Consider the following 72,089-nt stretch of genomic DNA (forward strand, 5'->3'; position numbering starts at 1 on the left):
TTTCGGGACGAGACTCCGCCGCCACAAGGCGGAACCAATCTAGGGCTCCGGTGGAGCTGTTCTGCCGGGGACACTTCCCTCCGGGAGGGGAAATCATGGCCATCGTCATCACCAACGATCCTCTAATCGGGAGGGGGTCCATCTTCATCAACATCTTCACCAGCACCATCTCCTCTCAAACCCTAGTTCATCTCTTGTATCCAATCCTTGCCTCTAAGTCTAAGATTGGTACCTGTAGGTTGCTAGTAGTGTTGATTACTCCTTATAGTTGATGCTGGTTGGTTTATTTGGTGGAAGATCATATGCTTAGATCCATTATGCATATTAATACCCCTCTGATTATGAACATGAATATGCTTTGTGAGTAGTTACGTTTGTTCCTGAGGACATGGGAGAAGTCTTGCTATTAGTAGTCCTGTGAATTTGGTATTCGTTCAATATTTTGATGAGATGTATGTTGTCTCTCCTCTAGTGGTGTTATGTGAACGTTGACTACATGACACTTCACCATTGTTTGGGCCTAGAGGAAGGCATTGGGAAGTAATAAGTAGATGATCGGTTGCTAGAGTGACAGAAGCTTAAACCCTAGTTTATGCGTTGCTTCGTAAGGGGCTGATTTGGATCCATATGTTTCATGCTATGGTTAGGTTTACCTTAATACTTCTTTTGTAGTTGCGGATGCTTGCAATAGGAGTTAATCATAAGTGGGATGCTTGTCCAAGTAAGGACAGCACCCAAGCACCGGTCCACCCACATATCAAATTATCAAAGTACCGAACGCGAATCATATGAGCGTGATGAAAACTAGCTTGACGATAATTCCCATGTGTCCTCGGGAGCGCTTTTCTCTATATAAGAGTTTGTCCAGGCTTGTCCTTTGCTACAAAAAGGATTGGGCCATCTTGCCGCACTTTATTTACACTTGTCACTTGTTACTCGTTACCAATTACCTTATCACAAAACTATCTGTTACCGATAATTTCAGTGCTTGCAGAGAATACCTTGCTGAAAACCGCTTATCATTTTCTTCTGCTCCTCGTTGGGTTCGAGACTCTTACTTTTCGAAAGGACTACGATAGATCCCCTATACTTGTGGGTCAGCAGAAATCATCACCATCGTCATCACCATCGATCCTCTCATCGGGAGGGGGTCAATCTCCATCAATATCTTCACCAGCACCATCTCATCTCAAACTCCAGTTCATCTCTTGTATCCAATCTTTGTCTCAAAACCTCAGATTGGTACCTGTGGGTTGCTACTAGTGTTGATTACTCCTTGTAGATGATGCTAGTTGGTTTATTTGGTGGAAGATCATATGTTCAGATCCTTTATGCACATTAATACCCCTCTGATTATGAACATGAATATGATTTCTGAGTAGTTACATTTGTTCCTGAGGACATGGGAGAAGTCTTGCTATAAGTAGTCATGTGAATTTGGTATTCATTCGATATTTTGACGAGATGTATGTTGGCTTTCCTCTAGTGGTGTTATGTGAACGTCGACTACATGACACTTCACCATTATTTGGGCCTAGGGGAAGGCATTGGGAAGTAATAAGTAGATGATGGGTTGCTAGAGTGACAGAAGCTTAAACCCTAGTTTATGCGTTGCTTCGTAAGGGGCTGATTTGGATCCACATGTTTCATGCTATGTTTAGGTTTACCTTAATAATTCTTTTGTACTTGTGGATGCCTGCAAGAGGGGTTAATCATAAGTGGGATGCTTGTCCAACGAAGGGCAGTACCCAAGCACCGGTCCACCCACATATCAAATTATCAAAGTAACGAACGCGAATCATATGAGCATGATGAAAACTAGCTTGACGATAATTCCCATGTGTCCTCGGGAGCGCTTTCCTTTATATAAGAGTTTGTCCAGGCTTGTCCTTTGCTACAAAAAGGATTGGGCCACCTTGCTGCACCTTGTTATTTTTGTTACTTGTTACCCGTTACAAATTATCTTATCACAAAACTATCTGTTACCGATAATTTCAGTGCTTGCAGAGAATACCTTACTGAAAACCGCTTGTCAGTTCCTTCTGCTCCTTGTTGGGTTCGACACTCTTACTTATAGAAAGGACTACGATAGATCCCCTTTACTTGTGGGTCATCAAGACTCTTTTCTGGCGCCGTTGCCGGGGAGTGAAGCGCCTTTGGTAAGTGGAATTTCGTAAGGAAAAATTTATATAGTGTGCTGAAATTTACTGTCACTTGTTACTATGGAAAATAATCCTTTGAGGGGCTTGTTCGGGGTATCTTCACCCTGACCAGTAGAGCAAAGAGTTGCTCCTCAACCTACTGAACCTACTGAAAATGTTTACTTTGAAATTCCTTCGGGTATGATAGAGAAACTGATAGCTAATCCTTTTACAGGAGATGGAACATTACATCCCGATTTGCACCTTATCTATGTGGATGAAGTTTGTGGATTATTTAAACTTGCAGGTATGCCCGAGGATGTTATCGAGAAGAAGGTCTTCCCTTTATCTTTGAAGGGAAAGGCATTGGCATGGTTTAGGCTATGCGATGATATTGGATCATGGAACTACAACCGATTGAAATTGGAATTTCATCAGAAGTTTTATCCTATGCATCTGGTTCATCGTGATCATAATTATATATATAATTTTTGGCCTCGCGAAGGAGAAAGCATTGCTCAAGCTTGGGGGAGGCTTAAGTCAATATTATATTCATGCCCAATCGATCATGAGCTCTCAAGAGAAATTATTATTCAAAAATTTAAACGCTCGGCTTTCTCTCAATAATCGCTCCATGCTCGATACTTCTTGTACTGGTTCTTTTATGATGAAGACTATTGAATTCATATGGGATTTATTGGAAAGAATTAAACGCAACTCTGAAGATTGGGAACTCGATGTAGGTAAGGAGTCAGGTATAACACCTAAGTTTGATTGTGTTAAATCTTTTATGGATACCGATGTCCGTGAATTTAGCACTAAATTTGGATTTGACTCTGAGATAGTAGCTTTTTTCTGTGAATCATTTGCTACTCATGTTGATCTTCCTAAGGAGAAGTGGTTTAAATATCATCCTCCCATTGAAGTAAAAGTAGTTGAACCTATTAAAGTTGAGGAAAAGACTATCACTTATAATGTTGATCCTATTGTTCCTACTGCTTATATTGAGAAACCACCTTTCCCTGTTAGAATAAAGGATCATGCTAAAGCTTCAACTATGGTCAACAAAAGTAATATTACAACACCCAATCCCTCTGAGCAAATTAAAGTTGAACATAGTATTATTATGGTTAAAGATCTCTTGGTTGATAATATTGATGGGCATGTTATTTACTTCTGTGATGAAGCTGCTAGAATTGCTAAACCTGATACTAAAGATAAACATAGACCTGTTGTTGGCATGCCTGTTGTTTCGGTTAAAATAGAAGATCACTGTTATCATGGCTTATGTGATATGGGTGCTAGTGTCAGTGCAATACCTTATACCTTATATAAAGAAATTATGCATGATATTGCACCTGCTGAGATAGATGATATTAATGTTACTATTAAGCTTGCCAATAGAGATACTATATCACCGGTTGGGATCGTTAGAGATGTTGAAGTCTTGTGTGGGAAAATTAAATATCCTACCGATTCTCTTGTTCTTGCTCCCCCACAAGATAACTTTTGTGCCATTATATTTGGCAGACCCTTCTTGAATACTATTAATGCTAAGATAGATTGCAAAAAGGATGTTGTTACTATTGGTCTAGTGGATATGTCTCATGACTTTAATTTTGCTAAATTTCGTAGACAACCCCATGATAAAGAATTGCCTAGTAAAGATGAAATTATTGGTCTTGCTTCTATTGTCGTGCCTCCTAATGTTCCTTTAGAACAATATTTGCTAGACCATGAAAATGATATGTTTATGAATGAAAGAAGGGAAATAGATGAAGTATTCTTTAAACGGGGACCTATTTTGAAACACAACTTGCCTGTTTAAATTCTAGGGGATCCTCCTCCACCCAAGGGTGATCCCGTGTTTGAGCTTAAACCATTACCTGATACTCTTAAATATGCTTATCTTGATGAAAAGAAGATATATCCTATTATTATTAGTGCTAACCTTTTAGAGCAGGAAGAAGAGAAATTATTGAAAACTCTGAAGAAGCATCGTGCTGCTATTGGATATACTCTGGATGATCTTAAGGGCATTAGTCCCACTCTATGCCAGCACAAAATAAAATTGGACAAATATGCTAAACCGGTTCTTGATCACCAACGAAGATTAAATCCTAAGATGAAAGAAGTGGTAAGAAAAGAAATACTAAAGCTTCTGGAGGCAGGTATAATTTATCATGTTGCTGATAGTCAGTGGGTAAGTCCTTTACATTGTGTCCCTAAGAAGGGAGGTATTACTGTTGTTCCTAATGATAAAGATGAATTGATCCCACAAAGAATTGTTACAGGTTATAGGATGGTAATTGATTTCCGCAAACTAAATAAAGCTACTAAAAAGGATCATTACCCTTTACCTTTTATTGATCAAATGCTAGAAAGATCATCCAAACATGCACATTTTTGCTTTCTAGACGGTTATTCTGGTTTCTCTCAAATACCTGTGTCAAAAGAGGATCAAGAAAAGACCACTTTTACCTGCACTTTTACTTGCCCTTTCGGTACCTTTGCTTATAGACGTATGCCTTTTGGTTTATGCAATGCACCTGCTACCTTCCAAAGATGTATGACTGCTATATTCTGACTTTTGTGAAAAGATTGTTGAGGTTTTCATGGATGATTTCTCTGTTTATGGAACTTCTTTTGATGATTGCTTAAGCAACCTTGATCGAGTTTTGCAGAGATGTGAAGAAACTAATCTTGTCTGGAATTGGGAGAAGTGCCACTTTATGGTTAATGAAGGTATTGTCTTGGGGCATAAAATTTCTGAAAGAGGTATTGAAGTTGATAAGGCTAAAGTTGATGCTATTGAAAAGATGTCGTGTCCTAAGGACATCAAAGGTATAAGAAGTTTCCTTGGTCTTGCCGATTTTTTTAGGAGGTTCATTAAAGACTTCTCAAAAATTTCTAGGCCTTTGACTAATCTCTTACAAAAAGATGTTCCTTTTGTCTTTAAAGATGATTGTGTAGAAGCATTTGAAATACTTAAGAAAGCCTTGATTTCTGCACCTATTGTTCAGCCACCTGATTGGAATTTACCCTTTGAAATTATGTGTGATGCTAGTGATTATGCTGTAGGTGCTGTTCTAGGACAAATAGTTGAGAAGAAATTAAATGTTATCCAATATGCTAGTAAAAATCTAGACAATGCCCGGAGAAATTATGCTACTACTGAAAAAGAATTTTTAGCAGTTGTATTTGCTTGTGATAAGTTCAGACCTTATATTGTTGATTCTAAAGTAACTATTCACACTGATCATGCTGCTATTAAATATCTTATGGAAAAGAAAGATGCTAAACCTAGACTTATTAGATGGGTTCTCCTACTACAAGAATTTGATTTGCATATTATTGATAGAAAGGGAGCTGAGAACCCCGTTGCAGACAACTTGTCTAGGTTAGAGAATGTTCTTGATGACCCACTACCTATTGATGATAGCTTCCCTAATGAACAAATTAGCTGTCATAAATGCTTCTTGTACTGCTCGATGGTATGCTGATTATGCTAATTACATTGTTGCTAAATTTATACCACCTAGTTTCACATACCAGCAAAAGAAAAAGTTTTTCTATGATTTAAGACTTTACTTCTGGGATGACCCACACCTTTATAAAGAAGGAGTAGATGGTGTTATTAGATGTTGTGTACCTGAGCGTGAACATGAACAGATCCTACGCAAGTGTCACTCCGAGGCTTATGGAGGACACCATGCTGGAGATAGAACTGCACATAAGGTATTGCAATCTGGTTTTTATTAGCCTACTCTCTTCCAAGATGCCCGTATATTTGTCTTGTCTTGTGATGAATGTCAAAGAATTGGTAATATTAGTAGACGTCAAGAAATGCCTATGAACTATTCACTTGTTATTGAACCATTTGATGTTTGGGGCTTTGATTATATGGGACCGTTTCCTTCCTCTAATGGGTATACACATATTTTAGTTGATGTTGATTACGTTAGTAAGTGGGTAGAAGCTATTCCAACTAGTAGTGCTGATCATAACACCTGTATTAAGATGCTTAAAGAAGTTATTTTCCCGAGGTTTGGAGTCCCTAGATACTTAATGACTGATGGTGGTTCTGATTTTATTCATGGTGCTTTTCGTAAAATGCTTGCTAAGTATGACGTTAATCATAGAATTGCATCTCCATACCACCCACAATCTAGTGGCCAAGTAGAGCTGAGTAATAGAGAGAATAATTTTGCAAAAGACTGTTAATAGATCTAGAAAGAATTGGTCCAAGAAACTTGATGATGCATTATGGGCCTATAGAACTGCATATAAAAATCCTACGGGTATGTCTCCATATAAAATGGTTTATGGAAAAGCATGTCACTTACCTCTCGAACTAGAACATAAGGCATATTGGGCCATTAAAGAGCTCAATTATGATTTCAAACTTGCCGGTGAGAAGAGGCTATTTAACATTAGCTCACTTGATGAGTGGAGAACCCAAGCCTATGAGAATGCCAAACTGCTTAAAGAAAAAGTTAAAAGATGGCATGACAAAAGGATACAAAAGCATGAGTTTAATGTAGGTGATTATGTTCTGCTATACAACTCTCGTTTAAGATTTTTTGCAGCAAAACTTCTCCCTAAATGGGAAGGCCCTTACGTTATCGAGGAGGTCGATCGTTCCGGTGCCATAAAAATTAACAACTTCGAAGGCACAAATCCAAAGGTGGTGAACGGTCAAAGAATCAAGCATTATATCTCAAGTAATCCCATAAATGTTGAAACTAATGTTCTTGAGACCGTAACCCCGGAGGAATATATAAGGGACACTTTCCAGAATGTTTCAAACTTCGAAAAGGAATAGGTATGTGGTACGGTAAGTAAACCGACTCCAAAACAATTCTAATAGCAATTTTTCTCCGTTTTCGAATATTTAAGAAAATAGGAAAATAAGAAGTAGTCCAAAAGGGATACGAGGCATCCACGAGGGTGGAGGGCGCGCCCTACCCCCCTGGGCGCGCCCCCTGCCTCGTGGGCACCTCGTGTGCTCTCCGGACTCCGTTTTCTCCCACGATACTTCTTTTGGTCGGTAAAAATTCATTATAAATATCCCGAAGGTTTTGACCACCGTACCACACAAATATCCTCTGTTTTTCGTTTTGAGTTGTTTCTACCGCGGATTAGAGCAAGATGTCTTCTCAAGAGTAAGTCGGGGAGAGTCGGGTGTCTCATCCGACACCGGGACCAGGAGAAAACAGTGATGCTGACCACTTTGGGCCATCAACGGAGGAAGAGATGGAGGCTGACTTGAAAATGATAGATGCCATGGAAGAGGATCAAGAAGTTACATCTTGTTTCCGAGCCGGGTTCACGATGGGGGAACTAAAGAGCTCAGCTATTCCAAACTCGGTCATCCCTTCCAATGTTAGATGTCTTTCTTATGAAAATATGAAAAAGAGTGTTACTTGTCTCCCGCAGCTATGCAACATCCATGGGTGAAAGGAGCTTTAGCCGTCACGGGCAAGCTCCATAAGGAAATAATGGACCTCAAGCAGCAAGTCAATAAGCTCGAGGAAGAGAATCGTATTCTGAGGGGCATCATCGCCAAGAATATCACATCACCACCTCCGAAGAAAGAGACATAAACATGGAATCAAGAGCGGCCGTAGGGGACGCTCGATGATGATCCGGTCGGGAGAGGCGGCGAACAGAAGGAAACCATAGCCTGCGGGCGTGACGGTGGGCCTTTTAGGGATAAGTTTTTCTTCTATGAAATTAAGGCGAGGAGTCCCGCGCAGGAGAAATGCACATGCCTCAAACAGCCATGGGTATGGGCACTCCCCTTGGCAACAGCTAAGCTTGGGGGAGGTGCCCGGTATCGTATCACCGTCACACTTCTACCTTTACCATTTTTCTTAGTTCGATCCTTTTGGTAATATCTTGGTCTAGTAGAATAAAGTTTTAGTATGATCTAGTTTTGAGTTTTGCTTTATGATCCTTCAATGTAATCGAGTCCATGAGCTATATATAATAAAGATTAGTTTTGAGTCAAGGGCTTGGTTATCTCGCTATGATCTTGAGGGAATACAAGAAAGAATAAAAAGAATTAAAGAGATCATATTGATCTTATGGAGAGTAATGACTTCACATATAAAGAGTATGATGAATAAAAGTGGTTGAGAGTTGACAAACATAGTTTTGGTCATCGTTGCAATTAATAGGAAGTAATAAAGAAAGAGAGGTTTTCACATATAAATATACTATCTTGGACATCTTTTATGATTGTGAGCACTCATTAAAATATGACATATTAAAAAGTTGATGTTGGACAAGGAAGACAATGTAATGGGTTATGTTTTCATATATCCGAAATAAAGTATATTGTCATGGATCAGCCAACATGTTGAGCTTGATTTTCCCTCTCATGCTAGCCAAATTCTTTGCACCAAGTAGAGATACTACTTGTGCTTCCAAATATCCTTAAACCCAGTTTTGCCATGAAAGTCCACCATACCTACCTATGGATTGAGTAAGATCCTTCAAGTAAGTTGTCATTGTTGCATGCAATAAAAATTTCTCTCTAAATATGCATGATCTATTAGTGTGGAGAAAATTATCTTTATACGATCTTGTTATATGGAAGAAATAAAAGCGACGGACTGCATAATAAAGGTCCCTATCACAAGTGGCAATATAAAGTGACGTTCTTTTGCATTAAGATTTTGTGCATCCAACCATAAAAGCACATGACAACCTTTGCTTCCCTCTGCGAAGGGCCTATCTTTTATTTTTGTCTTATGTCTCATGCAAGAGTCCAGGTGTTCTTCACCTTTCCTTTTTACACTTTATCCTTTGGCAAGCACATTGTGTTGGAAAGATCCTAATATATATATATATATATATATATATATCCAATTGGATGTAAGTTATCATAAACTATTATTGTTGACATTACCCTGGAGGTAAAAGGTTGGGAGGCAACACTATAAGCCCCTATCTTTCTCTGTGTCCGATTAAGACTTCATACCCATAAGTATTGCGTGAGTGTTAGCAATTGTGAAAGACTAAATGATGGTTGAGTATGTGGACTTGCTGAAAAGCTCTTATATTGACTCTTTCCGATGTTATGATAAATTGCAATTGCTTCAATGACCGATATCAGAGTTTGTTAGTTTTCAATGCAGTTTCTGATTCATACTTGACATTGTGAATAGATTGTCACTTTAGCGTAAGAAATCATATGACAATATATATATGTTGTTGTTACAAGAATGATGATGATGCCCTCTTGTCCGTATTTTATTCTATCGACACCTCTATCTCTAAACATGTGGGCATATTTTTCGTTATCGGCTTCCGCTTGAGGACAAGCGAGGTCTAAGCTTGGGGGAGTTGATACGTCCATTTTGCATCATGCTTTTATATCAATATTTATTGCATTATGGGCTGTTATTATGCATTATGTCACAATACTTATGCCTTTTCTCTCTTATTTTACAAGGTTTACATGAAGAGGGAGAATGCCGGCAGCTGGAATTCTTGGCTAGAAAAGGAGCAAATATTAGAGACCTATTATGCACAACTCCAAAAGTTCTGAAACTCCACGGAAGTCAGTCTGAAATATATTAAAAATATTGGGCGAAGAAAGCACCAGAGGGGGGCCACACCCAGTCCACGAGGGTGGGGGTGCGCCCCCTGCCTCATGGGCCCCCTGGCATGTTGGGGAACGTAGTAATTTCAACAAAAATTCCTATGCACACGCAAGATCATGGTGATGCATAGCAACGAGAGGGGAGAGTGTCATCCACGTACCCTCGTAGACCGTTAAGCGGAAGGGTTATGACAACGCGGTTCATGTAGTCGTACATCTTCAAGATCGACCGATCCTCGGTACCGAACGTACGGCACCTCCGCGTTCAGCTCACGTTCAGCTCGGTGACGTCCCGCGATCTCACGATCCAGTAGAGCTCGAGGGAGAGTTTCGTCAGCACGACGGCGTGGTGACGATGTTGATGAAGCTACCGACGCAGGGCTTCGCCTAAGCACCGCTACGATATGACCGAGGTGGATTATGGTGGAGGGGGGCAAACGGCTAAAAGATCAATGATCAATTCTTGTCCTTGGGGTGCCCCCCTACCCCAAGGAGGAGGGCGCGCCAAGGGGGGAGTCCTACTCCCACCGAGAGTAGGACTCCTCTTTTCCTAGTAGGAGTAGGAGAAGGGGGAAGGAGGAGAGAGAGGGGAAGGAAAGGGGGGCGCCCCCCCCCCCCCTTGTCCAATTCGGACTAGACGGGGAGGGGGCGCATGGCCTGCCCTGGCCGCCCCTCCTCTTCTCCACTAAGGCCCATTAGGCCCAATATACTCCCCGGGGGGTTCCGGTAACCCCCCAGTACTCCGGTATATGTCCGAAACCTCCCGAAACACTTCCGGTGTCCGAACATAGTCATCCAATATATCGATCTTTACGTCTCGACCATTTCGAGCTCGTCATGTCCGTGATCATATACGGGACTCCGAACTACCTTCGGTACATCAAAACACAAAAACTCATAATACCGATAGTCATAGAACTTTAAGCGTGCGGACCGTACGGGTTCGAGAATTATGTAGACATGACCGAGACACGTCTCCGGTCAATAACCAACAACGGAACCTGGATGCTCATATTGGTTCCTACATATTCTACGAAGATCTTTATCGGTCAAACCGCATAACAACATACGTTGTTCCCTTTGTCATCGGTATGTTACTTGCCCGAGATTCGATCGTCGGTATCTTGATACCTAGCTCAATCTCGTTATCGACAAGTCTCTTTACTCGTTCCGTAGTGCATCATCTCGTAACTAACTCACTAATCACATTGCTTGCAAGGCTTATAGTGGTGTGCATTACCGAGAGGGCCCAGAGATACCTCTCTGACAATCGGAGTGAAAAATCCTATTCTTGATCTATGCCAACTCAACAAACACCATCGGAGACACCTGTAGAGCATCTTTATAATCACCCAGTTATGTTGTGACGTTTGATAGCACACAAAGTGTTCCTCCGGTATTCGGGAGTTGCATAATCTCATAGTAATAGGAACATGTATAAGTCATGAAGAAAGCAATAGCAACATAATAAACGATCAAGTGCTAAGCTAACGGAATGGGTCAAGTCAATCACATCATTCTCTAATGATGTGATCCCGTTCATCAAATGACAACTCATGTCTATGGCTAGGAAACTTAACCATCTTTGATCAATGAGCTAGTCAAGTAGAGGCATACTAGTGACACTCTGTTTGTCTATGTATTCACACATGTACTAAGTTTCCGGTTAATACAATTCTAGCATGAATAATAAACATTTATCATGAAATAAAGAAATAAATAATAACTTTATTATTGCCTCTAGGGCATATTTCCTTCAGTCTCCCACTTGCACTAGAGTCAACAATCTATTTCACATCACCATGTGATCTAACACCAATAGTTCACATCGTCATGTGACCAACACCCAAAGGGTTTACTAGAGTCAATAATCTAGTTCACATCGCTATGTGATTAACACCCAAAGAGTACTAAGGTGTGATCATATTTTGTTTGTGAGAGAAGTTTAGTCAACGGGTCTGCCACATTCAGATCCGTATGTATTTTGCAAATTTCTATGTCTACAATGCTCTGCACGAAGCTACTCTAGCTAATTGCTCCCACTTTCAATATGTATCCAGATTGAGACTCAGAGTCATCCGAATTGGTGTAAAATCTTGCATCGACACTTTACGACAAACTCTTTATCACCTCCATAACCGAGAAATATTTCATTAGTCCTCTAAGGATAATTTTGACCAATGTCCAGTGATCTACTCCTAGATCACTATTGTACTCCCTTGCCAAACTCAGGGCAGGGTATACAATAGGTCTGGTACATAGCATGGCATACTTTATAGAACCTATGGCTGAGGCATAGGGAATGACTTTCATTCTCTCTCTATCTTCTGTCGTGGTTGGGTTTTGAGTCTTTACTCAACTTCACACCTTGTAACACAGGCAAGAACTCTTTCTTTGACTGTTCCATTTTGAACTACTTCAAAAACTTGTCAAGGTATGTACTCATTCAAAAAACTTATCAAGCGTCTTGATCTATCTCTATAGATCTTGATGCTCAATATGTAAGCAGCTTCACCGAGGCCTTTCTTTGAAAAAACTCCTTTCAAACACTCCGTTATGCTTTCCAGAAAATCTACATCATTTTCGATCGATAATATGTCATTTACATATACTTATCAGAAAGGCTATAGTGCTCCCACTCACTTTCTTGTAAATACAGGCTTCACCGCAAGTCTGTATAAAACTATATGCTTTGATGAACTCATCAAAGCGTATATTCCAACTCTGAGATGCTTGCACCAGTCCATAGATGGATCGCTGGAGCTTGCACACTTTGTTAGCACCTTTAGGATTGACAAAACCTTCTTGTTGCATCATATACAACTCTTCTTCCAGAAATGCATTCAGGAATGCAGTTTTGACATCCGTTTGCCAAATTTCATAATCCTAAAATGCGACAATTGCTAACATGATTCGGACAGACTTAAGCATCTTTACGGGTGAGAAAGTCTCATCGTAGTCAACCCCTTGAACTTTTCGAAAAACTTTCACAACAAGTCGAGCTTTGTAGACAGTAACATTACCGTCAGTGTCAGTCTTCTTCTTGAAGATCCATTTATTTTCTATGGCTTGCCGATCATCGGGCAAGTCAACCAAAGTCCACACTTTGTTCTCATACATGCATCTCATCTCAGATTTCATGGCCTCAAGCCATTTTGCGGAATCTGGGCTCACCATCGCTTCTTCATAGTTCGTAGGTTCGCCTTGGTCAAGTAACATGACCTCCAGAATAGGATTACCGTACCACTCTGGTGCGGATCTTACTCTGGTTGACCTACGAGGTTCGGTAGTAACTTGATCTGAAGTTTCATGATCAACATCATTAGCTTCCTCACTAATTGGTGTAGGTGTCACAGGAACTGGTTTCTGTGATGAACTACTTTCAAATAATGGAGCAGGTACAGTTACCTCATCAAGTTCTACTTTCCTCCCACTCACTTCTTTCGAGAGAAACTCCTTCTCTAGAAAGGATCCATTCTTAGCAACGAATATCTTGCCTTCGGATCTGTGATAGAAGGTGTACCCAATAGTTGCTTTTTGGGTATCCTATGAAGATGCACTTCTCTGACTTGGGTTTGAGCTTATCAAGATGAAACTTTTCCACATAAGCATCGCAACCCCAAACTTTAAGAAACGACAGCTTAGGTTTCTTGCTAAGCCACAGTTCATATGGTGTCGTCTCAACGGATTCACCTGGTGCCCTTTTTAACGTGAATGCAGCTGTCTCTAATGCATAACCCCAAAATGATAGTGGTAAATCGGTAAGAGACATCATAGATTGCACCATATCTAATAAAGTACGGTTATGATGTTCGGACACACCATTACGCTGTGATGTTCCATGTGGCATGAGTTGCGAAACTATTCGACATTGTTTCAAATGAAGATCAAACTCATAACTCAAATATTCACCTCCATGATCAAATCGTAGAAACTTTATTTTCTTGTTACGATGATTTTTCACTTCACTCTGAAATTCTTTGAACTTTTCAAATGTTTCAGACTTATGTTTCATCAAGTAGATATACACATATCTGCTCTAATCATGTGTGAAGGTCAGAAAACAACGATACCCACCACGAGCCTCAACACTCATCAGACCGCATACATCAGTATGTGTTATTTCCAATAAGTCAGTTGATCGCTCCATTGTTCCGGAGAACGGAGTTTTAGTCATTTTGCCCATGAGGCATGGTTCGCAAGCATAAAGTGATTCATAATCAAGTGATTCCAAAAACCCATCAGCATGGAGTTTCTTCATGCGCTTTACACCAATATGACCTAAACAGCAGTGCCACAAATAAGTTGCACTATCATTATTAACTTTGCATCTTTTGGCTTCAATATTATGAATATGTGTATCACTACGATCGAGATTCAATAAACCATTTATATTGAGTGTATGACCTGTATAAGGTTTTATTCATGTAAATAGAACAACAATTATTCTTTGACTTAAATGAATAACCGTATTGCAATAAACATGATCCAATCATATTCATGTTCAACGCAAACACCAAATAACATTTATTTTAGGTTCAACACTAATACCAAAGGTAAAGGGAGTGTGCGATGGTGATCTTATCAACCTTGGAATCACTTCCAACACACATCATCACCTCGCCCTTAACTAGTCTCTGTTTAGTTTGCAACTCCTGTTTCGAGTTACTACTCTTAGCAACTGAACCAGTATCAAATGCCGAGGGGTTGCTATAAACACTAGTAAAGTACACATCAATAACATGTATATCCAATATACCTTTGTTCACTTTGCCATCCTTCTTATCCGCCAAGTATCTAGGGCAGTTCCACTTCCAGTGACCATTTCCTTTGCAGTAGAGGCACTCAGTTTCAGGCTTGGGTCTAGCTTTGGGCTTCTTTACGGGAGCAGCAACTTGCTTGCCGTTCTTTTTGAAGTTCCCCTTCTTCCCTTTGCCCTTTTCTTGAAACTAGTGGTCTTGTCAACAATCAACACTTGATGCTTTTCTTGATTTCTACCTTCGTCGATTTCAGCATCACGAAGAGCATGGGAATCATTTCTGTTATCCCTTGCATATTATAGTTCATCACGAAGTTCTAGTAACTTGGTGATAGTGACTAGAGAAATTTGTCAATTACTATCTTATCTGGAAGATTAACTCCCACTTGATTCAAGCAATTGTAGTACCCAGACAATCTGAGCACATGCTCACTGGTTGAGCTATTCTCCTCCATCTTGTAGGCAAAGTACTGTCAGAGGTCTCATACCTCTCAACACGGGCATGAGTATGAAATACTAATTTCAACTCTTGGAACATCTCATATGCTCCGTGGCGTTTCAAAAACGTCTTTGAAGCCCCGATTCTAAGCGCTAAGCATGGTGCACTAAACTATCAAGTAGTCATCATATCGAGCTTGCCAAACGTTCATAACATCTGCATTTGCTCCTGCAATCAGTCTGTCACCTAGCGGTGCATCAAGGACATAATACTTCTGTGTAGCAATGAGGATAATCCTCAGATCACGGAGCTAGTCCGCATCTTTGCTACTAACATCGTTCAACTTATTTTTCTCTAGGAACATATCAAAAATAAACGGGGAACAACATCGCGAGCTATTGATCTACAACATAGATATGCGAATACTATCAGGACTAAGTTCATGATAAATTAAAGTTCAATTAATCATATTACTTAAGAACTCCCACTTAGATAGACATCCCTCTAATCATCTAAGTGATCACGTGATCCATATCAACTAAACCATAACCGATCATCACGTGAGATGGAGTAGTTTTCAATGGTGAACATCACTATGTTGATCATATCTACTATATGATTCACGCTCGACCTTTCGGTCTCAGTGTTCCAAGGCCATATCTGCATATGCTAGGCTCGTCAAGTTTAAACCAAGTATTCTGCGTGTGCAAAACTGTCTTACACCCGTTGTAGATGAACGTTGAGCTTATCACACCCGATCATCACGTGGTGTCTCGGCACAATGAACTTTGGCAATGGTGCATACTCAGGGAGAACACTTTTACCTTGAAATTTAGTGAGAGATCATCTTATAATGCTACCGTCAAACAAAGCAGAATAAGATGCATAAAGGATAAACATCACATGCAATCAATATAAGTGATATGATATGGCCATCATCATCTTGTGCCTTTTATCTCCATCTCCAAACCACCGTCATGATCACCATCCTGACCGGCGCGACACCTTGATCTACATCGTAGCATCGTTGTCGTCTCGCCAACTATTTCTTCTACGACTATCGCTACGGCTTAGTGATAAAGTAAAGCAATTACAGGGCGATTGCATTGCATACAATAAAGCGACAACCATATGGCTCCTGCCAGTTGCCGATAACTCCGTTACAAAACATGATCATCTCATACAATAAATATAGCATCATGCCTTGACCATATCACATCACAACATGCCCTGCAAAAACAAGTTAGATGTCTTCTACTTTGTTGTTGCAAGTTTTACGTGGCTGCTACGGGCTGAGCAAGAACCGTTCTTACCTACGGATCAAAACCACAACGATATTTCGTCAAGTTAGTGTTGTTTTAACCTTCACAAGGACCGGGCGTAGCCACACTCGATTCAACTAAAGTTGGAGAAACTGACACCCGCCAGCCACCTGTGTGCAAAGCACGTCGGTAGAACCAGTCTCGCGTAGGCGTAGGCGTAATGTCGGTCCGGGCCGCTTCATCCAACAATACCGCCGAACCAAAGTATGACATGCTGGTAAGCAGTATGACTTGTATCGCCCACAACTCACTTGTGTTCTACTCGTGCATATAACATCTACGCATAAACCTGGCTCTCATACCACTGTTGGGGAACGTAGTGATTTCAAAAAAAATCCTACGCACACGAAAGATCATGGTGATGCATAGCAATGAGAGGGGAGAGTGTTGTCCACGTACCCTCGTAGACCGTTAAGCGGAAGCGTCATGACAACGCGGTTGATGTAGTCGTACGTCTTCACGATCGACTGATCCTCAGTACCGAACGTACGGCACCTCCGCGTGCAGCACACGTTCAACTCGGTGACGTCACGCGATCTCACGATCCAGTAGAGCTCGAGGGAGAGTTTCGTCGGCACGACGGCGTGGAGACGATGTTGATGAAGCTAACGACGCAGGGCTTTGCCTAAGCACCGCTATGATATGACCGAGGTGGATTATGGTGGAGGGGGGCACCGCACACGGCTAAAAGATCAATGATCAATTGTTGTTCTTGGGGTGCCCCCTGCCCCCGTATATAAAGGAGCTAGGGGGGAGGCGGCCGGCCAAGGAGGAGGGCACGGCAAGGGGGGAGTCCTACTCCCACTGGGAGTAGGACTCCTCTTTTCCTAGTAGGAGTAGGAGGAGGAAGGAGGAGAGAGAGGGGAACGAAAGGGGGGTGCCCCCCCCTCCTTGTCCAATTCGGACCAGAGGGGGAGGGGGCGTGTGGCCTACCCTGGCCGCCCCTCCTCTTCTCCACTAAGGCCCATTAGGCCCAATATACTCCCCGGGGGGTTCCGGTAACCCCCCGGTACTCCGGTATATGTCTGAAACCTCCCAAAACACTTCCGGTGTCCGAACATAGTCATCCAATATATCGATCTTTACGTCTCGACCATTTCGAGACTCCTCGTCATGTCCGTGATCATATCCGGGACTCCGAACTACCTTCGGTACATCAAAACAAAAACACTCATAATACCGATAGTCACAGAACTTTAAGCGTGCGGACCGTACGGGTTCGAGAACTATGTAGACATGACCGAGACACGTCTCCGGTCAATAACCAACAACGGAACCTGGATGCTCATATTGGTTCCTACATATTCTACGAAGATCTTTATCGGTCAAACCGCATAACAACATACGTTGTTCCCTTTGTCATCGGTATGTTACTTTCCCGAGATTCGATCGTCGGTATCTTGATACCTAGCTCAATCTCGTTACTAACAAGTCTCTTTACTCGTTCCGTAGTGCATCATCCTGTAACTAACTCATTAGTCACATTGCTTGCAAGGCTTATAGTGGTGTGCATTACCGAGAGGGCCCAGAGATACCTCTCTGACAATCGGAGTGAAAAATCCTATTCTTGATCTATGCCAACTCAACAAACACCATCGGAGACACCTGTAGAGCATCTTTATAATCACCCAGTTACGTTGTGATGTTTGATAGCACACAAATTGTTCCTCCAGTATTCGGGAGTTGCATAATCTCATAGTCATAGGAACATGTATAAGTCATGAAGAAAGCAATAGCAACATACTAAATGATCAAGTGCTAAGCTAACGGAATGGGTCAAGTCAATCACATCATTCTCTAATGATGTGATCCCGTTCATCAAATGACAACTCATGTCTATGGCTAGGAAACTAACCATCTTTGATCAACAAGCTAGTCAAGTAGAGGCATACTAGTGACACTCTGTTTGTCTATGTATTCACACATGTACTAAGTTTCCGGTTAATACAATTCTAGCATGAATAATAAACATTTATCATGAAATAAGGAAATAAATAATAACTTTATTATTGCCTCTAGGGCATATTTCCTTCATGGCAGGCCTCCGGTGCCCATCTTTTGCTATATGAAGTCTTTCGCCCTGGAAAAATTCAGAAGGAAGCTTTCGGGACGAAGCGCCGCGGTCTCGAGGCGGAACCTGGTGAAACCAATCTAGGGCTCCGGCTGAGCTGTTCTGCCGGGGAATCATCCCTCCGGGAGGGGGAAATCATCACCATCGTCATCACCATCGATCCTCTCATCTGGAGGGGGTCAATCTCCATCAACATCTTCATCAGCACCATCTCATCTCAAACCCCAGTTCATCTCTTGTATCCAATCTTTGTCTCAAAACCTCATATTGGTACCCGTGGCTTGCTAGTAGTGTTGATTACTCTTTGTAGTTGATGCTAGTTGGTTTAGTTGGTGGAAGATCATATGTTCAGATCCTTTATGCATATTAATACCCCTCAGATTATGAACATGAATATGATTTGTGAGTAGTTATGTTTGTTCCTAAGGACATGGGAGAAGTCTTGCTATAAGTAGTCATGTGAATTTGGTATTCGTTCGATATTTTGATGAGATGTATGTTGTCTTTCCTCTAGTGGTGTTATGTGAACATAGACTACATGACACTTCACCATTATTTGGGCCTAGGGGAAGGCATTGGGAAGTAATAAGTAGACGATGGGTTGCTAGAGTGACAGAAGCTTAAACCCTAGTTTATGCGTTGCTTCGTAAGGGGCTGATTTGGATCCACATGTTTCATGCTATGGTTAGGTTTACCTTAATACTTCTTTTGTAGTTGTGGATGCTTGCAAGAGGGGTTAATCATAAGTGGGATGCTTGTCCAAGAAAGGGTAGTACCCAAGCACCGGTCCACCCACATATCAAATTATCAAAGTAACGAACGTGAATCATATGAGCATGATGAAAACTAGCTTGACGATAATTCCCATGTGTCCTCGGGGGCGCTTTCCTTTATATAAGAGTTTGTCCAGGCTTGTCCTTTGCTACAAAAAGGATTGGGCCACCTTGCTGCACCTTGTTACTTTTGTTACTTGTTACCCGTTACAAATTACCTTATCACAAAACTATCTGTTACCGATAATTTCAGTGCTTGCAGAGAATACCTTACTGAAAACCGCTTGTCATTTCCTTCTGCTCCTCATTGGGTTTGACACACTTACTTATCGAAATGACTACGATAGATCCCCTATACTTGTGGGTCATCAGTTGTTACTTTGGTTCTTGAGGACATGGGAGAAGTCTTGTCATCAGTAATCATGTGAATTTGGTATTCGTTTGGTATTTTGATGATATGTTTGTTGTTGTTTCCCTTAGTGGTTTTATGTGAACGTCGACTACATGACACTTCACCATCTTTGGGCCTAAGGGAAAGCATTGTGGAGTAGTTATTAGATGATGGATTGCTAGAGTGACAGAAGCTTAAACCCTAGTTTATGCGCTACTCCTTAATGGGCTGATTTGGATCCATATGTTTCATGCTATGGTTAGATTTATCTTAATTCTTCTTTTGTAGTTGCGGACACTTGCTAGAGGGGTAATCATAAGTGGCAGGCTTGTTCAAGTAAGAATAGCACCAAGCACCAGTCCACTCACAAATGAAATTATCAAAGTAATGAACGCGAATCAAAAAAACAAGATGAAAGTGACTAGATGAAATTCCCGTGTGTCCTCAAGAATGTTTTACTTACTATAATAGTTTGTTCCGGCCTGTCCTTCGCTACAAAAAGGATTGGGCTACCTTGATGCACCTTTGTTACCGTTACAATTACTTGCTCGTTACAAATTTCTTTGCTATAAATCAATCTGTTACCAACAATTTCAGTGCCTGCAGAAAATACCTTGCTGAAAACCGCTTGTCATTTCCTTCTGCTCCTCGTTGGGTTCGCCACTCTTACTTATCAAAAGGACTATGATTGATCCCCTATACTTATGGGTCATCCCCCCCAAGGCGCGCCCCCTGGACTTGTGGGGCCCCCGGTAGGCCTCCGAAGCCCATCTTCTGCTATAAGGTGCCATTTGACCTGTAAAAAAATTGGAAGGAAGGTTTTGAATTGAAGCGTCCCCGTCTCGAGGCAGAACCTGGGCAGGAGCACTTTTACTCTCCGGTGGAGCGATTCCGCTGGGGAAACTTCCCTCCGGGAGGGGAAAATCAAAGTCATTGTCATCACCAAAGATCCTCTCATCGTGGGAGGACCAATCTTCATCAACATATTCACCAGCACCGTCTCAGCTCAAACCCTAGTTCATCTCTTGTATTCAATCTTTGTCTCAAACCTCAGATTGGTACCTGTGGGTTGCTAGTAGTGTTGATTACATCTTGTAGTTGATGCTAGTTGGTTTATTTGGTGGAAGATTATATGTTCAGATCCATTATGCTATTCAATACCCCTCCGGTCTTGAACATGAATATCATTTGTGAGTAGTTACTTTTGTTTTGAGGACACGGGAGAAGTCCGGTTATAAGTAATCATGTGAATTTGGCATTCGTTCGATATTTTGATGATATGTATGTTGTTGCTTCCTTTAGTGGTGTCATGTGAAGGTCGAGAACATGACACTTCACCATCTTTGGGCCTAAGGGAAGGCATTGTGGAGGAGTAATTAGATGATGGGTTGCTCGAGTGACAAAATCTTAAACCCTAGTTTATGCGCTATTCCGTAAGGGGCTGATTTGGATCATATGTTTCATGCTATGGTTAGATTTATCTTAATGCTTCTTTCGTAGTTGTGTATGCTTGCGAGAGGGGGTAATCATAAGTGAGTGGCTTGTTCAAGTAAGAAGAGCACCCAAGCACCGGTCCACCCACATATCAAATTATCAAAATAATGAATGTGAATCAAACAAACATGATTAAAGTGACTAGATGAATCCCCATGTGTCCTCAAGAACGCTTTGCTTGATATAAGAGAATGTTTCGGCCTGTTATTTGCTATAAAAAGGATTGGGCTACCTTGATGCACCTTTGTTACTGTTGGTACTTTTCACTTGTTACGAATTATCTTGCTATCAAACTATCTGTTACCGATAATTTCAGTGCTTGTAGAAAATACCTTGTTGAAAACCACTTGTCATTTCCTTCTGCTCCTCGTTGGGTTCGACACTCTTACTTATTGAAAGGGCTATGATTGATCCCCTATACTTTTGGGTCATCCAGACTCTTTTCCGGCGCCGTTGCCAGGGAGTGAAGCGCCTTGGGTAAGTGGAATTTGGTAAGGAAACATTTATACTACGTGCTGAAATTTACTGTCACATGCCATTATGGAAAACAATCCTTTGAGGGGTTTGTTCGGGGTATGTTCGATACATCTCCATTGTATCTATAATTTTTTATTGTTCCATGCCAATATTATACAACTTCCACATACTTTTGGCAACAATTTATATGATTTATTGGAGTAACTTATTGATCCAGTGCCCACCTCCTGTTTGTTGCATGTTTTTTGTTTCACAAAATATCCTTATCAAACGAAGTCCAAACGCGATAAAAATTTACAGATATTTATTTTTGAATATATGTGAATTTATGCAAGAATAATCAACCCAAGACGGTGCTCAAGGGGCCCACTACCTATCAGGGCGTGCCTAGGGGGGCCCGCCGCGCCGAGGTGGGTAGTGGGCACCTCATAAGGAGGTTGATGTCCTTCTTTTGCCGCAAGAAAGAAAATTTATGTATAAAAAACCCCTCAAAATTTCAGCCCAATCCGAATTACGGATCTCCGGGAATTTAAGAAACGGTGAAGGGCCAGAAAACGGGAACGCGAAACAGAAAAGAACAGAGAGAGAGAGAGAGAGATGCAATCTCGGAGGGGCTCCTGCCCCTCCGCCACCATGGCGGCCATGGAATAGAGGGGGAACTCTCCTCCCATCTAGGGGGAGGCCAAGGAAGAATAAGAAGGAGGGGGCTCTCTCCCCCTTTCTCCCGGTGGCGCCAGAACGCTGCCTGGGCCATCATCTCGACGGCAATCTACACCAACAACTTCGCCGCCTTCATCACCAACTCTCTCCCCCTCTATGCAACGGTGTAACACCTCTTCTCCCCGCTGTAACATGGTGCTTAATGCTTCATATTATTATCCAATGATGCGTTGCCATCCTATGATGTTTGAGTACATCTGTTTTGTCCAATGGGTTGATTGATGATCGTGATTGGTTTAAGCTGTATATTCTATTTAGGTGTTGTCCTATGTTGCCCTCCGCGTCGCACAAGCGTGAGGGATTCCTGTTATAGGGTGTTGCAACACATTCATGATTCGCTTATGGTGGGTGGCGTGAGTGACGGAAACACATACCCGAGTAAGTGGGTTGTTGCCTATGGGATTAAGAGGACTTGTTACTTAATGTTGTGGTTGGGTTTCACCTTTGGTAGTTGCGGATGCTTGCTAGAGTTCCAATCATAAGTGCATATGATCCAAGTACGGAAAGTATGTTAGCTCATGCCTCTCCCTCATATAAAATTGCAATAATGATTACCGGTCTAGTTATCGATTGCCTAGGGACAAAATCCTTCTCTTGTGTTACAAAAGCTATCTACTAAACGACTAACTTTTATTATCTTGCAAAGTACTCATAGTTTTATTTCCGATAAGTACTTCTAGTTTTATTCTTGCAACCTATCCTCACACATACAAAATAGTTTCATACTTGTTCTAGGTAAAGCGAACGTTAAGTGTGCATACAGTTGTATCGGTAGTCGATAGAACTTGAAGGGAATATAAATTCTACCTTTAGCTCCTCATTGGTTTCGACACTCTTATTTATCAAAAAAGCTACAATTGATCCCCTATACTTGTGGGTTATTAATCTTCACCTCGATTGGAAGCACAAAGAGATGCCCCTCAACCTACTGCACCTATTGAAAATATTTATTAATTATGAGATTCCTTCGGGTATGTTAGAGAAACTACTAGCAAATCCTTATGAAGGAGATGGAATGGTACATCCTGATATCCACTTGATATATGTAGATGAAATTTGTGGATTGTTTAAGCTTGCAGGTTTATCCGAAAAGGGAGTTAAGAAGAAGGTATTCCCTTTATATTTGGAGGGAAAGGCATCGACATGGTATAGGCTATGTGATGATATTGGAACGTGGGATTGGAACCGATTGAAATTGGAATTTCATCAGAAGTTTTATCCGATGCATCTGGTTCATCGTGATCGGAATTATGTATATAATTTTTGGCCTTGCGGAGGATAAAGTATCGCTCAAGCTTGGGGAGGCTTAAGTACATGATGTACAGATGCCCCAATCATGAGCTCTCAAGAGAAATTATCATACAAAATTTTAATGATCGGTTTTCTCATAATGATCAAACCATGCTCAATTCTTCTTCTACTGGTTCCTTTATGAAGAAAACTATTGAGTTCAAATGGGGACTTTTGGAGAGAATTAAACGCAATTCTGAAGATTGGAAACTCGACAAAGGTAAAGAGTCAGATATAAATCTTGAGTTCGATTGTGTTAAATATTTTATGGAAACTGATGCTTTTCATAAGTTTAGTGCTAAATATGGACTTGACTCTGAGATAGTAGCTACATTTTCTCAATATTTTGCTGCTTATGTTGATCTCCCTAAGGAGAAGTGGTTTAAATATCATCCCGCTATTAGAAAATATAGAGGAACCCGCTATAGTAAAAGATGAAACTATCATTTACAATGTTGATCCAGTTGTGCCTACTGCTTACATTGAGAAACCTCCTTTTCCCATTAGGATTAAGGAACATGCTAAAGCTACAGTTGTGGTTAATAAAAGTAATATTAGAACTCCTAGACCCTCTGAACAAATTAAGGTTGAACATAATATTGCAATGGTTAAAGATCTCTTGGTTGATAATGTTAATGTGCATGTTATTTATTTTTGTGATGATGCTGCTAGAATTGCTAAACCCGGTAGAAATGAATGTGATAAGCTAGATAAGAATAAACCCATAGTGGGCATGCCTATTGTTTCCGTTAAAATTTGAGATCATTGCTATCACGGTTTTTGTGACATGGGTGCTAGTGTTAGTGATATTCCGTTTACTCTATATCAAGAAATTATGGATGATATTGCACCTGTTGAGATAGAAGATATTGATGTCACTATTAAGCTAGCAAATAGAGATACTATTGCACTCCTTGGGATTGTTCTAGATGTTGAAGTCTTGTGTGGTAAGATCAAATACCCTACTGACTTCTTAGTATTTGGTTCACAACAAGATAATTTTGGTCCCATTATATTTGGTAGACCTTTCTTGAATATCGTTAATGCTGAAATTGATTGTGTTAAAAAAAAGATTAGAGTTAAATTTGGTGATGTATCTCATGATTTCAATTTCTCTAATTTTAATAGACAACCACATGAAAAAGAATTGTCTAGTAAATATGAAATTATTGGTCTTGCTTCTATTGTTGTTCCTCCTACCGATCCTTTAGAGCAATATTTGCTAGACTATGAAAATGATATTCATATGAATGAAAGAAATGATATAGATAAGATATTCATTGATCAAGCACCTATCCTTAAACATAACTTGCCTGTTGAAACTCTTGGGGACCCTCTTCCACCAAAGAGTGATCCCATGTCTGAATTGAAGCAATTACCTAACACATTGAAATATGCTTATCTTGATGAAAAGAAGATATATCTTGTTATTATTAGTGCTAACCTTTTAGAGCATGAAGAAAAGAGATTACTAAAAACTTTGAAGAAGCATCGTGCTATTATTGGATATACTCTTCATGATCTTAAGGGCATTAGTCCCACTCTATGTCAGGACAAGATTAATATGGAGCCCGATGCTAAGCCAGTTGTTGATCATCAACAATGGTTGAATCCTAAGATGAAGGATGTGGTAAAAACTAAAATATTAAAGCTTCTGAAGGCAAGTAAAATCTATCTTATAGCTGATAGTAGATGGGTAAGTCATGTTCATTGTGTCCCTAAGAAAGGAGGCATTACCGTTGTTCCTGATGATAAAAATGAACTTATTCCACAAAGAATTGTAACTGGTTATAGGATTGTAATTGATTTCGGGAAATTGAATAAAGCTACTAGAACAGATCATTACCCCTTGCCTTTTATTGATCAAATGTTATAAAGATTGTCTAAGCATACACACTTTTATTTTCTTGATGGATATTTTGGTTCTTCTCAAATACATTTGTCAAAGGAAGATCAAGAGAGAACTACGTTTACTTGTCCTTTTGGAACTTACGTTTACTTGGCATTTGATTCATATCTGTAGGCCAGCTTGTACCTTTCATGAATTTTGAATTCAGCTATTCATGTACTTGTCTGGCAATAATTTGTGCAACTAGCTACCGCATCACGACTATAAATAGGTCACGTGGTGTACGTACTTGTTAAGCAATAATTTCTGCAAATAACAACCGCATCTGGACTATAAATAGGGCATCCGATGAACTGATTTGAGTCACCATTCCTATCAGCACTGCCACACATAGCAACCCACGAATATGGATTTGTTTCTGCCACTCGTCTCATTGATTTTGGTGAGTGCATACATACACCACTCGTCTCATTGATTTTGGTGCGTGCATCACATGGACGTACGAATGGCCGTCCCTATATATGTAGTAAGTGCGGATTTGTAAGTCGAGCGTAATGACAATCATACTGTTATTTGTTATGTTGCATGCAGATTGCCGGAGGACAAGGTAAGCAGCATGCTAGTTTTGCCGATGTGGCCAAGATGACGCTGACAAACATGCAGACACAGACGGCATATTGGGAGGCCGCGCTTCCAGGAATTCACATTCCCCCGGCAATCAGCGACCTGTTAGCCCAACCAAAAGGTCTCTCTCTCTCTCTCTCTCTCTCTCTCTCTCTCTCTCTCTCTCTCTCTCTCTCTCTCTCTCTCTCTCTCTCTCAAGCCTTCAATCACACAAGTCTAAAATAGAGATTCATCCCAGTTGGAGAATTAGTGAAATCACTGAATATCGTCGGGATCTCGTCCTGACACACATTTAGACAGGCTATGTAATGTCTAAATACCCATAACCCACGTATAAACGACCAATGGACTAGTAATTTAAATTTATTGATGACATGTATAAATGACATGCGGACTACATGTACTAATAAACTGCTAATGGGTAAACTCATAGTATATCTAAAGTTTAATTAAATTATATGTATTGACATAATGGCACAAGGGAAACAACAAGTCTATGCAGAATCCGGTGTTTTTGGGAAAAGATATTACTATTTAGTCTCATAGCTCTAATGGACTAAAAATGATTAAAGAGATTCCCTTACAAATGTTGTGCTATTTAAATTAAAAGATAAATTATTACATTAACATTGAAAAACCCGCACAACTTTTTCTATAGTCAGTTTTGTAAGCCTATGCTCCGGTTCCTCTCTATTTTTGCCATTGGTTCGATTTAGATTTTCGTGGAATCCCAGTGGGTACCATCATGGAATTGTGGCCCGAGTCAATCTTAGCCATTCCAGAACTAGCTAAGCATATGAGTACCCATATATTTCCTCAACTTTTGACATATTTTCCATGGCCTAGGATAGGGAATTTTTTCCTGGTCATCAAACAGTGTATCAATCGAATAAGTGCCTCTCTGATTCAAAGGATTTTCATAGGAATTTTGAAGGATTAGAATTCTTAGGATTTATGCTACATTGATCTCTTTTTTGGATTGAATCTCATAAGATTTTTTTCCAAAGGAATCATTTGTCTTTTGAATTGTCATGACATCAAACTATGTTCTCGCAAAGAAAAAACTATGTTTATTTCTTGTTTCTGTGTACTTAGAATTCTATGAATCAAACTGGCCTAAACATTATTTTATCATGAAACTAAACATTGTTATGACTGTAATTAGCCGTGTTGAAAATTCAAAAATGTGCATGGATTAATTATTTTTGTGGCAACCAAGGATGTGGTAGACATGGAACACCAACGACCTCGCGCCTTTATCTAAAAAATAATCCACCTCGCGTTCCACGCGAGGGTGACGCCAAGTAATATTTAAGTAAAGCTAATAATTTCAACAGTATAGGATTTCGTAGAAAAAAACAGTATAGAAGATAAGCTGTGGCAACTGGCATGACAGTCTATTTAAACCAAGGTCGGATAGTAGCTGAGCAGATACAAAAAAAAAAATCCACCTCGCGCTCCACGCGAGGGTGACGCCAAATTATTATATAAGTAAAGTAATACTACTATCAACTTCAGCCATGGCACAGTCTATTTATACCCCGCTCTCGCTCACATCAGATAGTACGGACATCAGATTAGGTCAAGCTGAGCAGAGAAAAAACAGCCAGTGATCGATCCGAGGCACCAAGAACAATGGCGGCCCAGGCACCGGCGATCGAGGTTCCCACTGATGCCGAGCTGCTGCAGGCTCAGGCCGACCTGTGGCGCCACACCCTCTACTACCTCACCTCCATGGGGCTCCGCTGCGCCGTCAAGCTCGGCATCCCGACGGCCATGCACAACCTCGGCGGGGTCGCCTCGCTGCCCGACCTGGCGGCCGCTCTCTCCATCCCCGCAAGCAAGCAGCCGTTCCTCGGCCGCCTGATGCGCGCGCTGGTCACCTCAGGCGTCTTCGCCGCCGGCGGCAAGGACGATTCCGGGGCGGAGCTCTTCCGTCTCAACCCACTGTCCCGTGTCCTGGTGGATGGTGTCGATGCGGACGAACACCACAGCCAGACGTCCTTCGTGCTCGCCGGCACGTCGCCGCACTACATGGAGGCCGCGCTGGGGATGGCCGACTGGTTCAAGAAGGACGTCACCGGACCGGTGCCATCGGTGTTCGAGGACGTGCATAGCGCGTCTCTCTTCGACGAGACCACGGCGGCCCTGGACCCGGAGCTCGACGCGCTGGTCACCGAAGGTCTGGAAGCCCACGACAACCTTGGGATCGGCACCATCATGCGTGAGTGCCATGACCTCTTCAAGGGGCTCGAGTCTCTGACAGACTGCTGTGGTGGAGACGGAAAGACGGCGAGGGCCATCACCAAGGCCCACCCGCACGTCAAGTGCACCGTGCTGGACCTCCCCAAGGTGATCGAAAAAACTCCATCTGACTGTGTGGTCAACTATGTCGCCGGTGACCTGTTCCACACCGTCCCAAAGGCCCAGGCGGTGATGCTCAAGGTACGTACTTTGTTCCATGAATGTATATGTGAATCGATGGAAAGGGCACATTAATTTTTCTTCTAGTATAATTTATTCTTCACCACTGCAGTCAAACCAAAAAATAATAATCTTGTAAGGTAGTACAGTATGATTTAAGACTCCACTGAGGCTAACAAGGCTACATATATACTCTTTGTACGTAGCTTGTGCTGCACCACTGGAGTGACGACGATTGTGTGAAGATCCTAACCCAATGTAAGAATGCCATTCCTTCCCGCGAGGAGGGAGGGAAGGTGATCGTCATTGATATTTTGGTCGAACCATCATTAGGACCTGTCATGTTTGAGGCCCAGACTCTCATGGACATGCTCATGCTTGTCTTCACAAGAGGCCGTCAACGTAGCGAAAATGACTGGCGTGACCTCTTCATGAAAGCAGGCTTCACCGACTACAAAATTATCAGGAAACTCGGTGCACGAGGTGTCATCGAGGTCTACAAGTGAAGCGTTTATCAAAAGTTTATCCAAAAGGCGTAGCCTTGTAGTGTGCTTTGTTTATGTATGTATGGGTGGTGTGCTCCGATGACAAAAAATAAGGGGAGTTCCTTATTATGTTTGCAAGGATATTACTATCATGTAGTAACAGCTACAGTGACAAGCTTGTAATTTCTATCATCTTTAATTTGTATCATTTCCTTTTTGAAGTATTAAATAATAAGTCTATTTGTGTATGTATATTGATATAATGACTGTGCTTCTTTCTCGCGTACATGCTAATTATGCTTCCAAATATGAGATCTGTTGACGGAATAAGTATGACCGGCATAAGCTCTTCACGAAAACAGGGTACAATATTGACTACGAAATTATCAAGTGGGAGCATGAGATATCTTCCAGTTCTATGAACGAATGGTTTCACAAAAGTTTATGATATTTATCCAGCAAGACGTACGTACTCTTAAAAACCTTTGAAGTTTGCTTGTTTATATATGGATGATGTGATCTGATGAAGAAAAATAAATGGAGTGCCTTACACTCCCAGGGTTATTATCATATAATTGCCTAGTTGACAAGCTTGGATTTTTTTTAGTATCTGTGCATCATTCCCTTTTAGAAGCATTATATAATTGGTGGGTTTGTGTTATCGTGTATGCTCTGCCAGGACCTATATATTGATGTTTGATATAAGAGCAAGTCCAATGGCCACATGCTCTCGAAAGACAAAAATATTTTGCCTTTTATTCATGGAAAGATGAGAAGTGTATTGGGAGAAGGCTACTCATATCACAAAAATCCACGAAGTTCATTATGGCTACTCATGTCCTTTCCCTTGTATTCATGAACCAGTAACATGGGAAGGCAATGATGTAACCAAAGAAAATGATAAGAGTTGTATAGAGAGACACTAGTTTTGTTTCCAAGTTTTAAATCTGATATATAATGCTTGTGTTTAATTGAATTGGTTGAGTTCCGTTACCTTTTCAGGTGCATTAGAACATATGTGACATTTTAGTGATATTATCCTTCTTTTTGAGGAAAAATTCCATGGTCATATACTTACTAAAATTTGCCCTTACAAAAATATGAAATTACATAAGTCCTCCAAGAAATTCGTGTAGTCTTTCTTCTGCATCCACCGGAGGTGCTCCTTGAGCATAGCTTGTTGCCGCCTCTGGATCTCCATTTTGTCGGAGCGACCTTGTAGAAACACAGAAGTTTGTACAGGCAGCGCGCAGTCGAGAAGTCGTTCATGTAGACTAGAAGGCGTAGATGAACACGATATGGAAAGATCGTCGGCCCAATGCAGCTTGCATTGAGGAGGACTAGAAGACAATCCCTAAGATTTTAAATTGTTTTTTGTGGCTTTGTGGTGTAGTCCGAGCTATAGCTACGTCATATGTTACAGAAACTACTTACAATAGTGTTTTCAAAGTAAAAAAAAAATACTAACACAAAACACGTGTCAAGTAATGACCAAAAAGAATCAGTCTAGTAGCTAATTAGCACATGGATAGATAATTTATTTTCTTGGATGGTTGGTTTCTTATTTATATGTTATTGTGGTATATACATTGTGGTTTTGTATTAAATTTACATGTACAATTGATTATGGGCTGTTTTTAGTTCATGTACACTTACAAGTTAATAGCTGTAGCTATAGCCGCCGGCAAGCTCTGCCAAATAGAGTAGCTATTTGTTACTACAGCGGTCGCAGTTTGGATGGAGATATAAAGTGCAATAGCATATCTCTCATGCTCCAAAAAAGATATGGCATAGTTGGAGCGTACCTGTAAGTAGAAATTTTTCAAACAAAGAATATTTTTTCTCGAATATGCACGAGTGTGCGTATCATTCATTAAAGGAGGCGGAAGACTCCCCAAAACTCCATGGTTTAACAAATATTAACATGTGGATTTATATCTAACACCACCTCATTAACTTAAACGAGCTACTCCTGATCTACCCACGGTGAGCCCTCCACCTCGAACCCCGTATGTCATCCTTGACTAGGCCTGCCTTCACATAATCTTCCTTCCTCTTCGAGTCGTTGGGTAATTTGTGCTATTGACGGAGCCGCCCCCATTGTAGACGATGACGTTCTGATGCTTCCATGACATCCACATACCAAGGAGGCATTGGCGCGTGTAGATCTTCGATGCTCCCTGCTTTGGTCTTGCTTGATGCACCACTCTCACAAAGTCTTGTTATCCCGTGGCTCAAACTCTTGTTCGCTGATGACCGCGCTGAACCAATGCCTAACTTGCTTCGCAAAGACACAGTTGACTAGTAAGTGTTGCATGGTCTCATCATGTTGATAACACAACAGGCATGCGTCTTGACGTGGCATTCCTCGCCTAGCCAATCTATCTGTTGTCCAGCATCGGTCCTTGATGACTAGCCAAGCGAAGAAGCAGCACTGCAAGGGTGCTCTGGACTGCCACGTGAACGATGTTGTTAGTGACACCTCTAGTTCCATGGACTTGGCCGCGTACGCGGAGCGCGCCGAGAATTGGCCATCTTTTTCCCAAGCCCAGCATATCAAATCCTCCACATCCTCGGTTAACTGCATCGTTGTGACCCTCGGCCAAAGCCTCAGGAATTCAGTCGGTGCCACGACCGTGAGGTCTGGGCCTATGTCTCTTGCCCAGGTGTCATTCGTGATTGCGTCCAAGACCAATCTTGTCATCCTTCTATGCCTTGGGATCCTTCCATAGATTCCGGAGCCAGTTCACGTATCATGAAGCCATTGATCCACCGATCCTCTCAGAATAGTGTACTCTTCCCGTTTCCCACCGTGGCTCTAGTTGCCGCCTGAAACAGGACCAAAGACTCCGCCGGCACAAATATGTCAAACTTCGTCAATGGTTTCGATTTGTTAGATCGCTGAAGCCATGGCCACCGTGCTTGAAGCGCCTTATTCAACCAGTGCATGTTCGGAATTCCCAGGCCACCATCCCACTGTAGTCTGCATACTATTTCCCACGTGACTAAGCAGTTGTCACCATTTGCTTCTTTCTTGCCACGCCAAAGGAAACCATGGCAGGTTTTGACAAGCATTGCCAACGTTTTTGGTGGTAAGTCCAATGCTAGCATCAAATGTATTCGGATGGCGCAAAGGACGGACATGATGAGTGTGAGGTGCCCACTCTTGGGTAGCATTGTCGCCTTCCAGTTAGGGAGGTAGCCGGCTAGCTAATCCACAAGGCTTTGAAGTTGCGCCACCGTCTGTTTTCCGAGCGTCAGCGTCAGTCCCAAGTAGGTGCAGCGGAACATCAAGGTAGCGCAGCCGAGCGAAGTACAAACTGTGTTCATCTCCTCCTGAGAGCATCTAATGGGCATGGCCGCACTTTTGTTCATGTTGACTGTAAGTCCATAGGCTTGCCCAAACAACTACATGATTGCTCCACACGTGCATGTCTCGAGCTCGATTAGCTTGAAGAACACCATAACACCGTACGCAAACATGGAGAAGCATTGGTGCAGTCCGGTTTTAGCCAATGGAGTGAACAAGCCTTTGGCGGTTGCATACTTGAAGAGGCAGTGGAGGGGCTCCATGCATAGGACGAAGATCATGGGCAATAATGGATCCCCTTGCCGCATTCCTTGGCAGCTCAAGATTGACGTGCCCGGTAATTAAGCCGTTTGTCATCATTCCCGTGGAAGAAGTAGCCAGTACCCGCACACCCACGTTATCCACCTGTCTCCAAAGCCCATCCTCCTCAACACTTCGAGCACAAAAGGTCACTGAACCGAGTCAAATGCTTTAGACACTACCGGAATTACCCCTAATCCCGACGGCCTATCTTATACCAACGGCCCCCGTCGGCATATATGGAGGTATGCTGAGGGCCTAGGGCAAGCCATCGCGGTAGAAAAGCCGTCGGCATACCTCCACATATGCCGACGGGGGCGGTCGGTATGGCAAGGCCGTCGGCATAGCTGGACATATGCCTATAGTGGCCGTCGGCATAGGTGGGCCGTCGGGCTAGACATGGGCCCGGCTTCCCGGTGGCTGACGGGCGTTTGACGCCATCATATCTATGCTGACGGCCCTAACGGCGGCTGGCGGCATAGGCTTGATCCACGTGATTGATCTGCGGCACGTGCCATGTCATCGATCTGAGCCGTGTCGGTTGGCACACCTCATCGATCCGGGGGCATAGCTAAGTGTCGGCATATCTGTCTATTATCTGTTTTTTGTATCTTTGTATTTTTTATTTTTTTATTTTAATCTTTTTTTCTAAATTGAAATTTGATTCTTCGGCGCATGTAGAAGTCTCGCCGTATATTGCACAAGCATAAAGTTGTCATGCAGCGAGCACGAAAGCACTCTGGTGGTGCCTAACAAATCTCGGAAGATCGTTCGCAAGCCATGTGGCAAGTACCTTTGTCAAACATTTTGATTGCGCCATGCACTATAAACTCACCGGCGGTAGTCTTTGATACTTAAAAATGCATCCAAAATCGGATTCTGAATTTACAAGCTGGGATTATCCTATTGCGCTGAATATTAGTAGTATCTATACCTACAAATAAAGCAAGGTGTGTTTCGCCAATTTTTTCATCTATTCATCGTCGAAAAGAATTTTCTTCTATCCAAGATGGTACTAAATTCTTATGCGTTCGTCTACTAGGAAAAAAAAAGCCTTTTCTAGAATTTCGTGCATGAACCGCGCGCTGTGGCCCAGCGAAGCCTGCTCACTTATTTTTCTGCCCACGCAGCTGCGAAAATTCTATTTCACGCAGAGGGCCACAAATAGTCAGAGCTTTGCACAGGAGAACCAAGAATGGGCTGGCCAATTTTTCTTTGTTTATATGTTTTAATTCTATTTTTATTCTCCTTCCACTATATCTTTTTCCCCTTTCAAGTTTATTTTCTTATAGAATTTATTTCATAAATTCAAAATTCTCAAAAATGTTCAGAATTAAAAAAATAAAATTTTATAAGATGTCCAGGATTCCTAAATTTTGTTGCTATTTTGAAAAATATTCGGAACTTGAAATAAGTTTCCCATTTTTTCAAACTTTTTTATTGTTTTTCAAATTGTTTGAGAATTCTAAAATGAAAATGGAATTTTAAAAAATTCTTCAAATTCCAAAATATTCTTGTTTTATTGAAATTTTCACAATTCAAAATAATATTCGTGTATAAAAGATACACATTTTCGAAAAATGTTATGAATTTTTAACACATGTAACCATTTGAAAAAAATGTTGACAAATTCAAATAATGTTTATATGTTTATAAAAAATGTTGGGTTTTCAAAAAATGTTTGTGAATTTTGGAAGATGTATTGTTTCAAAAAAATCGCATTTTTCTGAAAGTGTACATAATTAAAAAAAATGTTTAGGATTTAAAAACTGGTTCAAGTTTCCTACAATATTCAGAAACTTCATAGCTTAAAATCTCCTCGATTGAAAGAAAAAGTAGATTGGATAATTTATGAGCCTTCTGTGGCGTACAGTAACGTAACAGAACTCTTAAATACCCTCGATCAATGAATGGAAAAATAGTGGAATGATTACTTCACACCCGGCAAAACCGAGAAGCTAAATGTTCCTTGTTCCCATGCATACAGAGTTTTGCTTGCACATATAATTCTCACTAAATTTAAATGCATACTTTTTTCTCCCGATGCAACGTACGGGCATATCTGCTAGTCATATGCTATACCATATCCTATCAATCGCAGTCGGATTCGGCTCGGATTGTCATCGGATGTCAGAAATCTCGTACTGTTTCCTATAAAAACGGATTCAGAAACGGTTTCGGGCGGAAATTATCCTACCACTTTCAGCCTTAGTATTTAGGATAGCGGTACAAAGTGGAATAGCTTAGCTTTCAGGCTCACAAAAAAAATATGGTGCAGTTGGAGTGTCACTATATCTAGAAGCTTTAATCCTTGATTTTCCAAATTCACACATACAAAGGAGGAGGACACATACATCACAACTTCTCTGACTGAGCTTTATTTGGCTGAGCACCATTGGGTGGAGGTCAAACTAGAGAACAAAAACATGTAGCAACGCCAAGGAAAGTCGCGACCCTGGACAAAAGGTAACCACAACACACCAACCTAATGCGTGGCGATCAAAACCATCCTCCGAATCGTGGACGCCCATTTGTAGGAAAGTCATGTTTTGAAACTACTATTATTGCACTTTTTTTTCTTTTGCCTTCTTTCATGTTTTTGTTTTCAGAATTCATGACCACAATTTCAAATTCATTAACACAAATTTAAAACTTCCTGGATATTTTTTAAGTTCCCAACTATTTTATAAATTCATCAATGTATTTTAAATTCACAAAAAATCATAAATATTTTCTAAATTCATAAATATTTTGAAAATTCATAAATATTTTGAAAATTCATGGATTTTTTTTTAAATCAAGAACATTTTTTTACTCCCCAACATTGTTTGAATTCATGATTTTTTTAACTCTATCAAAAAGTTGATAGCTAATCATTTTTTCTGGGCCAGGATGTATAAGCTTCTTCCAATGGATGAAGGAGTGGATAAAAAGCCGAACTAAACGGATGAATGCTACAGCGTGCATTGCCCATCAAGAATTTACCGATAATTTCTCGCTAAAGGTTCTGAATAGGGGAGCTCCTATTCTCAAAAACAAATTGGGGGAGCTCCGATGCAATACTTCAAGCGGCAAATTGTCGCTAAAATGTGCATCAGCCTCCTTATTAGGCTTCAACTCTTGTGGCGTATTGACGCCACCGGATACCAACTGATGATGCATCGCTCCCCTTTTTTGTCGGGTCTTGCACATTCAGTTGAGTAGCCGAGTGCGCGCGCCGCGGCGTGGCCGTCGCCAACGCCGGGAAGGTCTACTCCACCGACGTGGCGGACCACGCCGTGGGCCTGCTGCTCGACGTGCAGCGGCGCGTGTCGGCGGCGGAGCGGTACGTCCGGCGCGGGTCCTGGCCGGCCCAGGGCGACTACCGGCCACTCGGCTCCAAGCTCGGCGGCAAGCGCGTCGGCATCATCGGCCTGGGCAACATCGGCTCGCTCGTCGCGAGGAGGCTCGAAGCCTTCGGCTGCGTCATCCTGTACAACTCGAGGAGGCGCAAGGAGGAGGGCTCGGCCCGCCGCTACACCTACTTCCCGGACGTCCGGGGCCTCGCCGCCGCGTCCGACGTGCTCGTCGTTGCCTGCGCGCTGAACGAGGAGACGAGGCACGTCGTGGGCAGGGAGGTGCTGGAGGCCCTGGGGAAGGACGGCGTGCTCATCAACGTCGGCCGAGGAGCGAACGTCGACGAGGCGGCGCTGGTGGCGGCGCTCAAGGAGGGGAGGATCGCCGGTGCCGGCCTCGACGTCTTCGAGGACGAGCCGAAGGTGCCGGCGGAGCTCCTGCCCATGGACAATGTGGTGCTGACCCCTCACGTGGCGGTTCTGACGCAGGAGTCCAGGTCGGACCTGCGCGCGCAGACCATCGGCAACCTCCAGGCCTTCTTCTCCGGCCAGCCATTGCTCACTCCCGTGCCCTGCCATCGTGCCTAGTGTTTTGATAACTTGCAAATTTTCATAATAACCAGATGACATTCGTGGAAAACGTGACAAAAAAAGAATCGATGATCCAAAATGTTATTTTCAAACGCATTTTGGAGCATCGATTTTTCTTTTTGCCATGTTTTCCATCAATGTCATCTCATGATGAAACTGTGCAAGCTATGTGAACATTTGTCAATGCTTCATAAAAAAAAGTGAGACATCTAGATCTGCATCTGGATCTGGTGCACGCGTGCAGCCCTGAAGCGGCTCACCCGCAGATTGGGCTAAGCCGTGTGTGGTGCCGGTGGCAACTGTATGTGACGGGTTCTGCTCAGCATGTTGTGGCTATACGACATGCATAACAGACATCACGCGTAGCCCGGCTTGGTGGATGTCTGTGATGGCGCACGACGGTTGCAAGGTGTAGATCCATCCATGGCGTCCCCCGGGCCGATGGACCTGGGTAGGGCTCTCTCTGATGAGGTGGCAGTCAATTGTGGTGTGCTCCACCATGTTCATGTAGGACTAAAGTGTCACCCTCGCTGCGGATTACGATGATCACTGAAAGGTATGTGCTGATGGTTCCTCCCTCCAGATGCAAGCAGAAGGCTCCTTTATGGATTTTGGTGACTCTCGCTCCAGTTAGTTTGCCTTCGGAAGTGAATTCAATCTATGAATGATGGCTTGACGCGGAGGGAATAGTTGTCCAACGATGATGGTGTTATTTCTAGCCCGACGCATGTAGCTGCTGGGATCGCAAAAAAGTATTGGCGACAACACATGTTGACTTCGAGTGGTGCTTCTCGAGTACCCGATTTCGAGCTCCGGGATGAAAACCATAGGTATGGCCTGAGTTGGTTATACCTGGCAATGGTGATGTTTTTTTTGCGTCGTTACCTTGTTGAAGGCATTGCTCGGATATATTCACACTTGTTCTTTTCAAGGTGAAAACCTAGAATTTGCCTTTCATGGTCGAATTTGGTGACAGTGGTGCTTCAGCGTTGTTTCCTTCCTCAAGGCGTTGTAGTTGAAGAACCGGTGTTGCCAACCTCATGGTCCTTGTGGTGTTAAGAAATGGTTGGTGTGGATATGCTTGTTGTAATAGTTTCTCAATCGCTGTTTTGATCGCTTCGGGGTTTTTCCCCTCGCTTAGGCATCGCTTTGGTCTTGTAAGACTTTGCTCTTTGCCGGCGTGTTTTATATATAGATGCATTGTTGTTGGTTGTGGGCGATGCATTGCTGTTGGTTGTGGGCATCCTAGCTATGCAGATGTCGGATGTGTTCTCATTGTATTTATACCCACTTAATGCATCATTTTGAGTAATGAAAATACACCCTTTGTTGTGAAAAAGAACCCTTAAACCACACACGACACAAGTGTAATCAGGGATGAAGAAACTTTTGACGCTACAAGAGCTCCCTAGTATTCATTCTGCCATGTATTTTGGAGACTGGAAAAATATCTTGTATTGGCGCTACAAGAACTAGCAGCATGTGCGCCATTTGATAGCAGGAATGGCATCTACTCCTCCAACCATAGAGGTACCTATAATTACAACAAGAAAATAAAGATATATGGATCAGTGATCGGCTCATAACAAACCCAAATTCCAAAGGAATAGACCACGTAAGCATCCTGCAAATCAGTGGCATGATCTTATATTGCAGTCTCAAGTTGCATATTAGTACATGAATAATGGTATGTGTGGTTTCAACTTTGAACTTGGCGCTGTCATCTCAACCCCTTTCCTACATGTTTCGAACAAAGCAAGCACATAGCTTTTTTATTCGCGCTGAACTGACCCTCACCTGGGCCTCGCCCAGTCCCCTAGCCCTAATTTCAGTATCTTCTTTTTCTTTGCCGACACAATGCTAACACCTACGAGATTGCCATCACGTCGCCGAATCATGATGTGCAATACATAATTACATACACATAAAAATTAATTGCTTCTCCGCGTTCAGTATGTCGTTGGCATGGCACGGCGCCAACGCTTGGTTCCCTGCCTGTATATATGTATACCCTACTGTTTCTTGTCAAGACTGAAATAGAGGAGATGAGTGCCGACGTTGCAAGCACCACTTGGACCAAATGGACGATAGTAGCAGTAATTTGGTTAATCCTCAAGCACAGGAACAACCGCAGATGATAGTTCTATGTGCGACATTCGAACCGCACCGATCAGTCGTTCCGGGAGCTCCTCGTATGTGTGGCCCTGCCAAGAATTGTCAGTTTAGCCAATGATCACATACTGCATCAACGAAGTGATTGAGAGCATTTGTTAGATGGCAAATATATGTACCTGGACAAGAAAAGCCATGTCGACAACTAGCGTTGTGATCACGCCACACACAAGCCCCAAGACTCCATTTGCCACCGTAGACGAACCAATGTCCACGTCTATCTGCACGGGTCAATCATCACACTGTACCGTAAGACACCAACCAATTTAGCCAGATCATGATCTAGCTCTTTCCCTTCTCTTTTAAGAAACACAGGGCAAACCCATGTCCTCATTTTCACTCAAAAAGAAAGGAACCCTAAGGAGAAAAAAAAGATACACTGCAAACTTACTTCCAAATAATTTGCACCACGGATATAGGTGATGTCAACTGCTTTGCCTAGCAGACACGGTGTGCTGCCAACACTTTGGCGGACAATCCATGAGCCCTGAAATGCAAGATGTGTAGTTAGACACACGGACTATAACCCACCCCACCAGCAAGGGATCAAGAAACATCTTACCCTTCCCTCTGTTCTACTAACTCTTTTATTAAATAGAGCATTTCTTATTTACGTTTCGCATCAAACCTCCTAGAGCGTTAAGGATGGCAAGACTCATACCTTCGGTACAGATGGGATCAGCTTGAACCTACTATTGCGGAATTCATCATCGCCATCAACAAAGCGTTGCAACAAGGAGTTCGGTATCAGTTTCTTTGATACAAAGTAGAAAACCATACTATAGTTAGTTGTGCCAGGAACCTGCAATAGCAAAGTTAATCAGCAACAGACTACTATACGAAATGCAACAGTACGCAGCAAATTGGTATTCAGTATCATCTACAGTTGCTGGGTCACAGTAAGGGCGAACAATGATGGTACAAGACATCAGTGGCAGTGCCAGGAGCAAGGAGATGTGGCGCCACTCCCTTTAAGGTCCATGGTCTACTTTCTCGCCCAAAAAAAGGTCCATGGTTTATTGAGTCCAACTTATTGGAAAGATATTTATGTTTTTTTTCATGGCATACTAAAACGAACTGGTGAAATTCCTGTGGTATTTGATCCTATAGGATCGATGGCATGTTTTTGCAATCTATGTTTTTGCTATTCCTGCATTTTCAGAATCATGCGAACCAAAAAGGCCCTAAGAAGAAATGACCATGCACACCTCTATTATATGGCATACTATATCAAACTTAATTCATCTGACAGCATTTAGGCAAGAATATATGCAATAAACGAACCCTTGGTTCCCTCAATACACAGGTATTCTGAAACAGACTACTGGGGGTGTGGACAGTTATAGTGAAAAGGGAGGGGGTAATTTTATAGGAATGCTTACTTGTAGATTTATTGCCAACGAAAAAAGACCCTTCTCAGCAGCAACCTACAACAGAAGCAAAAAGGTTATAAAGAAAAGGATCAACTAGCAGGTTATAAAGAAGAGCATCAACTAGCAGGTGACTGGTGACATGCTTCACCTCATCAAACATATTCATGGTTAGACAACATAAGACATCTACAAAATGAAGAGTCTGCAACAGAAAATCTTTACCATATACATACGAAAAGTATACATTTGTACAGTGTTATAGTAATGAACAAAGCATGGCTCTTTGACTTGTTGTTCTTATTTTTTTAACCTTTTTCGACAACATGCAAAGCTGTTACTTCATTAAAAGAAGCAACCACAATAGAGTGTTTGCCACTGAATAAAAAAGGATGAAAAAAGAACTCCTGGTGTTAAAAATGACTCCCGTGTACAACCCTGGCACACAATATGCACAATATAACCATCAAAGGCTGCAATGTTTTGTTCTTGACATACTAATCACATCAACAATTCAGTTTGACAACCGTATGGTTATTTACTTTCTTGACTGCGGACTTATCAATAATATCAAGCCTCAAATATGAACTCACTTGAACAGCGCATCCTTTTCTTTTAGCAACATGATCCATTCGTTTCACATCTTTAAACCAGTCAACAGCAACAAGCTCCATAAGAGGTTTTCCAGCAGGAACCTATAAACAAATAGTAAATATTCATAACGAATAGAGTCTAGAAAACAGCCAAAATGGAACACTCCTAGCAAGATGGTGAGTGCAGTCTACTGCTGCGAAAGATCAGAACCTTGCTTTTATCATATATGAAGTTCTTGCTTCGCACTCTGAAGTTATTTCCATCAGATATTCTCCAACAATCACGACTGTTATCACGGTCATCCCGGCGTAAATTTCCAGAAAATCCAGAAAAATCGATCTCACCTGAATCTTCCTCATCCAGCCCTATAATTAAAAACATGTTATATGCAAACTAGTCCTGTTGTATACATAACCTCACGGAAGATGGAATTACAGTATACCTAGTAGTTTACCATCTGCATCGAGCTCACGAGTTGATGGCTGCATAAAACATAAAATACTAATTTAATATTGCAAGGAGAGAGGAACCAGAAAAATTATAAGCAAGTCATGAACCTCTAGCTCAGATTCAGGTAACAGGAATTCTTCATCTTCGTCAGACTCCTCCTCAACCGTTGAATGTCTACTTTCATCCGCCGGAAGGCTGGTTTGCACAGTACTATCCTGCGTTTTTTTGCCTTTCTTAGAAGAAACCGATAGGGCCATATTGTCCATAACAGGAATCCTAGGAAGTATTTGGCTTTCATCACTTTGTGAAAACCATTCCCTAAGCCCTGGCAGCAGTAAAAAGGAGGCAAAATGTAAAGCATATATCAACTACCCAGAATATCATAATTCATGTTGGACATACACAAATGTGTAAAAACAAATGAAAGGGGTACCCAAAGTAGCACCAGAGACAATAAAATATATACAAGAATCTCTTCAAAAAACATATACCAAGGTACATCTGGGGAATTATATGCTAAATGGTTCCAGGGTTAGACAACAATTCAAGTTAAGCATACAGCAGAATACATGGAAGATGTTTGTGTGTCATTGCACAAGTTTCTTATTGCAAATATCTAAAGGGCAGCCCCAGTGCATGTAGCTCCCGCTTGCGCAGGGTCTGGGGAAGGGTCCGACCACTTTGGGTCTATTGTACGCAGCCTTTCCCTACATTTCTGCAAGAGGCTGTTTCCAGGACTTGAACCCGTGACCTCATGGTCACAAGGCAGCAGCTTTACCACTGCGCCAAGGCAAGCAATAAATAGTACTTCCTCTGTTCATTAATATAAGACGTTTTAGAGACTTGTATGGTCAGTCTAAAATGTCCTATATTGGTGAACAGAGGGAGTAGGCTAAATTCTTGGTTCTCGATATAAAGAAAGGGGCCATAGATGCCATGGCCGGCAAATGTTTGTCTACCACATGATGCAGAATGAGAAGGCTGTGAAAACTGTAGGAATCCTACAGTGATGACCTGGTAAGACCTAAGGTGGAAATGGACTTAACATGATTTATCGCAAACATCACCTTCATTCACCCAGGACAGAAGAGATTTTCTTGACACCTTGCACTCACTTAAGTAGCAGGGATTATAAGTTAAATATAGCCATCCATACAAGGGGTATTATGGGGAAAGTAATAGTGTGGACCAGGGCACGTGTGCTCCCAGTTCTTTTAACCAAAGATTAAGTAATATAGATTTCTCTAAACTCTAAAGAAACCCTAAATCATCACTAACCTAACAAAAAAATCACATTTTGCTGTCATCTAACTTACCGTGTTTCATGGAATACATTAGAATGTCCCCTATGTAAAAAAAAACATAACATCACAGAAATCTAACTTCAGTCTAGCACAGGACAAGCAGTGGTATATCCACACTAGCGTGAAAATTGGTACCCTAGAACAAATATTCAATATTTGACTGTAGCGTGAAATTTAATACTGATTCTGCAAGAACTAGTCCTACTATAGAAAATGGCAATTCCTTGTGCCAAAATATGCTTAACATGATGACGTGCGTACACAGCATCAAGGAATTAGTGCAGGGAGGAATGCATGGCGTCATTTAGGCAGGATCTAAATTCAAGTGTTCTTGATAATCTGATAATTGTGAGAGAGACGGCTCGCTCAACTCCAAGTCAACTAAAATTTAAATGAATGACCCAAAAGTCTGGACAGCACTAGCAGCCTAAGATAATAATACCATTCAAATCAAATGACGCACTCAGATTTATTTGGAGACTGCACTACTGCTTGGGAATTAAGGCACAGAAAACAATAGGAATATCTTAGAAATGTTGTTCAAAAGTTTACTCCAAAGACAAAAAATTGTACCGGCAACGCTGTTCAACATATGAAGGAGGCTATGTTGTTGAAATGAAGGTAAGTAGCCAACCCCCCAACCCTTCAAATCAATCTGCATAAGATGCTGTACTTGTGTTCGGACTCTCCCGTTACGGGATTTCAGTGGAGAAATGTTGAAACCGCCACCTAAATTAAAATTAAAAAGAAAATGTTACACATCAGAAATTTGATACCTACAGTAAATCAACATACATGGAAATGATGTATTGAATTCATCAGAGCCGGTTCATTACTCTCAATGTGCGCCCTCACAAATCCTGGTTGTGGACCACAGTTTGGGTGCTCTCTGGATTGAAATAGCACAACTGCAAACGAAAATTACAAGATGCAATCATCAATAGGACCCATGAAAAAAGGTTAACATATGTCCAGTGCATGTACACATGATGAGATGTGTAGAACTACAAGAACACCAACCATAACTTCCATCGTCATTACGCCGCCAATATCGTACATAACAAAGATCACGAGGCCAAGTAAATCTGTCAAGATGTTCATGAAAGACGTGACTTCAGTAATTAAATAAATGGCTGGAGTTCATCAAACTGAGATGTATGGTTTAATGATGAAAAAAAATAGTTACTCTGTATCTTCAAGGCACAATATCAGAAAATATTAAGTTGTATTAGTCTGTGTTCCCCTGGGCTACATTTCAATTAATTTAGACCAATAAATTGACATAATTAGCCTAAATAACAGTTACAAGTATCAGCTGCAGAACAAAGTAAGTAGGCGTCTGTTAAGAATATACGATAATGACATCTGTCTTTGTAGATCATAGAAAGATATCTTGTAGCTTCCATCTTTCCAATGGGTTCACACTTATGCAGCACAGAAAGAAGGAAGATTCTAACAAAAGATAAAACATACGCTGAAAACCAATCCAGTTGTAGCCTATGGTACAGTATTGCTGTGTGGCCGTCGACCTCCTCCACTAGACTGCCATACTGGAAGCTGCAGTCCCACCTTAAATAACAAGAGAACAACAGTAAGAAAAAAATTGTAAGGAAAAAGGGAAATGAGTTGATTTATCAAAACAACAGAAAATGTACTCAAAGCGGGTGGTGTCCATGCTCATCACAAGCTGAAATATAGCTTCACACGAAGCTTCAACAACTCCAACAGCCTTCATTGCTCTGCTACAGCTCCTTGCCTATGAAAGGTACACAAGCATCAAGCACGAATGGTCAAGGCCAAAATATTCAAACTACCAGTTCATGCCCACAACCACCAACTTACAAGGTAATCAACATCTTGGAGCTCCTCAAAAATGCGGAGACCTGAAGTAAAGTTCAAATTTAACACCCCATCGAACAAGCAGCCTGGTTACAACAGAAAACCAAAGGAAGGGACAAAGAAATTCTTGCCATTCTGGCATCTGACAAGTCGCCAGTGTCCTCTAGAGAAAACTTGGGCAGGGCTTCCCTGATCAGATATTCCCGTATCATTTCCACGAGTCCAATCATGCAATGATTCCGGAGGACCTACAAATGCCAAGAATATAACAATCCTTTAACCACTGGAACAAATAACATATATGGAGGGAACAATCAACAAACAGACCATGTCACTGACCATTCCCAATTGTTGTTCTCCGCATCAATGATCGGTGATTGTCCTCCTCCTCTTCTTCCTCTTCATGACTATACCTGATAAAAGAAATTAAGGGACTGTCATTTTACAACAAACAATATTCTACCATGTCATGATCGAACAAATGTAAACAAAGTTACTCAGAAGCATCACCAGACATGCATGAGGTGTATCAGTTATACAAACTTGAAGAGTTCAGATTTTTTTTAGAACGGGGCTACAAAGGGTTTTATCGTGAATTTTTATAAGCAAATTACTAAGGCATTTAAAACGGTTCCAAATCATGTTCCCTTCTTTCTTCAGACTTGATCAAATCCTAGGTTCATAGTGTCATAAGTTACAGAAATAACCAAATGGTCCTCCCTCCGTTCCAAATATAAGGTGTATTTTGACTGTCCAAATTCATGCCTTGACCATAACTATCTCATACAATATTTAGTCAATGGTTACAAAACCACTATCATATGAAAGTGCTTTTGCATATAAATATAATGGTGTCCATTTTGTGGAGGATAAACTACATATTACTGGACTAGTTTTTGATCAAAAGCATGAATTTGGGCAGTCAAATTAACCTTATAGTTTGGAACAGATGTAGTAGATAACTACGACCATGTAAAATGTTGACAAGGTAGAACACGCAATAGGATTTCAGAACAGATATCATGTAAATATACCACGGAAGTACAGAATCAAATTCCTCAACCACTAACAAAAACTATTAACAAAGAAGAAAACTATCACAGTGAATCATGTGCTGGCTAGAATACTCCTCCCTGTGTAAACTAATATAAAACTATCCCTGGCTAGATCACTACTAGTGATCTAAAAAGTCTTATATTAGTTTACAGAGGGATAGTAGTGATCTAAAAAGTCTTATATTAGTTTACAGAGGGATAGTAGTGATCTAAAAAGTCTTATATTAGTTTACAGAGGGAGTAGTTGTCAACTGACAGGAAGACAAGTGACACAGCCATAGCATTTTAAAATTAATAAGAAGAAAACGCTGGCAAGTTTGTATAAGAATATCGACACATGAGTTCTCAGGAGAAAGCTAGTTATATTATAACAGAAACCATACATAGAAGTGCACAGAAAAAACTAGTGTAAAGGAACTAAAATGGACGAAGTGTACAACACATGTAGAGTGCAAATAGAATGCATAACTGGAGAATGAAACGCGGTTATCTGACACTTACTGACTGTCACGATCAGAGGAAGAAGATTTCCTTCCATTTTCTACACCAGCATTTTGCTGCGATGAGCTAAAGGCTGTATTACCATCGGGCGACACTACACCTTGTTGCTGCATCAGTTTAAATTAGAAGAATCAATTTAGGTGCATTTGTGCATATGCAATGAAATAGATTATTCTCAGGCTGTGAGGGAAAAATAAGTACTCCTTCGATCCATATTAATTGTCTTTGTACTAAATCAGCAACAAATAATATGTGTCGGAGGGAGAAGTGGCCTTTGTCATAGACTCCTAATTAATTTCATATAAGCAGTAACAGGGGTGCCAATATTGTGTATGTTTGCATATTTTTATTTGGTGATGCCTTGAGGAACAAAGAATCCCGGGCGGTTACTATAAACATTTATATGCGAGATTTAGGATCTGCAAATGTTAAACCTGATCGATGACCATCTCAATTTTCTCCTTCCAGATTAGAGCCTCCTGGATATTGAATGCCGCCATCTGGTATAAGTTACAGAAAGGTAGCATCAACTTAACATCAAGGACGTGACTTGTAGGATTATTATAAGGATTCACATTTGGAAAACTCAGCAGACTTGCAGGACATGTTTCTTTTTCTTGCCAATAGAAGAAGTTCCTCTAAATGAATAAATCATACAGCAGTGGCAAATAAAGTAGTAAGAGTCTAGTGGCATTTCAAGAGCAATTGCAATAACAGTAGGTTGATAGCTTAAATGGCTGTGCAGTAATAAAACAAGCTGGTTATTAGGGTTAAGTGTATGATGAGAGGAATAAGGAATAGAATGGATGGCTTTGGTACCGTGATGCGGTGGTGCTTCTCCCTTTTGTTGTAGACACTTAAGACATAAAGCATCTGCAGTAGGACAAATGATCAAAGGAAATAATCGGAGTGCAAGGCCAAAAACCATGCCGAGAGGAAGGAACTGCAAGCATGTGACAGAGGAGATACATACATGGCCATGGTGCATCTTGAGGCCCCTGTCCTCGACCCTGCAGTTGCCATCGATGTGGAGGGACTTGATGGGGAGCTTGGGCATCTTGTGCTGAGGCTTGCGCTTGAAATACGACAGCAGCCGGGTCTCCAGCACAAAGTAGCGCATGTGGATGAAGGAGCGGCCGATCTTGCGGCGGCCATGCCGGACCATCCACCCCTCATAGACCACGGTCGACGAAGACGACGACATCCCTGACACCCTCCGAAACAGCACTGCGCAGACAGACATAAAACAGCATTCCATAGGTCAGCCAGCAGTAACATGGGTGAAGTGAGCCCGCCTGAATCAACCACCCGCCCAAATGGTTTGCCCGGTATTTCATCATTCACCTTGTGCACCATTTACTTGCAGATACTATGCTACAGAACCTTGTTCCAGATCACTCGGGTCGATCAGAACATTACAATTCCCCTTGACCACAGTCTACTAGTAGTACTTTGTAGCAATTAAGCATTTCAACTAATATGAACATGCTGGATGGAAGTGGTCGCACAGCCAAATTGGCACGCGGTCCAACCTCCAGCCACAAATCGATGTCGAACCAGGAACCGTCCAGCATACACGTACTAGTGTAGTACGGGTGAAGGGAGTCTACCTTGCAGCCCGGCCGCGGCGAGGCGAGGAGCAAAGGGCCGGCTCCCTCGGGGACGAGGACGGCGAGGCGAGCCTCGAAGACGAGGGAGGCGCCTGCGAGGGCGGCGGGCGGGGATCCGGGGCAGCGGCGGGTGGGGCGGGGAGGCGGCGTCGGGGCCGCGGGCGCCGAGGTGACCCAGATCCGGAGATCCGTCGGCGGGTGGGCGGGGGCACGAGGCCGCGCGGCGAGGGAGGATGCGGCCGGCCGACGGCACGGGTGGGGGAGCGGGTGGGGGGTGGAGAGAGAGTGGCCAAGTCCAAGTCCAACCCGGGAAAGGCCGGGGACGGGGGAGGAGAAGCACGTGCCGGGCGGATGCTGCGGCCTCCGCTTTCTCGGCGCGCTTGCGCTTCAACGGGGGCGGCTTCGGCTCGGCCTTTTTCCGGCTTTGGCCTGCTGCGGCTGCGCCTACAAAGCGGTTTGTTTGGCAAGAGCGGCTCTCAAAGTCTGAAACGCCCCTAGAGTGTCAGAAAAAGGGTCTGAAATGCCCCCAGGGTGTCGGGCGCCGTGTAAGCAACACACTGGATCTGGGGAGGAACTAGGGGTTCGAACTCGAATTTGGGAAAAAGTTTCGGTAGCTAGCCGCCCAACCACCCTCACAGCTATTTGATTACACCGGCCGAAGCCGTCATCCAATTCCTAGCCAACCATTACAGAAAGAGATCGATCCCCTTTTAAACAAGTGACCGTTAGCACAGTTTAACGGGCCAGGCCGTAGTCTTGGAGCCAACGCGGTGGGTTGGTCGCCCGCTTGGGCCGCCGGGCCGGCCCATCACCGTGCTTGCATTCTTCCGCGCCTTCTTCTGTTGTCGGATCCGCTACAGGGCCCTGATCGACAACAGCTTGTCTCGATTGAACCAGCGGTTCAGTCCCAGCCTTGGCGACGCTGACATCCCCCTCTCCTTGTGAACCGGCTTGTCACCAAGCCAGAGCGCGCGGAAATTCTTGCTTCAACGAGTCCAGGTCCTCCTAGGTAGCAGTAGCTAGTGTACCGCCACTCCAGAGAATTAAACCCTGCATAACTGTCTTCCGGCCAGCTTGACGAACGCGGCGATCCAAGACCTGCATAGGCACTTGCAGAATGGCTACAGGAGAAGGTAACTGTTGTTGTACCTGAGTTGTTGGCGAAATGAACTTCTTAAGCTGAGACACATGAAACACTGGGTGTACACGACTGTCAAGAGGCAGCTCCAGTCGGTAGGCAACTTCTCCAATTTTCTCTATGATCTTGTAAGGACCAAAAAACTTGAATGAGAGCTTATGGTTAGCTCTTCTGACAACTGATGATTGCACATATGGTTGGAGTTTAAGAAACACGAGATCATTGACAGCAAAAACTCGTTCAGTTCGTTTCTTGTCTGCCTGGTGCTTCATTCTCTACTGCACATGCAAGAGATGCTATCGAACTGAAGCAATCATCAACTGTCGTGAGTCCAGCCAGGATTGGATATCTACGAGGGCAATCGTATCAGAAGCAGATATTCCAAAGAACCGTGGAGTCTGTCCATCAATGATCTCAAAGGGTGATTTATTCAGTGCAGAATGCCAGTTGGTATTGTACCAGAATTCACAAAGTGACAGCCATTTGCTCCACTTAGTAGGATGAGCACTGATGAAACACCTCAAGAAGCACTCAATTTGCTGGTTTGCTCTTTCAGTTTGGCCGTCAGTCTCAGGGTGATATGTTGTACTCATACTGAGTTCTGCTTCAGTCCTTGATATGAGCAGTTGCCAGAAGGAACTAGTGAAAATAGGGTCCCTGTCACATATTATCAGCCTGGGCATACCATGCAACTTATACACATTATCTATGAAAACTTCAGCCACTTTCTGTGCATTAAAGGGATGTGAGAGAGAAATGAAATGGCCATATTTAGAGAACTTGTCAATCACCACCAGTATGCAATTATATTGGAAGGATGTAGGAAGGCCTGATATAAAATCCATGGACACTGTGTCCCAAGCTTTGGAAGGTACTGGCAGAGGAGATAACAATCCAGGGTATTGAACTCTCTCTGGTTTAGCTTGCTGACACACCTGAAGGAAATATGCCCTAGAGGCAATAATAAAGTTATTATTTATTTCCTTATATCATGATAAATGTTTATTATTCATGCTAGAATTGTATTAACCGGAAACATAATACTTGTGTGAATACATAGACAAACAGAGTGTCACTAGTATGCCTCTACTTGACTAGCTCGTTGATCAAAGATGGTTATGTTTCCTAGCCATAGACATGAGTTGTCATTTGATTAACGGGATCACATCATTAGGAGAATGATGTGATTGACTTGACCCATTCCGTTAGCTTAGCACTCGATCGTTTAGTATGTTGCTATTGCTTTCTTCATGACTTATACATGTTCCTATGACTATGAGATTATGCAACTCCCGTTTACCGGAGGAACACTTTGTGTGCTACCAAACGTCACAACGTAACTGGGTGATTATAAAGGTGCTCTACAGGTGTCTCCAAAGGTACTTGTTGGGTTGGCGTATTTCGAGATTAGGATTTGTCACTCCGATTGTCGGAGAGGTATCTCTGGGCCCTCTCGGTAATGCACATCACTTAAGCCTTGCAAGCATTGCAACTAATGAGTTAGTTGTGGGATGATGTATTACGGAACGAGTAAAGAGACTTGCCGGTAACGAGATTGAACTAGGTATTGAGATAACGACGATCGAATCTCGGGCAAGTAACATACCGATGACAAAGGGAACAACGTATGTTGTTATGCGGTCTGACCGATAAAGATCTTCGTAGAATATGTGGGAGCCAATATGAGCATCCAGGTTCCTCTATTGGTTCTTGACCGGAGACGTGTCTCGGTCATGTCTACATAGTTCTCGAACCCGTAGGGTCCGCACGCTTAACGTTTCGATGACAGTTATATTATGAGTTTATATGTTTTGATGTACCGAAGGTTGTTTGGAGTCCCGGATGTGATCACGGACATGACGAGGAGTCTCGAAATGGTCGAGACATGAAGATTGATATATTGGATGACTATATTCGGACACCGGAATGGTTCCGGGGGTTATCGGATATATACCGGAGTACCGGGGGGTTACCGGAACCCCCCGGAGGCTATTGGGCCTCATGGGCCCAATTGGTGGAAGAGGAGAGGCGGCCAAGGGGCAGCCGCGCGCCCCTCCCCCCCCCCAAGTCCGAATTGGACAAGGAGGGGGGCGGCGCCCCCCCCTTTCCTTTCCCCCTCTCTCCTTCCCTCTCCTCTCCTAGTCCAACAAGGAAGGGAGGGAGACCTACTCCCGGTGGGAGTAGGACTCCTCCTGGCGCGCCTCCTCCTGGCCGGCCGCACCTCCCCCCCTCTCCTTGCTCCTTTATATACGGGGGCAGGGGGCACCCTAGACACAACAATTGATCGTTTGATCTTTTAGCCGTGTGCGGTGCCCCCCTCCACCATAGTCCACCTCGATAATACTGTAGCGGTGCTTAGGCGAAGCCCTGCGTCGGTAGAACATCATCATCGTCACCACGCCGTCGTGCTGACGAAACTCTCCCTCAACACTCGGCTGGATCGGAGTTCGAGGGACGTCATCGGGCTGAACGTGTGCTGAACTCGGAGGTGCCGTGCGTTCGGTACTTGATCGGTCGGATCGTGAAGACGTACGACTACATCAACCGCGTTGTGCTAACGCTTCCGCTTTCGGTCTACGAGGGTACGTGGACAACACTCTCCCCTCTCGTTGCTATGCATCACCATGATCTTGCGTGTGCGTAGGAATTTTTTTGAAATTACTACGTTCCCCAACAGTGGCATCCGAGCCTGGTTTTATGCGTTGATGTTATATGCACGAGTAGAACACAAGTGAGTTGTGGGCGATATAAGTCATACTGCTTACCAGCATGTCATACTTTGGTTCGGCGGTATTGTTGGATGAAGCGGCCCGGACCGACATTACGCGTACGCTTACGCGAGACTGGTTCTACCGACGTGCTTTGCACACAGGTGGCTGGCGGGTGTCAGTTTCTCCAACTTTAGTTGAACCGAGTGTGGCTACGCCCGGTCCTTGCGAAGGTTAAAACAGCACCAACTTGACAAACTATCGTTGTGGTTTTGATGCGTAGGTAAGAACGGTTCTTGCTAAGCCCGTAGCAGCCACGTAAAATTTGCAACAACAAAGTAGAGGACGTCTAACTTGTTTTTGCAGGGCATGTTGTGATGTGATATGGTCAAGACATGATGCTAAATTTTATTGTATGAGATGATCATGTTTTGTAACCGAGTTATCGGCAACTGGCAGGAGCCATATGGTTGTCGCTTTATTGTATGCAATGCAATCGCCCTGTAATGCTTTACTTTATCACTAAGCGGTAGCGATAGTCGTAGAAGCATAAGATTGGCGAGACGACAACGATGCTACGATGAAGATCAAGGTGTCGCGCCGGTGACGATGGTGATCATGACGGTGCTTCGGAGATGGAGATCACAAGCACAAGATGATGATGGCCATATCATATCACTTATATTGATTGCATGTGATGTTTATCTTTTATGCATCTTATCTTGCTTTGATTGACGGTAGCATTATAAGATGATCCCTCACTAAATTATCAAAGTATAAGTGTTCTCCCTGAGTATGCACCGTTGCGAAAGTTCTTCGTGCTGAGACACCACGTGATGATCGGGTGTGATAGGCTCTACGTTCAAATACAACGGGTGCAAAACAGTTGCACACGCGGAATACTCAGGTTAAGCTTGACGAGCCTAGCATATAACAGATATGGCCTCGGAACACGGAGACCGAAAGGTCGAGCGTGAATCATATAGTAGATATGATCAACATAGTGATGTTCACCGTTGAAACTACTCCATCTCACGTGATGATCGGACATGGTTTAGTTGATATGGATCACGTGATCACTTAGAGGATTAGAGGGATGTCTATCTAAGTGGGAGTTCTTAAGTAATATGATTAATTGAACTTAAATTTATCATGAACTTAGTACCTGATAGTATCTTGCTTGTCTATGTTGATTGTAGATAGATGGCCCGTGCTGTTGTTCCGTTGAATTTTAATGCGTTCCTTGAGAAAGCAAAGTTGAAAGATGATGGTAGCAATTACACGGACTGGGTCCGTAACTTGAGGATTATCCTCATTGCTGCACAGAAGAATTACGTCCTGGAAGCACCGCTGGGTGCCAGGCCTGCTGCCGATGCAACTGACGACGTTAAGAACGTCTGGCAGAGCAAAGCTGATGACTACTCGATAGTTCAATGTGCCATGCTTTACGGCTTAGAACCGGGACTTCAACGACGTTTTGAACGTCATGGAGCATATGAGATGTTCCAGGAGTTGAAGTTAATATTTCAAGCAAATGCCCGAATTGAGAGATATGAAGTCTCCAATAAGTTCTACAGCTGCAAGATGGAGGAGAATAGTTCTGTCAGTGAGCATATACTCAAAATGTCTGGGTATAATAATCACTTGATTCAACTGGGAGTTAATCTTCCGGATGATAGCGTCATTGACAGAATTCTCCAATCACTGCCACCAAGCTACAAGAGCTTCGTGATGAACTATAACATGCAAGGGATGGATAAGACGATTCCCGAGCTCTTCGCAATGCTAAAGGCTGCGGAGGTAGAAATCAAAAAGGAGCATCAAGTATTGATGGTCAATAAGACCACCAGTTTCAAGAAAAAGGGCAAAGGGAAGAAGAAGGGGAACTTCAAGAAGAACAGCAAGCAAGTTGCTGTTCAGGAGAAGAAACCCAAGTCTGGACCTAAGCCTGAGACTGAGTGCTTCTACTGCAAGCAGACTGGTCACTGGAAGCGGAACTGCCCCAAGTATTTGGCGGATAAGAAGGATGGCAAGGTGAACAAAGGTATATGTGATATACATGTTATTGATGTGTACCTTACTAATGCTCGCAGTAGCACCTGGGTATTTGATACTGGTTCTGTTGCTAATATTTGCAACTCGAAACAGGGGCTACGGATTAAGCGAAGATTGGCTAAGGACGAGGTGACGATGCGCGTGGGAAATGGTTCCAAAGTCGATGTAATCGCGGTCGGCACGCTACCTCTACATCTACCTTCGGGATTAGTTTTAGACCTAAATAATTGTTATTTGGTGCCAGCGTTAAGCATGAACATTATATCTGGATCTTGTTTGATGCGAGACGGTTATTCATTTAAATCAGAGAATAATGGTTGTTCTATTTATATGAATAATATCTTTTATGGTCATGCACCCTTGAAGAGTGGTCTATTTTTGTTGAATCTCGATAGTAGTGATACACATATTCATAGTATTGAAGCCAAAAGATGCAGAGTTGATAATGATAGTGCAACTTATTTGTGGCACTGCCGTTTAGGTCATATCGGTGTAAAGCGCATGAAGAAACTCCATACTGATGGACTTTTGGAACCACTTGATTATGAATCACTTGGTACTTGCGAACCGTGCCTCATGGGCAAGATGACTAAAACGCCGTTCTCCGGAACTATGGAGAGAGCAACAGATTTGTTGGAAATCATACATACAGATGTATGTGGTCCGATGAATGTTGAGGCTCGTGGCGGATATCGTTATTTTCTCACCTTCACAGATGATTTAAGCAGATATGGGTATATCTACTTAATGAAACATAAGTCTGAAACATTTGAAAAGTTCAAAGAATTTCAGAGTGAAGTTGAAAATCATCGTAACAAGAAAATAAAGTTTCTACGATCTGATCGTGGAGGAGAATATTTGAGTTATGAGTTTGGTCTTCATTTGAAACAATGCGGAATAGTTTCGCAACTCACGCCACCCGGAACACCACAGCGTAATGGTGTGTCCGAACGTCGTAATCGTACTCTACTAGATATGGTGCGATCTATGATGTCTCTTACTGATTTACCGCTATCGTTTTGGGGTTATGCTTTAGAGACGGCCGCATTCACGTTAAATAGGGCACCATCAAAATCCGTTGAGACGACGCCTTATGAACTGTGGTTTGGCAAGAAACCAAAGTTGTCGTTTCTTAAAGTTTGGGGCTGCGATGCTTATGTGAAAAAACTTCAACCTGATAAGCTCGAACCCAAATCGGAGAAATGTGTCTTCATAGGATACCCAAAGGAGACTGTTGGGTACACCTTCTATCACAGATCCGAAGGCAAGACTTTTGTTGCTAAATTCGGAATCTTTCTGGAGAAGGAGTTTCTCTCGAAAGAAGTGAGTGGGAGGAAAGTAGAACTTGATGAGGTAATTGTACCTGCTCCCTTATTGGAAAGTAGTTCATCGCAGAAACCGGTTTCTGCGATGCCTACACCAATTAGTGAGGAAGTTAATGATGATGATCATGGAACTTCAGATCAAGTTGTTACTGAACCTCGTAGGTCAACCAGAGTAAGATCCGCACCAGAGTGGTACGGTAATCCTGTTCTGGAGGTTATGTTACTAGACCATGACGAACCTACGAACTATGAAGAAGCGATGGTGAGCCCAGATTCCGCAAAATGGCTTGAGGCCATGAAATCTGAGATGGGATCCATGTATGAGAACAAAGTGTGGACTTTGGTTGACTTGCCCGATGATCGGCAAGCCATTGAGAATAAATGGATCTTCAAGAAGAAGACTGACGCTGACGGTAATGTTACTGTCTATAAAGCTCGACTTGTTGCAAAAGGTTTTCGACAAGTTCAAGGGATTGACTACGATGAGACCTTCTCACCCGTAGCGATGCTTAAGTCTGTCCGAATCATGTTAGCAATTGCCGCATTTTATGATTATGAAATTTGGCAAATGGATGTCAAAACTGCATTCCTGAATGGATTTCTGGAAGAAGAGTTGTATATGATGCAACCGGAAGGTTTTGTCGATCCAAAGGGAGCTAACAAAGTGTGCAAGCTCCAGCGATCCATTTATGGACTGGTGCAAGCCTCTCGGAGTTGGAATAAACGCTTTGATAGTGTGATCAAAGCATTTGGTTTTGTACAGACTTTTGGAGAAGCCTGTATTTACAAGAAAGTGAGTGGGAGCTCTGTAGCATTTCTAATATTATATGTGGATGACATATTGCTGATTGGAAATGATATAGAATTTCTGAATAGCATAAAGGGATACTTGAATAAGAGTTTTTCAATGAAAGACCTCGGTGAAGCTGCGTATATATTGGGCATCAAGATCTATAGAGATAGATCAAGACGCTTAATTGGACTTTCACAAAGCACATACCTTGACAAAGTTTTGAAGAAGTTCAAAATGGATCAAGCAAAGAAAGGGTTCTTGCCTGTGTTACAAGGTGTGAAGTTGAGTAAGACTCAATGCCCGACCACTGCAGAAGATAGAGAGAAGATGAAAGATGTTCCCTATGCTTCAGCCATAGGCTCTATCATGTATGCAATGCTGTGTACCAGACCTGATGTGTGCCTTGCTATAAGTTTAGCAGGGAGGTACCAAAGTAATCCAGGAGTGGATCACTGGACAGCGGTCAAGAACATCCTGAAATACCTGAAAAGGACTAAGGATATGTTTCTCGTTTATGGAGGTGACAAAGAGCTCATCGTAAATGGTTACGTTGATGCAAGCTTTGACACTGATCCGGACGATTCTAAATCGCAAACCGGATACGTGTTTACATTGAACGGTGGAGCTGTCAGTTGGTGCAGTTCTAAACAAAGCGTCGTGGCGGGATCTACATGTGAAGCGGAGTACATAGCTGCTTCGGAAGCAGCAAATGAAGGAGTCTGGATGAAGGAGTTCATATCCGATCTAGGTGTCATACCTAGTGCATCGGGTCCAATGAAAATCTTTTGTGACAATACTGGTGCAATTGCCTTGGCGAAGGAATCCAGATTTCACAAGAGAACCAAGCACATCAAGAGACGCTTCAATTCCATCCGGGATTTAGTCCAGGTGGGAGACATAGAAATTTGCAAGATACATACGGATCTGAATGTTGCAGACCCGTTGACTAAGCCTCTTCCACGAGCAAAACATGATCAGCACCAAGGCTCCATGGGTGTTAGAATCATTACTGTGTAATCTAGATTATTGACTCTAGTGCAAGTGGGAGACTGAAGGAAATATGCCCTAGAGGCAATAATAAAGTTATTATTTATTTCCTTATATCATGATAAATGTTTATTATTCATGCTAGAATTGTATTAACCGGAAACATAATACTTGTGTGAATACATAGACAAACAGAGTGTCACTAGTATGCCTCTACTTGACTAGCTCGTTGATCAAAGATGGTTATGTTTCCTAGCCATAGACATGAGTTGTCATTTGATTAACGGGATCACATCATTAGGAGAATGATGTGATTGACTTGACCCATTCCGTTAGCTTAGCACTCGATCGTTTAGTATGTTGCTATTGCTTTCTTCATGACTTATACATGTTCCTATGACTATGAGATTATGCAACTCCCGTTTACCGGAGGAACACTTTGTGTGCTACCAAACGTCACAACGTAACTGGGTGATTATAAAGGTGCTCTACAGGTGTCTCCAAAGGTACTTGTTGGGTTGGCGTATTTCGAGATTAGGATTTGTCACTCCGATTGTCGGAGAGGTATCTCTGGGCCCTCTCGGTAATGCACATCACTTAAGCCTTGCAAGCATTGCAACTAATGAGTTAGTTGTGGGATGATGTATTACGGAACGAGTAAAGAGACTTGCCGGTAACGAGATTGAACTAGGTATTGAGATACCGACGATCGAATCTCGGGCAAGTAACATACCGATGACAAAGGGAACAACGTATGTTGTTATGCGGTCTGACCGATAAAGATCTTCGTAGAATATGTGGGAGCCAATATGAGCATCCAGGTTCCGCTATTGGTTATTGACCGGAGACGTGTCTCGGTCATCTCTACATAGTTCTCGAACCCGTAGGGTCCGCACGCTTAACGTTTCGATGACAGTTATATTATGAGTTTATATGTTTTGATGTACCGAAGGTTGTTCGGAGTCCCGGATGTGATCACGGACATGACGAGGAGTCTCGAAATGGTCGAGACATGAAGATTGATATATTGGATGACTATATTCGGACACCGGAATGGTTCCGGGGGTTATCGGATATATACCGGAGTACAGGGGGGTTACCGGAACCCCCCGGAGGCTATTGGGCCTCATGGGCCCAATTGGTGGAAGAGGAGAGGCGGCCAAGGGGCAGCCGCGCGCCCCTCCCCCCCAAGTCCGAATTGGACAAGGAGGGGGGCGGCGCCCCCCCTTTCCTTTCCCCCTCTCTCCTTCCCTCTCCTCTCCTAGTCCAACAAGGAAGGGAGGGAGTCCTACTCCCGGTGGGAGTAGGACTCCTCCTGGCGCGCCTCCTCCTGGCCGGCCGCACCTCCCCCCTTGCTCCTTTATATACGGGGGCAGGGGGCACCCTAGACACAACAATTGATCGTTTGATCTTTTAGCTGTGTGCGGTGCCCCCCTCCACCATAGTCCACCTCGATAATACTGTAGCGGTGCTTAGGCGAAGCCCTGTGTCGGTAGAACATCATCATCGTCACCACGCCGTCGTGCTGACGAAACTCTCCCTCAACACTCGGCTGGATCGGAGTTCGAGGGACGTCATCGGGCTGAACGTGTGCTGAACTCGGAGGTGCCGTGCGTTCGGTACTTGATCGGTCGGATCGTGAAGACGTACGACTACATCAACCGCGTTGTGCTAACGCTTCCGCTTTCTGTCTACGAGGGTACGTGGACAACACTCTCCCCTCTTGTTGTTATGCATCACCATGATCTTGCGTGTGCGTAGGAATTTTTTTGAAATTACTACGTTCCCCAACAACACCAAGCAGGACTGTACTTGAGACTTGGTGAATTTTTTCATTCCTTGCCACCTGAAGAGAGATATAATTCTTTTGTATGTAGCTGGAAAACCAGAACGTCCCCCAACTGGACTAGCATGAAAGGCTGTAAAAATCTTGAGGTGCAGAGCTGCATCTGGCCCAACCCATACACTGTTTTTGTAACGAAGAAAACCTTGGTGCAGAGAGAACGGTGGCTTAGATGCAGGGTCTATGGCCAGTTGTTGCAAAATGTCTTGTGTTTTAGTGTCACCATTGTAACTTTTTTCAATTTCCAGTAACCAAGTAGGTTATGCACAGAAAATCTGGTAGAGAATTGCTCCATCAGAAGGTCTCCTAGAAAGTGCATCAGCAGCAACATTGGTGTTCCCTTGTTTATACTGAATTGTGTAGTTTAAGCCCAGTAACTTAGTTAAGCATTTCTGTTGCCATGGGGTGTGCAATCTTTGATCCTGTAAGTGGGCTAAACTCTTGTGATCAGTCTTCATAATGAACTGTTGCATTTGCAAGTAAGATCTCCACTGGTCTACAGCCAACAGAATAGCCAGGTATTCTTTCTCATATACTGACAGACCTCTGTTCTTAGGACCCAAGGCCTTGCTGACAAATGCCAATGGGTGGCCCTGCTGCATTAAAACTGCTCCAATGCCATAGTCACATGCATCTGTTTCCACAGTAAATGGTTTTGAAAAATCAGGCACAGCCAAAACTAGAGCAGATGTGAGAGCTTGTTTGAGCACGACAAAGGCTTCTTCAGTAACACTGGTCCACACAAATGGTATCCCCTTTTTGAGAAGTTCAGTGAGAGGTTTGGCAATAATACCATAGTGCTTGATGAATTTTCTGTAGTAACCGCCAAGTCCAAGGAAACCTCTGACTTTCTTAACATTAGTTGGAGTAGGCCACTGCTGGACAGCTATGATCTTGGCAGGATCTGTAGATACACCCTTAGCAGAAATGACATGTCCCAAATAAGCAATTTCCTGTTGAGCAAATGCACACTTGGACATTTTAACTTTCCATTCGGTTTCTTTCAGAATTGTCAGAACCTATGCAACATGCTCCAAATTCTCCTCAAATGTTTTGCTGAAAACTAAGATGTCATCAAAGAAACATAGTACACACTTCCTGAGAAGAGGAGATAGGTCAAAGTTCATGGTTCCTTGAAATGTTGCTGGAGCTCTAGTCAAACCCATGGCAACTACAAGAAACTCAAAGTGGCCATGGTGTGTTTGAAATGCACTTTTGTACTCTTCTCCAGGAGCTAGCCTGATCTGGTGAAATCCAGCTTTGAGGTCCATTTTGGTAAACCAACATGCTCCGGCTAGTTCATCCAACAACTCATCTATAATTGGTACTGGGTATTTGCTCTTCAGAGTGATAGCATTCAGATGTCTGAAATCCACAACTAGTCTCCATTCCCCTTCTTCCTTTTTCTTGACCCTGAGGACAGGAGAAGAAAATGGGCTTTTGCTGGGTCGAATCATCCCCAAGGACAAGAGCTCTGCAATATGCTTTTCTAACTCATCTTTGAGCTGGGGTGCGATCCTGTATGGCCTGATAGAAACTAGCCGTGCACCTGGAATCAGAGGGATGTGATGGTCTTGCATTCTTCTAGGAGGGAGGCCAGTGGGGGCCTAAAAGACTGTAGGAAACTTGTCTAACACTGCTTGCATTTCAGGATAGACTGAAGAATTGGCAAAACACTGAATGAGAGACAATGATATCACTATAAGTGCTGTTGGAAATATGCCCTAGAGGCAATAATAAATTGGTTATTATTATATTTCCTTGTTCATGATAATCGTTTATTGTCCATGCTAGAATTGTATTGATAGGAAACTCAGATACATGTGTGGATACATAGACAACACCATGTCCCTAGTAAGCCTCTAGTTGACTAGCTCGTTGATCAATAGATGGTTACGGTTTCCTGACCATGGACATTGGATGTCGTTGATAACGGGATCACATCATTAGGAGAATGATGTGATGGACAAGACCCAATCCTAAGCATAGCACAAAAGATCGTGTAGTTCGTTTGCTAGAGCTTTTCCAATGTCAAGTATCTTTTCCTTAGACCATGAGATCGTGTAACTCCCGGATACCGTAGGAGTGCTTTGGGTGTGCCAAACGTCACAACATAACTGGGTGACTATAAAGGTACACTACGGGTATCTCTGAAAGTGTCTGTTGGGTTGGCACGGATCGAGACTGGGATTTGTCACTCCTTATGACGGAGAGGTATCTCTGGGCCCACTCGGTAATGCATCATCATAATGAGCTCAATGTGACTAAGGAGTTAGCCACGGGATCATGCATTACGGTACGAGTAAAGTGACTTGCCGGTAACGAGATTGAACAAGGTATTGGGATACCGACGATGGAATCTCGGGCAAGTAACGTACCGATTGACAAAGGGAATTGTACACGGGATTGATTGAATCCTCGACATCGTGGTTCATCCGATGAGATCATTGTGGAACATGTGGGAGCCAACATGGGTATCCAGATCCCGCTGTTGGTTATTGACCGGAGAGGCGTCCTGGTCATGTCTGCATGTCTCCCGAACCCGTAGGGTCTACACACTTAAGGTTCGGTGACGCTAGGGTTGTAGAGATATTAGTATGCGGAAACCCGAAAGTTGTTCGGAGTCCCGGATGAGATCCCGGACGTCACGAGGAGTTCCGGAATGGTCCGGAGGTGAAGAATTATATATAGGAAGTCAAGTTTCGGCCACCGGGAAAGTTTCGGGGGTCACCGGTATTGTACCGGGACCACCGGAAGGGTCCCGGGGGTCCACCAGGTGGGGCCACCTATCCCGGAGGGCCCCATGGGCTGAAGTGGGAGGGGAACCAGCCCCTAGTGGGCTGGGGCGCCCCCCATGGGCCTCCCCCTGCGCCTAGGGTTGGAAACCCTAGGGGTGGGGGCGCCCCACCTGACTTGGGGGGCAAGTTTCCCCCCTGGCCGCCGCCCCCCCTTGTAGATGGGATCCAGGGCTGGCCCCCCCTAGGGGGCCTATATATAGTGGGGGGGAGGGAGGGCAGCAGTATGACAGCCCCTGGTGCCTCCCTCTCCCCCTGCAACACCTCTCCCTCTCGCAGAAGCTTGGCGAAGCCCTGCCGAGACCCCGCTACTTCCACCACCACGCCGTCGTGCTGCTGGATCTCCATCAACCTCTCCTTCCCCCTTGCTGGATCAAGAAGGAGGAGACGTCGCTGCTCCGTACGTGTGTTGAACGCGGAGGTGCCGTCCGTTCGGCACTCGGTCATCGGTGATTTGGATCACGGCGAGTACGACTCCATCAACCCCGTTCATTGGAACGCTTCCGCTCGCGATCTACAAGGGTATGTAGATGCACTCCTTTCCCCTCGTTGCTAGTATACTCCATAGATGGATCTTGGTGATGCGTAGAAATTTTTTAATTCTGCTACGATCCCCAACAGTGGCATCATGAGCCAGGCCTATGCGTAGTTACTATGCACGAGTAGAACAGAAAGCAGTTGTGGGCGTTGATGTTGCCAATTCTTCTTGCCGTTACTAGTCTTATCTTGATTCGGCGGCATCGTGGGATGAAGCGGCCCGGACCGACCTTACACGTACTCTTACGTGAGACAGGTTCCACCGACTGACATGCAATAGTTGCATAAGGTGGCTAGCGGGTGTCTGTCTCTCCCACTTTAGTCGGATCGGATTCGATGAAAAGGGTCCTTATGAAGGGTAAATAGAAATTGGCATATCACGTTGTGGCTTTTGCGTAGGTAAGAAACGTTCTTGCTAGAAACCCATAGCAGCCACGTAAAACATGCAACAACAATTAGAGGACGTCTAACTTGTTTTTGCAGGGTATGCTATGTGATGTGATATGGCCAAAAAGGATGTGATGAATGATATATGTGATGTATGAGATTGATCATGTTCTTGTAATAGGAATCACGACTTGCATGTCGATGAGAATGACAACCGGCAGGAGCCATAGGAGTTGTCTTAATTTATTGTATGACCTGCGTGTCAATGAAAATGCCATGTAATTACTTTACTTTATTGCTAACCGTTAGCCATAGTAGTAGAAGTAATAGTTGGCGAGACAACTTCATGAAGACACAATGATGGAGATCATGATGATGGAGATCATGGTGTCATGCCGGTGACGAAGGTGATCATGCCGCGCCTCAAAGATGGAGATCAAAGGCGCAAGATGATATTGGCCATATCACGTCACTTTATGATTTGCATGTGATGTTTATCATGTTTACATCTTATTTGCTTAGAATGACGGTAGCATAAATAAGATGATCCCTCACTAAAATTTGAAGAGACGTGTTCCCCCTAACTGTGCACCGTTGCGAAGGTTCGTTGTTTCGAAGCACCACGTGATGATCTGGTGTGATAGATTCTAACGTTCGAATACAACGGGTGTTGACGAGCCTAGCATGTACAGACATGGCCTCGGAACACATGCGAAACACTTAGGTTGACTTGACGAGCCTAGCATGTACAGACATGGCCTCGGAACACAAGAGATCGAAAGGTCGAACATGAGTCGTATAGTAGATACGATCAACATGGAGATGTTCACCGATGATGACTAGTCCGTCTCACGTGATGATCGGACACGGCCTAGTTTGACTCGGATCATGTATCACTTAGATGACTAGAGGGATGTCTATCTGAGTGGGAGTTCATTAATCAGATGAACTTAATTATCATGAACATAGTCAGAAGGTCTTTGCAAATTATTTCAGAGCTTGCGCTTTAGTTCTACTGGTTAAGATATGTTCCTAGAGAAAATTTAGTTGAAAGTTGGTAGTAGCAATTATGCGGACAGGGTCCGTAAACTGAGGATTGTCCTCATTGCTGCACAGAAGGCTTATGTCCTTAATGCACCGCTCGGTGTGCTGAACCTCAGCGTCGTCTGTAGATGTTGCGAAACATCTGACATACACGTTTTGATGACTACGTGATAGTTCAGTGCGTAATGCTAACAGTTTAGAATTGTGGCACCAAAGACGGTTTTTGAAACGTCGCAGAACATATGAGATGTTCCGAAGACTGAAATTGGGATTTCGAACTAGTGCCCACGTCAAGAGGTATGAGACCTCTGACAAGTTTCTTAAGCCTGCAAACTGAGGGAGAAAAGCTCAATCGTTGAGCATGTGATCAGATTGTCTGAGTACCACAATCGCTTGAATTGAGTGGGAGTTAATCTTCCAGATGAGATAGTGATGGTTCTCCATAGTCACTGCCACCAAGCTATTAGAGCTTCGTGATGAACTATAACATATCAGGGATAGATATGATGATCCTTGAGCAACTCGCGATGTTTGACACCGCGAAAGTAGAAATCAAGAAGGAGCATCAATTGTTGATGGTTAGTAAAACCACTAGTTTCTAGAAGGGCAAGGGCAAGAAGGGATACTTCATGAAACAGCAAATCATTTGCTGCTCTAGCGAAGAATCCCAAAGTTAAACCCAAACCCGAGACTAAGTGCTCCTGTAATGAGGGGAACGGTCACTGAAGTAGAACTACCCTAGATACTTGGTAGATGAGAAGGCAGGCAAGGTCGACAGAAGTATATTGGATATACATTAAATGAATGTGTACTTTACTAGTACTCCTAGCAGCACCAGGGTATTAGATACCGGTTCGGTTGCTAATGAAGGAAATATGCCCTAGAGGCAATAATAAAGTATTATATATTTCCTTATATCATGATAAATGTTTATTATTCATGCTAGAATTGTATTAACCGGAAACATAATACATGTGTGAATATATAGACAAACAGAGTGTCACTAGTATGCCTCTACTTGACTAGCTCGTTAATCAAAGATGGTTATGTTTCCTAGCCATAGACATAAGTTGTCATTTGATTAACGAGATCACCTCATTAGGAGAATGACGTGATTGACTTGACCCATTCCGTTAGCTTAGCACTCGATCGTTTAGTATGTTGCTATTGCTTTCTTCATGACTTATACATGTTCCTATGACTATGAGATTATGCAACTCCCGTTTACCAGAGGAACACTTTGTGTGCTACCAAACGTCACAACGTAAATGGGTGATTATAAAGGTGCTCTACAGGTGTCTCCAAAGGTACTTGTTGGGTTGGCGTATTTCGAGATTAGGATTTGTCACTCCGATTGTCTGAGAGGTATCTCTGGGCCCACTCGGTAATGCACATCACTATAAGCCTTGCAAGCATTGTGACTAATGAGTTAGTTGCGGGATGATGTGTTACGGAACGAGTAAAGAGACTTGCCGGTAACGAGATTGAACTAGGTATCGAGATACCGACGATCGAATCTCGGGCAAGTAACATACCGATGACAAAGGGAACAACGTATGTTGTTATGCGGTCTGACCGATAAAGATCTTCGTAGAATATGTGGGAGCCAATACGGGCATCCAGGTCCCTCTATTGGTTATTGACCGGAGACGTGTCTCGGTCATGTCTACATAGTTCTCGAACCCGTAGGGTCCGCACGCTTAAAGTTACGATGACAGTTTTATTATGAGTTTATGTATGTTGATGTACCGAAGGAGTTCGGAGTCCCGGATGAGATCGGGGACATGACGAGGAGTCTCGAAATGGTTGAGACGTAAAAATCGATATATTGGACGACTATATTTGGACTTCGGAAAGGTTCCGAGTGATTCGGGTATTTTTCGGAGTACCGGAGAGTGACGGGAATTCGTATTGGGCCTTAATGGGCCATACGGGAAAGGAGAGAAAGGCCTCAAAAGGTGGTCGCACCCCTCCCCATGGTGTGGTCCGAATTGGACTAGGGAAGGGGGGCGCACCCTTCCTTCTTTCTCCTTTCCCCTTCCCTTCTCCTACTCCCACAAGGAAAGGAGGAGTCCTACTCCCGGTGGGAGTAGGACTCCCCCCTATGGCGCGCCTCTCCCCTTGGCCGGCTGCCTCCCCCTTGCTCCTTTATATACGGGGGCAGGGGGCACCCCATAGACACAACAATTGATCCTTGAGATCTCTTAGCCGTGTGCGGTGCCCCCCTCCACCATATTACACCTCGATAATACCGTTGCGGAGCTTAGGCGAAGCCCTGCGTCGGTAGAACATCATCATCGTCACCACGTCGTCGTGCTGACGAAACTCTCCCTCAACACTCGGCTGGATCGGAGTTCGAGGGACGTCATCGAGCTGAACGTGTGTAGAACTCGGAGGTGCCGTACGTTCGGTACTTGATCGGTCGGATCGCGAAGACGTACGACTACATCAACCGCGTTGTGATAACGCTTCCGCTGTCGGTCTACGAGGGTACGTGGACAACACTCTCCCCTCTCGTTGCTATGCATCACCATGATCTTGCGTGTGCGTAGGAATTTTTTTGAAATTACTACGTTCCCCAACAGCTAAGTGTTAGTAACTCGAAATAAAAGCTGCGGAATAAACGGAGACTAGCTAAAGGTGAGATGACGATATGTGTTGGAAGTGTTTCCAAGGTTGATGTGATCAAGCATCGCATGCTCCCTCTACCATCGAGATTTGGTGTTTGCGTTGAGCATGATTGGATTATGTTTATCGCAATACGGTTATTCATTTAAGGAGAATAATGGTTACTCTGTTTATTTGAATAATACCTTCAATGGTCTTGCACCTAAAATGAATCTCGATCGTAGTGATACACATGTTCGTGCCAAAAGATATAAAATAGTAATGATAGTTCCACATACTTGTGGCACTGCCATTTGAGTCATATTGGTATAGAACGCATGAAGAAGCTCCATGTAGATGGATCTTTGGACTCACTCGTTTTTGAAAAGATTGAGACATGCGAACCATGTCTATTGGTATATATGCATGAAGAAACTCCATGCAAATGGATCATTTGTACTCACTTGATTTTGAATCACTTGAGACATGCAAATCATACCACATGGGCAAGATGACTGAAAGGCCTTGTTTTCAGTAAGATGGAACAAGAGAGCAACTTATTGGAAATAATACATTTTGATGTATGCGGTCCAATGAGTGCTGAGGCATGCAGTGGATATCGTTATGTTCTTACTTCACAGATGATTTGAGTAGATGCTGAGAATATTTACTTGATGAAACACAAGTCTGAATTATTGAAAGGTTCAAGTAATTTCAGAGTGAAGTTGAAGATCGTCGTGACAAGAGGATAAAATGTCTATGATATGATCATAGAGATATCTGAGTTACGAGTTTGGCACACAATTAAGACATTGTGGAAAGTGTTTCACAATTAATACCGCTTGGAACACCACAGTGTGATGGTGTGTCCGAACATCATAACTGCACCCTATTGGATATGGTGCATGCCATGCTGTCTCTTATCGAATTACCACTATCGTTTATGGGTTAGGCATTAGAGATAACCGCATTCACTTTAAAAGGGGCACCACGCAATTCCGTTGAGACGACACCGTTTAGAGAAACCTAAGTTGTCGTTTCTTAAAAGATTGGGGCTGCGATGCTTATGTGAAAGAGTTTCAAGCTGACAAGCTCGAACCCAAAGCGGATAAATGCATCTTCATAGAAAACCCAAAACAGTTGGGTATACCTCCTATTTCAGATCTGGAAGCAAAAGTAATTGCTTCTAGAAACGAGTCCTTTCTCGAGGAAAAGTTTCTCTCGAAAGAATTGAGTGGGAGGATGGTGGAGACTTGATGAGGTTATTGAACCATAACTTCAACTAGTGTGTAGCAGGGCACAGGAAGTTGTTCCTGTGGCACCTACACCAATTGAAGTGGAAGCTTATGATAGTGATCATGAAACTTCGGATCAAGTCACTACCAAACCTCGTAGGTCGACAAGGATATGTACTACTCCTGAGTGGTACGGTAATCCTGTCTTAGATATCATGTTGTTAGACAACAATGAACCTACGAGCTATGGAGAAGCGATGGTGGGCCCATATTCCGACAAATGGTTAGAAACCATGAAATCCGAGATAGAATCCATGTATCAGAACAAAGCATGGACTTTGGTGAACTTGCCCGATGATCGGCAAGCCATTGAGATAAATGGATCTTTAAGAAGAAGACGGACGTGGACGGTAATGTTACCGTCTATGAAGCTCGACTTGTGGCAAAGAGTATTTTCACAAGTTCAAAGGAGTTGACTACGATGAGATTTTCTCATCCGTAGCGATGCTTAAGTCCGTCGGAATCATGTTAGCATTAGCTGCATTTATGAAATCTGGCAGATGGATGTCAAAACAAGTTTCCTTACCAGTTTTCGTAAGGAAAGGTTGTATGTGATACAATTAGAAAGGTTTTGTCGATCCTAAGGATGCTAAAAGGTATGCTAGCTCCAGCGATTCTTCCATGGACTAGAGCAAGCATCTCGGAGTCAGAATATACGCTTTGATGGAGTGATCAAAGTTTTTGGGTTTGTACAAAGTTTGTTAGAAACTTGTATCTACAATAAAGTGAGTGGGAGCACTACAACATTTCTGATAAGTATATGTGAATGACATATTGTTGATCCGAAATGATGTAAAATTTCTGGAAAGCATAAAGGGTTGTTTGAAAAGAGTTTTTCAAAGGAAGACCTGGATAAAGCTGCTTACATATTGGGCATCAAGATCTATAGAGATAGATCAAGACGTCTGATGATACTTTCAAAGAACGCACACCTTGACATGATTTTGAAAGAGTTCAAAATAGATCAGCAAAGAAGGAGTTCTTGGCTGTGTTGCAAGGTGTGAGTATTGAGTAAGACTCAAGACCTGACCACAACAGAAGAGAGAGAAAGGACGAAGGTCGTCCCCTATGCTTTAGACGTAGGCTCTACAGTATGCTATGCTGTGTACCGCACATGAAGTGTGCCTTGCCATGAGTTGGTCAAGGGGTACAATAGTGATCCGGGAACGGATCACATGATAGCGGTCGAACTTGTCCTTAGTATCTAGTGGACTAAGGAATTTTCTCGATTATGGAGGTGAAAAGGAGTTCGTCGTAAAGGGTTACGTCGATGCGAACTTTGACAGTAATCCGGATGACTCTGAGTAGTAAACCGGATTCGTATAGTAGAGCAGTTATTTGAAATGGCTCCAAGTAGCGCGTGGTGGCATCCACAAGATGACATAGATATTCGTAAAGCACACACGGATCTGAAAGGTTCAGACCCGTTGACTAATAACCTCTCTCACAAGCATGACATGATCAAACCAGAACTCATTGAGTGTTAATCACATAATGATGTGAACTAGATTGTTGACTCCAGTGAACTCTTTGGATGTTGGTCACATGGTGATGTGACCTGTGAGTGTTAATCAGATGGTGATGTGAACTAGATTATTGACTCTAGTGCAAGTGGGAGACTGTTGGAAATATGCCCTAGAGGCAATAATAAATTGGTTATTATTATATTTCCTTGTTCATGATAATCGTTTATTGTCCATGCTAGAATTGTATTGATAGGAAACTCAGATACATGTGTGGATACATAGACAACACCATGTCCCTAGTAAGCCTCTAGTTGACTAGCTCGTTGATCAATAGATGGTTACGGTTTCGTGACCATGGACATTGGATGTCATTGATAACAGGATCACATCATTAGGAGAATGATGTGATGGACAAGACCCAATCCTAAGCATAGCACAAAAGATCGTGTAGTTCGTTTGCTAGAGCTTTTCCAATGTCAAGTATCTTTTCCTTAGACCATGAGATCGTGTAACTCCCGGATACCGTAGGAGTGCTTTGGGTGTGCCAAACGTCACAACGTAACTGGGTGACTATAAAGGTACACTACGGGTATCTCTGAAAGTGTCTGTTGGGTTGGCACGGATCGAGACTGGGATTTGTCACTCCGTATGACGGAGAGGTATCTCTGGGCCCACTCGGTAATGCATCATCATAATGAGCTCAATGTGACTAAGGAGTTAGCCACGGGATCATGCATTACGGTACGAGTAAAGTGACTTGCCGGTAACGAGATTGAACAAGGTATTGGGATACCGACGATCGAATCTCGGGCAAGTAACGTACCGATTGACAAAGGGAATTGTACACGGGATTGATTGAATCCTCGACATCGTGGTTCATCCGATGAGATCATCGTGGAACATGTGGGAGCCAACATGGGTATCCAGATCCCGCTGTTGGTTATTGACCGGAGAGGCGTCTCGGTCATGTCTGCATGTCTCCCGAACCCGTAGGGTCTACACACTTAAGGTTCGGTGACGCTAGGGTTGTAGAGATATTAGTATGCGGAAACCCGAAAGTTGTTCGGAGTCCCGGATGAGATCCCGGACGTCACGAGGAGTTCCGGAATGGTCCGGAGGTGAAGAATTATATATAGGAAGTCAAGTTTCGGCCACCGGGAAAGTTTCGGGGGTCACCGGTATTGTACCGGGACCACCGAAAGGGTCCCGGGGGTCCACCGGGTGGGGCCACCTATCCCGGAGGGCCCCATGGCTGAAGTGGGAGGGGAACCAGCCCCTAGTGGGCTGGGGCGCCCCCCCATGGGCCTCCCCCTGCGCCTAGGGTTGGAAACCCTAGGGGTGGGGGCGCCCCACCTGACTTGGGGGGCAAGTTTCCCCCTGGCCGCCGCCCCCCTTGTAGATGGGATCCAGGGCTGGCCCCCCCCCCTAGGGGGCCTATATATAGTGGGGGGGAGGGAGGGCAGCAGTATGACAGCCCCTGGCGCCTCCCTCTCCCCCTGCAACACCTCTCCCTCTCGTAGAAGCTTGGCGAAGCCCTGCCGAGACCCCGCTACTTCCACCACCACGCCGTCGTGCTGCTGGATCTCCATCAACCTCTCCTTCCCCCTTGCTGGATCAAGAAGGAGGAGACGTCGCTGCTCCGTACGTGTGTTGAACGCGGAGGTGCCGTCCGTTCGGCACTCGGTCATCGGTGATTTGGATCACGGCGAGTACGACTCCATCAACCCCGTTCATTGGAACGCTTCCGCTCGCGATCTACAAGGGTATGTAGATGCACTCCTTTCCCCTCGTTGCTAGTATATTCCATAGATGGATCTTGGTGATGCGTAGAAAAATTTTAAATTCTGCTACGATCCCCAACAAGTGCAAATTCAGAAGGCAACAGGCCTTGCAAAGTGACTGTTCTGCCAGACTGCTGGACTGACATCCACTTCTGAGTCCAATCAACTTGCATAGGACTGTGTTGAGCCAACCAGTCAAGGCCCAATATACCATCATAAGTGGATAACTACAAAAGCCTGAAATCAGAAGAGAAAACAGCACCACAACAGCTCCATTTGCACTTTTGCAACATCTGAGAGCACTGCAATGATGCTCCTCCTGCAACTGTAACAGAAACTGCAGCATTATCCTAGACATCCACCAACACAGGAGCAAAAGAACTATCTATGAATGAATGAGTGCTGCCCGAGTCCACTAAGAAAACCATAGTGTGCCCTTGTAACTGAATTTCCAACTGTAGGGATGGAGCATTGGGGTCCTTTCCAACTGCAGCAGCTGACAACCGCATACTGTGAATAGAAACTGTATCAGACTCTGAACAATCAGACTGGAGAGATTCCATCGATTGAACATGATCAATCAGTTCTAGAACAAAATGCAACTGGACCGTTGATTTGCACACATGATCACGAGACCACTTCTCTCCACATACGAAACAAAGCCCTTTTGACTTGCGGTAAGCGCGCAGTGCAGACCACTTGTTGTCAGCTGGTGTTGTTTTCAGAGTTTCAGACTGACGACGATCTTCACTGACATGGGGGTTGGGAGGAAGAGGAAGTGGAAATGGACCAGACCTCACGCCTGTAGACGAATTGATATGGGTTACTCCTTCCCCAAGATCCTCATGCAGCAAGGCCAAGCCATATGCCGAATCGAGATCCTTGGGCTTCTGAAGCGCCATTGCAACTCGAACACCTGGCTTGAGTCCGTCCAGAAAACGAGTGGTGTAATGTAAGGTATTAGGAGTTTCCTCATATGCAGACAACTGATCATACAAGTCAGCGAATCTATCCACATAATCAACAATTGTGCTAGTTTGAGCTATACGGAAGAGCTGGCGGAGCAGTGTCTGGTGTTGATTTCTGCCGAATCGACTCTGCAGACTGCAGCAAAATTCAGACCATGACATATTGGGAGACCTGCGTTGGACTGATTCCAACAACCTAGCTGTTGCCCCATCAAATTGAGACGTCGCCAGCGAGATCCATCTGTGCGGCGGAGTGTTCCATAGCTTGAACTGGTCTTCGCACCTGTTTTGCCACAACCTCGGGTTCGCGCCGTCGAAACGAGGGAGATCCGCACGAACGCCAAACGAGAACGCATCAGCAGTATCTGGGTAACCCGCGTCACCGATAGGAGGAGAACGTGCACGAAAATTGAAATCACGCGCACCTCTGACCGGAGGAGGGACATAAGTGTTATGTGCCTTCCCCCGGTGTTCCTGATCGATGCCAAGGGAGTCGGAGGCGACACCGCGACCACTCCCAGCCATCCGTGACGACGAAGTCTCGAGGCGCCCGGTTGGTTCCTGCGGTCGCTCACCGCGATTTGCTCGATCTCGAGCGCGAACTCGTCCCGCACGCCGTCCACCCACGCCGACAGCAGAGCATCGAGCGTCGTTGTGTTCGCCTGGATGAGCTTGTCGACGGCCTGGAGGAGATTGTCGCCGTGCTCCTTGAAGCGCTGGTCCAAGTCGGCGGTAAAATCCGCCCGCAGAAGTGCGTACATGCCGCGCCCGTCCTCGGACAACTTGTCCATCGCCTCCACTCGCCGCCGATCTCGCCACCGCGTCCCGCGGTGATGCCGTGGAAGCTCTAGGACCGCCGAATCTGATACCAACTGTAAGCAACACACTGGATCTGGGAGGAACTAGGGATTCGAATTCGAATTTGGGGAAAAGTTTCGGTAGCTAGCCGCCCAACTACCCTCACAGCTATCCGATTACACCGGCCGAAGCCGTCATCCAATTCCTAGCCAACCATTACAGAAAGAGATCGATCCCCTTTTAAACAAGTGACCGTTAGC

General features: G+C 43.4%; 3 protein-coding genes across 3 annotated transcripts; 2 read left to right on the plus strand and 1 right to left on the minus strand.

Moving 5' to 3' along the window:
• Positions 1-27,539: 27,539 nt before the first annotated feature.
• Positions 27,540-29,119, plus strand: LOC123167546 (probable O-methyltransferase 2). Its single transcript, XM_044585384.1, has 2 exons — positions 27,540-28,407; positions 28,593-29,119. The coding sequence occupies exons 1-2, from the start codon at positions 27,598-27,600 to the stop codon at positions 28,890-28,892; spliced, it is 1,110 nt and encodes a 369-aa protein (XP_044441319.1). The 5' UTR covers positions 27,540-27,597; the 3' UTR covers positions 28,893-29,119.
• Positions 29,120-31,279: 2,160 nt separating this feature from the next.
• LOC123171456 (glyoxylate/hydroxypyruvate reductase HPR3-like) lies at positions 31,280-36,544 on the plus strand. Its single transcript, XM_044588950.1, has 2 exons — positions 31,280-31,496; positions 35,686-36,544. The coding sequence occupies exons 1-2, from the start codon at positions 31,280-31,282 to the stop codon at positions 36,402-36,404; spliced, it is 936 nt and encodes a 311-aa protein (XP_044444885.1). The 3' UTR covers positions 36,405-36,544.
• A 1,485-nt stretch (positions 36,545-38,029) lies between these two features.
• LOC123164066 (protein ENHANCED DISEASE RESISTANCE 2) lies at positions 38,030-47,587 on the minus strand. Its single transcript, XM_044581477.1, has 22 exons — positions 47,303-47,587; positions 46,666-46,919; positions 46,512-46,565; positions 46,127-46,192; positions 45,693-45,799; positions 44,476-44,549; positions 44,268-44,384; positions 44,140-44,180; positions 43,953-44,053; positions 43,771-43,866; positions 43,318-43,382; positions 43,134-43,205; positions 42,871-43,026; positions 41,101-41,318; positions 40,986-41,025; positions 40,754-40,908; positions 40,543-40,644; positions 39,962-40,006; positions 39,241-39,381; positions 38,971-39,066; positions 38,699-38,800; positions 38,030-38,611 (listed from the first exon to the last, which is right to left on the minus strand). The coding sequence occupies exons 2-22, from the start codon at positions 46,894-46,896 to the stop codon at positions 38,513-38,515; spliced, it is 2,178 nt and encodes a 725-aa protein (XP_044437412.1). The 5' UTR covers positions 46,897-46,919; positions 47,303-47,587; the 3' UTR covers positions 38,030-38,512.
• Positions 47,588-72,089: the final 24,502 nt, after the last annotated feature.

This window comes from Triticum aestivum, chromosome 7D (genome assembly GCF_018294505.1).
Source record: "Triticum aestivum cultivar Chinese Spring chromosome 7D, IWGSC CS RefSeq v2.1, whole genome shotgun sequence".
Taxonomy (NCBI): domain Eukaryota; kingdom Viridiplantae; phylum Streptophyta; class Magnoliopsida; order Poales; family Poaceae; genus Triticum; species Triticum aestivum.

What these genes read in the sequence shown, in the direction of transcription:
- LOC123167546 (XM_044585384.1), top strand. Translation starts at nt 27,598, where the DNA reads ATGGCGGCCCAGGCACCGGCGATCGAGGTTCCCACTGATGCCGAGCTG. An exon ending in CCCAGGCGGTGATGCTCAAG is followed by an intron (nt 28,408 to 28,592) that starts GTACGTACTTTG and finishes CTTTGTACGTAG; the next exon opens with CTTGTGCTGCACCACTGGAG.
- LOC123171456 (XM_044588950.1), top strand. Translation starts at nt 31,280, where the DNA reads ATGACTAGCCAAGCGAAGAAGCAGCACTGCAAGGGTGCTCTGGACTGC. An exon ending in AAGCCTCAGGAATTCAGTCG is followed by an intron (nt 31,497 to 35,685) that starts GTGCCACGACCG and finishes TCAGTTGAGTAG; the next exon opens with CCGAGTGCGCGCGCCGCGGC.
- LOC123164066 (XM_044581477.1), bottom strand. Translation starts at nt 46,896, where the DNA reads ATGTCGTCGTCTTCGTCGACCGTGGTCTATGAGGGGTGGATGGTCCGG. An exon ending in ATGGACACCACCCGCTTTGA is followed by an intron (nt 43,867 to 43,952) that starts GTACATTTTCTG and finishes TTGTTATTTAAG; the next exon opens with GTGGGACTGCAGCTTCCAGT. An exon ending in TACCTGAATCTGAGCTAGAG is followed by an intron (nt 41,026 to 41,100) that starts GTTCATGACTTG and finishes TGTTTTATGCAG; the next exon opens with CCATCAACTCGTGAGCTCGA.